Source organism: Bufo gargarizans, chromosome 4 (genome assembly GCF_014858855.1).
Source record: "Bufo gargarizans isolate SCDJY-AF-19 chromosome 4, ASM1485885v1, whole genome shotgun sequence".
Taxonomy (NCBI): domain Eukaryota; kingdom Metazoa; phylum Chordata; class Amphibia; order Anura; family Bufonidae; genus Bufo; species Bufo gargarizans.
This window is the reverse complement of record NC_058083.1, coordinates 181,499,860-181,571,948: the sequence shown is the minus strand read 5'-3', so window position 1 is coordinate 181,571,948 and position 72,089 is coordinate 181,499,860. Positions and strand designations below refer to the sequence as shown.

The 72,089-nt window shown below is 44.8% G+C and overlaps 1 protein-coding gene across 1 annotated transcript; it reads left to right on the top strand.

Moving 5' to 3' along the window:
* Positions 1 to 16,366: 16,366 nt before the first annotated feature.
* Positions 16,367 to 56,955, top strand: SEC62 (SEC62 homolog, preprotein translocation factor). Its single transcript, XM_044288908.1, has 8 exons — positions 16,367 to 16,497; positions 26,822 to 26,930; positions 36,109 to 36,214; positions 45,021 to 45,225; positions 47,552 to 47,644; positions 49,351 to 49,411; positions 49,793 to 49,912; positions 54,115 to 56,955. The coding sequence occupies exons 1-8, from the start codon at positions 16,462 to 16,464 to the stop codon at positions 54,585 to 54,587; spliced, it is 1,203 nt and encodes a 400-aa protein (XP_044144843.1). The 5' UTR covers positions 16,367 to 16,461; the 3' UTR covers positions 54,588 to 56,955.
* The last annotated feature ends 15,134 nt before the right edge of the window (positions 56,956 to 72,089 follow it).

Genomic DNA, 72,089 nt, shown 5'->3' with positions numbered 1-72,089 from the left:
TTCGGGGTGACGGTTGGGTTGAGGTACCAGGAACGACATTGGGGAAATGTCGCTCGTGTAGACGGCTAACTACACTGGTGGATGGGGCCACGGAACCTCCTGGATACAGGAGGTTCTCGATGATCTCTTCCTGAAATTTGAGGAAGGATCCTGTTCTCCCAGCCTTACTGTAGAGAACAAAACTATTATACAGAGCCAATTGAATCAAATATACAGACACCTTCTTATACCAGCGTCTGGTGCGTCGGGAAACTAAATACGGAGACAACATCTGGTCATTGAAGTCCACCCCTCCCATGAGCGCATTATAGTCGTGGACACAGAGGGGCTTTTCAATGACACGGGTTGCTCACTCAATTTGTATTGTCGTGTCTGCGTGAATGGAGGAGAGCATGTAAACGTCACGCTTGTCTCTCCATTTCACCGCGAGCAGTTCTTCGTTACACAAGGCAGCCCTCTCCCCCCTTGCAAGACGGGTGGTAACGAGCCGTTGGGGGAAGCCCGCGCGACTAGCTCGCGCGGTGCCACAGGCGCCAATCTGTTCTAGAAACAAATGCCTAAAGAGGGCCACACTTGTGTAGAAATTGTCCACATAAAGATGGTACCCCTTGCCGAATAAGGGTGACACCAAGTCCCAGACTGTCTTCCCACTGCTCCCCAGGTAGTCAGGGCAACCGACCGGCTCCAGGGTCTGATCTTTTCCCTCATAGACACGAAATTTGTGGGTATAGCCTGTGGCCCTTTCACAGAGCTTATACAATTTGACCCCATACCGGGCGCGCTTGCTTGGGATGTATTGTTTGAAGCCAAGGCGCCTGGTAAAATGTATAAGGGACTCGTCTACACAGATGTTTTGCTCAGGGGTATACAAATCTGCAAATTTCTGGTTGAAGTGATCTATGAGGGGCCGAATTTTGTGGAGCCGGTCAAAAGCTGGGTGGCCTCTGGGACGAGAGGTGCTATTGTCACTAAAGTGCAGGAAACGCAGTATGGCCTCAAATCGTGCCCTGGACATAGCAGCAGAGAACATGGGCATGTGATGAATTGGGTTCGTGGACCAATATGACCGCAATTCATGCTTTTTGGTTAGACCCATGTTGAGGAGAAGGCCCAGAAAAATTTTAATTTCGGAAACTTGGACTGGTTTCCACCGGAAAGGCTGGGCATAATAGCTTCCCGGGTTGGCGGATATAAATTGAGTGGCATACCGGTTTGTTTCTGCCACGACTAAGTCCAAGAGCTCCGCAGTCAAGAACAGCTCAAAAAATCCCAGGGCCGAACCGATCTGAGCTGTCTCAACCCGAACTCCAGACTGGGCGGTGAAAGGGGGAACTACAGGTGCGGCTGAAGTTGGGGACTGCCAATCAGGGTTTGCCAGCACCTCTGGGATTCTAGGGGCTCTACGGGCCCGTCTGTGCGGTGGCTGCGACGGGGTAACTAATGCACGTGCCACCATACCAGCTTCAACTGCCCTTCTGGTGCTCGCCACTTCACCATGTTCTACGGCAGTGCTGGTACTAGGTCCAGGGAGGGCTGCGCTGCTGGTGTATGCCTCACCACGTAATCCGACAGCGCCAGCCCCACTTGAAGCGGATCCTGCACAACCTGTGGTCTAGCGACACGGGGCCGGGTACGCCTGGTGCTATCAGGGACCTCAACCTCCTCGTCCGAACTTTGGGTCAGAGTGCCACTGCTTTCTACAGGTTCATATTCTGACCCGCTAGATTCATCAGATGAGTGTTCCCATTCCTCATCCGACTGGGTCAGAAGCCTGTAGGCCTCTTCAGAAGAATACCCCCTGTTTTACATTTGGGCAACTAAATTTAGGGGTATTCCCTGAGACTACCCAAGAAAAAAAGCAAGCCTGTCTTACAAATGGGAGGCTAGCGAAGTAACGGAGGCCGCTGCGGTTGGTAAAAAATATCAAAACAGATTTTTTTATCGCCGCAGTGCGTGTAAAGTGAATGTGCAGTGATCAAAAAAAATAAAATTTTTGTCACTGCGGCAGGGCGGGTGTGGGCGAACGCACGTGTGGGCGATCGATCAGGCCTGATCGGGCAACCACTGCGTTTTGGGTGGAGGGCGAACTAAGGTGACACTAATACTATTATAGATCTGACTGTGATCAGTTCTGATCACTTACAGAGACTATAAAAGTACAAAAGCTGATTAGCGATACGCTAATCAGCGAATAAGTGACTGCGGTGCGGTGGGCTGGGCGCTAACTGATTCCTAAACTACCTAACCAAGGGGCCTAAACTATCCCTAAAACCTAACAGTCAATACCAGTGAAAAAAAAAAGTGACAGTTTGCACTGATCACTTTTTTCACTTTCACTAGTGATTGACAGGGGCGATCAAAGGGGTGATCAAAGGGTTAATTGGGGTGCAGGGGGTGATCTGGGGCTAGTGTGTGGTGTTTGGTGTACTCACTGTGAAGCCTGCTCCTCTGCTGGATCCAACCGACGAAAAGGACCAGCAGAGGAGCAGGGAAGCCATATAACACATCATATTTACTAATATGATGTGTTATCTGGCTTCTCATTGGATTTTTTAAAAATCAGCAACCTGCCAGCAACGATCATTGGCTGGCAGGTTGCTGACGTGACCCCCCTTTAACTTTTGCCGGCCAGCGATGCGCAAGTAAGTAAGTTAAAAAAAAAGCCTTCAAACACAGGAAGAGTTGTTCTGCTCACCTGTTTTTGTTGCACCTACTATTGGGTGCAACTACAATGAAGGCGAATAGGAGTGATTAAGTCTAGCTGGCTCCGCTGCGATTGGACAGTGCTACAGCCAGTCTCCTCCTCATTGTTCTGATGCGAAAATTAGCATACAGGGCGGGAGAATTGAACGGGGGCCACAGCGGACGAACGGAGCGGAGCCCAGAAAAAATAACTTGAAAAAGGGGTCCGCAGAACCCCGAAACACGTTGTTACAATAATAATATAAAAACCTATTGGTTTGTAAATCTCTGGTTGCGTCTTTGCGCCTATGGTCCACCTCCCCACTCGACCTCCGAGTCCAGTGGAGACTCATCAGAACTGAGGAGGGGAAGAGGCGGAGCAATGTCACTGATGTCAGGTCAGTGACAGAGGTGCAAGTTCAGGACTCTGGACCTGGTGCAGGAGAAGTCAGCTGCTCTGACAGGGGCCCAGGTCGACAAAGTACAGTGACTGCTCCCGGGCCCCTTCTGAACTCGGGCCCCGAAGCAGCTGCTTCCGTGATAGCTACGCAACTGACGGAAAGCAAACTACAACATGTTGCGATTTGCTCTCCGGTGTGGAAACGCAACCAAACGGAGCATTCCGTTCCCTTCAGTTCAGTTTTGTCCCTATTGACAATGAATGGGGACAAAACTGAAGCGTTTTTTTTCCAGTATTGAGCGCCTATGACGGATCTCAATACCGGAAAAGAAAAACGCTAGTGTGAAAGTAGCCTAAAATATGCATCAAATCTGTGATGAAAAAATATGCAGACAGTGTTATGGATTTCACTGAGGGTTCAGCAGCTAATCCGCACTGGATTTTCTGCATGCAATTTACATGTGGCTGTGGTCTTAAAGGGGTTCTCTGGAAATAATGCCTTTTTCACATAATGCCCGCAGCCTGGCTCCGTAAATAGGAGACTGGCTATTCTGCAAATTATAGAACACATCCTCTTCTTGTCTGTACAGGGAGTGCAGAATTATTAGGCAAGTTGTATTTTTGAGGATTAATTTTATTATTGAACAACAACCATGTTCTCAATGAACCCAAAAAACTCATTAATATCAAAGCTAAATATTTTTGGAAGTAGTTTTTAGTTTGTTTTTAGTTTTAGCTATTTTAGGGGGATATCTGTGTGTGCAGGTGACTATTACTGTACATAATTATTAGGCAACTTAACAAAAAACAAATATATACCCATTTCAATTATTTATTTTTACCAGTGAAACCAATATAACATCTCAGCATTCACAAATATACATTTCTGACATTCAAAAACAAAACAAAAACAAATCAGTGACCAATATAGCCACCTTTCTTTGCAAGGAAACTCAAAAGCCTGCCATCCATGGATTCTGTCAGTGTTTTGATCTGTTCACCATCCACATTGCGTGCAGCAGCAACCACAGCCTCCCAGACACTGTTCAGAGAGGTGTACTGTTTTCCCTCCTTGTAAATCTCACATTTGATGATGGACCACAGGTTCTCAATGGGGTTCAGATCAGGTGAACAAGGAGGCCATGTCATTAGATTTTCTTCTTTTATACCCTTTCTTGCCAGCCACGCTGTGGAGTACTTGGACTCGTGTGATGGAGCATTGTCCTGCATGAAAATCATGTTTTTCTTGAAGGATGCAGACTTCTTCCTGTACCACTGCTTGAAGAAGGTGTCTTCCAGAAACTGGCAGTAGGACTGGGAGTTGAGCTTGACTCCATCCTCAACCCGAAAAGGCCCCACAAGCTCATCTTTGATGATACCAGCCCAAACCAGTACTCCACCTCCACCTTGCTGGCGTCTGAGTCGGACTGGAGCTCTCTGCCCTTTACCAATCCAGCCACGGGCCCATCCATCTGGCCCATCAAGACTCACTCTCATTTCATCAGTCCATGAAACCTTAGAAAAATCAGTCTTGAGATATTTCTTGGCCCAGTCTTGACGTTTCAGCTTGTGTGTCTTGTTCAGTGGTGGTCGTCTTTCAGCCTTTCTTACCTTGGCCATGTCTCTGAGTATTGCACACCTTGTGCTTTTGGGCACTCCAGTGATGTTGCAGCTCTGAAATATGGCCAAACTGGTGGCACGTGGCATCTTGGCAGCTGCACGCTTGACTTTTCTCAGTTCATGGGCAGTTATTTTGCGCCTTGGTTTTTCCACACGCTTCTTGCGACCCTGTTGACTATTTTAAATGAAACGCTTCATTGTTCGATGATCACGCTTCAGAAGCTTTGCAATTTTAAGAGTGCTGCATCCCTCTGCAAGATATCTCACTATTTTTGCCTTTTCTGAGCCTGTCAAGTCCTTCTTTTGACCCATTTTGCCAAAGGAAAGGAAGTTGCCTAATAATTATGCACACCTGATATAGGGTGTTGATGTCATTAGACCACACCCCTTCTCATTACAGAGATGCACATCACCTAATATGCTTAATTGGTAGTAGGCTTTTGTTATGTCCCCTGGACACTCTGTGTCTCTCAGGTGCTGCTGGCAATGCTGCCGGTATCTGCTCATCAAGTTACGCACACAGGCCGATGTACTACTTAACCAGAGCAAGGTTTATTACTCAGAACATTATGGCATTCTTACATGGAGGAGTCTTATTCCAACAGCTTCTGTCCTTATCAGATGTAATCCCTTCTCAGCCTCATGTGTCTGCTTCCAGTTCCCCTCACACACACTGTCTGACTTCCTGGTACAGCTCCTCCTCCCCCATGATGCATCAGGAGAAAAAGGGTAAAGGTCACAGTGATCTATCACAACATCACACCTCCTTTCCTCCCCCAAAAAAAAAAAAAAAAAACATAACAAGAGAACAAAATGTTGAACACATAACATAACAAGGCAAGCGAGATCAGTTCAGCAAGTAGTATCTCCAACTCAATTCTGTGATTTCCGCAGCACTTCATGAGCCCTTTGTCTCTGTTCCCTGACCTCCAATGTGTCCCGTAAGATTTTAGCACTTTGCCAGCGAGGCGTTTGACGTCTTTGACGGGTAGACCTACGCAGAGGTACAGCACCGGGAGGAATAAAGTCAGTCAAAGGTACTGGAGAGGTCAGTGGGCGTCCCACAGACAAATCAGGCTCTGCAACTTCAGGCACATGTCCGGGCTCCTCAGGAATATGGTCACCAACCGGTTCAGGGTTTGGGTGTAAACTTGTGGGATCATGAGTTCAGAGTAGACTCTGGTGGGTGGTCAGAAAGAAGGGTCGGTTTTTGTCACTAGTGGGCGGCAAATGCGTTTCCTCAATTGTGAAAGGTGTCGCCGAACACAAATGTCTTCCTCCAGGCGGACAAGGTACATTCTTCTGCCAAGAGTTCCATCAATAATGCCAGGAAGCCAAGGAGGCAAAGCTCTGTAATTCTGAGACCATACAAGATCACCGGCACGGAATCCCAGACGGCCCGGCGGAGGAGGTGTTGGTGACTGCTCCTGCGGACGAACTAAATCAAGTTTGGTGCGGAGATGCCTGCCAAACATAAGAAAAGCCGGTGACAGCCCAGTAGCAGCGTGTTTCGTGTTACGGTACATGATCAAGAATTCCAGCAGCTTCTCTTCTGACAGTCCAACCTGGTCCAGAGTGGACAGTAAGTGCTTCTTAAATGACTGCACAAATCGTTCTGCCAGCCCATTTGAAGCTGGATGATAAGGAGCTGTTTTGTAGTGTTGGACACCCAAACCACTAAGGAAGGATTGAAACTCATGCGATGTAAATTGAGTTCCATTGTCGGAGACTATGGCTGTAGGCAAGCCAAATTGAGCAAAGAGCTTCCTTAAGACTAGAATGGTAGCAGCTGAGGTAATAGAAGGCATTTGAAAAACCTCCGGCCATTTGGAATGTGCATCTACCACGATCAAATACATTTTACCCTGGATGGGGCCAGCAAAATCAAGATGGAGTCTGGACCACGGTTCTGTTGGCCATGGCCAAGGTTGCAGGGTTCCTCTCTTTTGGGGTCGCTGGGCTTGACAGCACCCAGGACATTGAGCAACATAATCTTCAATTGCTGTAGCCCGCTGCTTCATGCGCACCACACCAGGATGGCCTTCATGCAGTATCCTTAGCATGGTTGATTGCAAGTACTGGGGTACAATCACTCTATTGCCCCATTGTAGGCAACCAGCATTAGTCACAAGCTCACATTTTCTGGCAAAGTACGGACGAAAGTCACCTGAAACACTCTCTGGCCATCCAGTCTGAACATAAGAGAATATCTGAGACAGGAAAGGATCTGTGGCTGTATGTCTGGCAATCAGGGAGGTGGACATGCAAGATTGTGGCCTGTGTACTTCCACTACACGTACCTCTCTTAGTGGGTGGTCATCTCTTAGTGGCAATCTGGAAAATGCATCTGCATTGCCATGGGTATCATGGGAGCGGTATCTGATCGAATAAGCATAAGCTCCTAAAAATAAAGCGTACCTTTGTAAGCGAGATGCGGTTGTTGTAGAAATTCCTTTCTGAGGGTTCAGTATTGACAACAGAGGTTTGTGGTCAGTGATAAGTGTGAACTCCCGACCATAGACGTACGCGTGAAATTTTTTTGTGGCCCATACAATGGCCAAAGCTTCCTTGTCAATCTGGGAGTAGTTTTGTTCTGCTGAGGTTAAAGACCTGGAGGCAAAAGAAATGGGGCGCTCCGTGCCATCCGGCATGACATGGGAAAGCACTGCACCCAGTCCATAAGGCGAGGCATCACAAGCCAGGATGACGGGTTTCTTTAAATCATAGTGGACCAGAACTCGAGAAGACAGAATGAGTTCTTTAGAAAGCCGAAAAGCTTCTTCACATTTGTCTGTCCATATCCATTTAGCTCTTGCATCCAGTAAGCAATGTAATGGGTAGAGCTGGTGCGCTAGGTTCGGCAAGAAACGGTGGTAGTAATTTAGGAGGCCAAGGTAGGACCTGAGCTGGGTGACATTCCGGGGGGTAGGGGCATGGGTAAGGGCTTTAACCTTTTCTTCAGTAGTGTGTAACCCATGACGGTCCACCGTGTGGGCACAAAACTCCAGTTGAGACTTGAGAAATTCGCATTTTGACAGATTAACACGTAACCCATACTTTTGGAGTCTCCCTAGCACAGCTTCAACATTCTTTCTGTGTTCTTCATCAGTGGGACCAGTGATGAGCATGTCATCCAGTAGACATTGGGTGAAAGGTATTCCTGCCAGTACCTCATCCATGATCCGCTGCCAGATGGCTGGAGCTGGGGCTATGCCAAAAACCATGCGGTTATACTGGAATAATCCTTTATGAGTGTTAATGGTCAACAGATGGCGTGAATCTGGGTGTACTTGCAGTTGCAGGTAAGCTTGCTTTAAGTCTATTTTTGTAAACTTTTGCCCCCCAGCCAGTGAGCCAAATAAATCTTCAAGTCGAGGCAATGGGTATTGATCCACAAGAAGTTGGTTGTTCAGAGCTACCCTGAAATCACCACAAATCCTAATGTCTCCATTCTTTTTCTTGACAGGCACAATTGGTGATGCCCATTCACTTCTATCCACTTTCGTTATGATCTTTTCAGCCAATAGGTGGTCCAGCTCTGCTTCCACTTTTTTCCGCAAGGCAAAAGGTACTGATCTTGCCTTACAAAAACGAGGTGTAGCACCAGGCTTCAAGAGGAGGTGGGCCATCTTTCCTTTTACGGTGCCCAAAGAGTCCTCAAAAACCTCTTTAACCCCTTAAGGACATAGGGCGTACCGGTACGCCCTATTTCCCGAGTCCTTAAGGACCAAGGGCGTACCGGTACGTCCTAACTTAAAATCTTAATTCCGGCGCCGCTGGGGTTAATCGGAACGGGATTTCGGCTGAAATCATTCAGCCGGCATCCCGTAACAACGCAGGGGGGGGTCATTTGACCCCCCCGTATCGGCGATCGCAGAAAACCGCAGGTCAATTCAGACCTGCGGTTTGCTGCGCTTTTTGCCGTTTCTGATCCCCGCGGTCCCTGACCGCGGGGATCAGAAACTTCAGAGTGCCCGAAATCAATATTGTTAACCCCCCCCTGCACCCCTGCACGATTTGATGGCGGCGGGTGGTGCAGGGGGGGTGTCGCATGCAGTGGGGGCGTTGCGGGAGGCGGGCGGTGCGGCAGGCGGGATCGCGATCCCCCGCCCGCCTCCCATTGCATAATCGTTGGTGTACAGTGGGTATACCAGGGTGCCAGCACATTGCTGGCACCCTGGTATAAACGGCTGACATCGTTGATGCGATGTCAGCCGTTTAACCCTTTCCATACAGCGGTCCGTACGGACCGCTGTATGGAAAAGGTTAACAGTAAGAGGGAGCTCCCTCCCTCTCCGATCGGGGGGCTGCTGTGCCTTTGCAGCCCCCCGATGGGAGAAGGAGAGAGCCCCCAGACAGCCCCCCCAGAACCCCGTCCTTACCCTTCCCCGTCTGCGAAGTTCTGACCATAACTGAGCAGACGGGGAAGGTTCCCATGGCAACAGGACGCCTGATCAGGCGTCCTGCTGTCCATGGTGCTGAACAGATCTGTGCTGAAAGCATAGACCTGTTCAGTGTAAGTAAAATACAGTGCAGAAACCAATATAGGTTCTGTTCTGTATTTTACAGACATCAGACCCACTGGATCTTCAAGAACCAAGTGGGTCTGGGTCAAAAAAATCTAATAAAAAGTGAAAAAAGTTAAGATAAAAAAAAAAAACATTTATCACTGAATAAAAATTAAAAAAATAAAATACACTACACATATTAGGTATCGCCGCGTCCGTAACGACCTGATCTATAAAATGGTCATGTTACTTTCCCCGCACAGTGAACGCCATAAAAATAAAAAAATAAAAACTATGAGAAAATTGAAATTTTGCCCACCTTACTTCCCAAAAAAGGTAATAAAAGTGATCAAAAAAGTCGCATGTACGCCAAAATAGTACCAATCAAACCGTCATCTCATCCCGCAAAAAATGAGACCCTACTCAAGATAATCGCCCAAAAACTGAAAAAACTATGGCTCTTAGACTATGGAAACACTAAAACATGATTTTTTTTGGTTTCAAAAATAAAATCATTGTGTAAAATGTACATAAATAAAAATAAAGTATACATATTAGGTATCGCCGCGTCCGTATCGACCGGCTCTATATAAATATCACATGACCTAACCCCTCAGGTGACCACCGTAAAAAAAAAAAAAAAAAAACTGTGTAAAAAAAGCAATTTTTTGCCATCTTACGTCACAAAAAGTGTAATAGCAAGCGATCAAAAAGTCATATGCACCCCAAAATAGTGCCAATCAAACTGTCATCTCACCCCGCAAAAAATTAGACCCTACTCAAGATAATCACCCAAAAACTGAAAAAACTATGGCTCTTAGACTATGGAGACACTAAACAATTTTTTGGTTTTCAAAATGAAGTTATTGTATAAAACTTACATAAATAAAAAAAATTGTATACATATTAGGTATCGCCGCGTCCGTGACAACCTGCTCTATAAAATTACCACGTGATCTAACCTGTCAGATGAATGTTGTAAATAACAAAAAAAAAAAACATGCCAAAAAAGCTATTTCTTGTTACCTTGCCGCACAAAAAGTGTAATATAGAGCAACCAAAAATCATATGTACCCTAAACTAGTACCAACAATACTGCCACCCTATTCCGTACTTTCTAAAATGGGGTCACTTTTTTTGGAGTTTCTACTCTAGGGGTGCATCAGGGGGGCTTCAAATGGGACATGGTGTCAAAAAACCAGTCCAGCAAAATCTGCCTTCCAAAAACCGTATGGCATTCCTTTTCTTCTGCACCCTGCCGTGTGCCCGTACAGTAGTTTAGGACCACATATGGGGTGTTTCTGTAAACTACAGAATCAGGGCCATAAATAATGAGTTTTGTTTGGCTGTTAACCCTTGCTTTGTTACAGGAAAAAAAATATTAAAATGGAAAATCTGCCAAAAAAGTGAAATTTTGAAATTGTATCTCTATTTTCCATTGAATCTTGTGCAACACCTAAAGGGTTAACAAAGTTTGTAAAATCAGTTTTGAATACCTTGAGGGGTGTAGTTTCTTAGATGGGGTCACTTTTATGGAGTTTCTACTCTAGGGGGGCATCAGGGGGGCTCCAAATGGGACATGGTGTCAAAAAACCAGTCCAGCAAAATCTGCCTTCCAAAAACCGTATGGCATTCCTTTCCTTCTGCGCCCTGCCGTGTGCCCGTACAGTAGTTTACGACCACATATGGGGTGTTTCTGTAAACTACAGAATCAGGGCCATAAATAATGAGTTTTGTTTGGCTGTTAACCCTTGCTTTGTTACTGGAAAAAAAATATTAAAATGGAAAATCTGCCAAAAAAGTGAAATTTTGAAATTGTATCTCTATTTTCCATTGAATCTTGTGCAACACCTAAAGGGTTAACAAAGTTTGTAAAATCAGTTTTGAATACCTTGAGGGGTGTAGTTTCTTAGATGGGGTCACTTTTATGGAGTTTCTACTCTAGGGGTGCATCAGGGGGGCTTCAAATGGGACATGGTGTCAAAAAAACTGTCCAGCACAATCTGGCTTCCAAAAACCATACGGCGCACCTTTCACTCTACGCCCCGCTGTGTGGCTGTACAGTAGTTTATGGCCACATATGGGGTGTTTCTGTAAACAGTAGAGTCAGGGCAATAAAGATACAGTCTTGTTTGGCTGTTAACCCTTGCTTTGTTAGTGGAAAAAATGGGTTAAAATGGAAAATTAGGCAAAAAAATGAAATTCTCAAATTTCATCCCCATTTGCCAATAACTCTTGTGCAACACCTAAAGGGTTAACGGAGTTTGTAAAATCAGTTTTGAATACCTTGAGGGGTGTAGTTTCTTAGATGGGGTCACTTTTATGGAGTTTCTACTCTAGGGGTGCATCAGGGGGCTTCAAATGGGACATGGTGTCAAAAAAACTGTCCAGCAAAATCTGGCTTCCAAAAACCATACGGCGCACCTTTCACTCTACGCCCCGCTGTGTGGCCGTACAGTAGTTTATGGCCACATATGGGGTGTTTCTGTAAACAGCAGAGTCAGGGCAATAAAGATACAGTCTTGTTTGGCTGTTAACCCTTGCTTTGTTAGTGGAAAAAATGGGTTAAAATGGAAAATTAGGCAAAAAAATGAAACTCTCAAATTTCATCCCCATTTGCCAATAACTCTTGTGCAACACCTAAAGGGTTAACGGAGTTTGTAAAATCAGTTTTGAATACCTTGAGGGGTGTAGTTTATAGAATGGGGTCATTTTTGGGCGGTTTCTATTATGTAAGCCTCGCAAAGTGACTTCAGAGCTGTAGTGGTCCCTAAAAATTGGGTTTTTGTAAATTTCTGAAAAATTTCAAGATTTGCTTCTAAACTTCTAAGCCTTGTAACATCCCCAAAAAATAAAATATCATTCCCAAAATAATTCAAACATGAAGTAGACATATGGGGAATGTTAAGTCATCACAATTTTTTGGGGTATTACTATGTATTACAGAAGTAGAGAAACTGAAACTTTGAAATTTGCTAATTTTTCCAAATTTTTGGTAAATTAGGTATTTTATTATGCAAAAAAATTAATTTTTTTGACTTTTTTTTACTAGTATCATGAAGTACAATATGTGACGAAAAAACAATCTCAGAATGGCCTGGATAAGTCAAAGCGTTTTAAAGTTATCACCACTTAAAGTGACACTGGTCAGATTTGCAAAAAATGGCCTGGTCCTTAAGGTGAAAATGAGCCCGGTCCTTAAGGGGTTAAAACGTGACTTCAGGGATTCCACCCAATGGTCTACTTTAGAAAGCAATGTACATTGGGCAATGGTAAAAGGAGGCATGCCCAGGGCTTTGATCCAGTCCCTTCCATACAGCGGAGGACCTCCATTCCTTACAACATAAAGGCGTAGACTTTGACTGTGGTTGCCTAATGTAACAAGGGGCTTTACATAACCCAAGGGCTGTAGTAGTTCCTTGCTGTAGGTTTGTAGCGTGAGCTTTGTAGGTTTTAGCGGCAGGGACAGACCCGATGCCTTTAAATCAGTCCATGAAATGACAGACACAGCTGCCCCTGTATCAACATCCATGGAGACAGGACAGCCATTGAGTGTGACATCCACTTTAATCGCCGGAGTACTCCCAGCTACTCGAAACAGTCCAACATGCTGGACACATGTCTCCTCATCAGAGCTAAAACCGTTATTGTCCATATCCACACGGAATGTCTGTTTACGTCTATCTTTTGTGGTAGTGTTCGGGGAGCGAGAGCTGCGGCAAACGCGCCCAATATGACCAGTCTTCCCACAGCGAAAACAAACGACATCCTTGAACTTGCAAGCAGGCGCACTGTGAGTAGTGTTACCACAACGGTAGCAAGTCGGGGTCCCAGAGACAGAAGAATTAGGGTGGCGAGGGACGGGCGTCTCGAGCGTTGAGTGATAGCAGTGTGGAATATTTCCTCACCCTGGCTTGCAGGAGTTGTAGGTGGTGCCTTCAGTAGGGTGGCGTCCCGTGTTGCCAACTCCATGACCGTAGCAAGGTCAGTTGCTTTCGTCAGTCAAGTCGGGTTCTGTGAGTAAACGTTTCTGTATGGCTGGGTCGCAGAGTCCCATGACGAACATGTCACGGAGAGCCGTCTGTAGGTAGTCTCCAAACTGACAAGTGGCAGCCAGTTTACGTAAAGCACCGATATATGTCTTTACATCCTCCCCGGCCTGCTGCCTTCTACCGTAGAATTTAAACCGCTCCGCGATTTCCAACGGCTTCGGGTTGTAGTGTGTATGTAGCGTCTGAATTAACTCAGGCAGGGACTTAGAGGCTGGCTTGTCTGGAGAAACAAGGTCTCTGAGGGTTCCATATGCAGCTTGACCCAATGCAGTGAGAAAAACTGCACTTCTCTTTTCAACAGTCACATTATTCGCTTCCATATACTGTTCCAGCCTCTCCACCCAGGAGGTCCATGACTCAGCTGCAGGATCAAATGGTTGAATAAACCCTATGAAGGCCATGTGTGCTAAAATCCACAATCCTCGTCGCCACTGTTATGTCCCCTGGACACTCTGTGTCTCTCAGGTGCTGCTGGCAATGCTGCCGGTATCTGCTCAGCAAGTTACGCACACAGGCCGATGTACTACTTAACCAGAGCAAGGTTTATTACTCAGAACATTATGGCATTCTTACATGGAGGAGTCTTATTCCAACAGCTTCTGTCCTTATCAGATGTAATCCCTTCTCAGCCTCATGTGTCTGCTTCCAGTTCCCCTCACACACACACTGTCTGACTTCCTGGTACAACTCCTCCTCCCCCATCATGCATCAGGAGAAAAAGGGTAAAGGTCACAGTGATCTATCACAACATCACACCTTTCGAGCCTATACAGCTTGGAGTAAGACAACATGCATAAAGAGGATGATGTGGTCAAAATACTCATTTGCCTAATAATTCTGCACTCCCTGTATTGTGGATGAGAATAGTCCTTTCTATTGATGGGAGTGAGAAAAATAAGGAATACACATGGAAGGTGTCCGTATTTTGCAGACTAAAATACATACACAGCGGTGTGCATGAAGCCTAAAGCTCTAGTTTGCTGCTATGAGCAATTCCCTATATCCTACATAACTGGAATTAAAGGGGTTATCCGGGTTTGGAAAAGCACCCCCCCCCCCCCCCCCCCCATTTGCTCGGGTCCCCCACACTGATTCTACTTACCTGGCTCCCTGCGCCGCTCCTGGTAGCCGCTGCTTCTCCCTGTGCGTGGATGAAAACATCCGGTGTCGAGAAGGGGGGGGGGGGGGGTCAGCCAATGACAAGCCTCTCTAGCAACGCGGGTGATGCTAGGGAGGCTCGTCCTCGTCACTGCCTGCCATTGGCTGAACCCCCACCTCTCCCCCCGACACCTTATGACCAGGGATTGTCTGACCCCCACAGAAATTTTAGCTATGATCATGACAGTGCTCAGGCTAAAAAAGCAAAGCCACTTGCCACTTTAGGTCCTGTCTCCTCTGATTCTGGTCCCATGTCGACCAGAAATGTGACATTCTGTCCATGCTTGGACTGGCCCACAGGGGAACAGCTGAATCCACTGGTGGGCCCCCGAGTAAGGTGGGCCCCTATCTCCCACCCCTTACACAAGTGACACATAACAAAGCAGACTGACTGTCAACAATCACCTTTAGGCCTCATGCACATGACAGTGTTTTTTCACTGTCAGTGATTTGTCTTCAGTGGTCCATGTCCGATTTTGCTTCAGTTGTGTTTCCTTGTGTCTTCCTTTTTTTTGTCTGACAGGGGAAAAAAAAGGAAGGTTAATGAAAAGTGTAATTTTATTGCACCAAGGTCTTGTAGAAAAATAGCGGACACGGATGACATACCAGTTGTGCATCCAGTTTTTTTTTTTTACGGACCCATTGACTTGAATGGGTCCGTCCTCCGTTTTCCACTGACAAGAATAGGACAGGTTATATTTTTTGGACGGACTGGAATCACGGATCACGGACGCGGAGAAAAAACAGAGGACTATCAGTTTTTTTTCACAGCTCCATAGAAATGAATGGGACCTCAGCTAAACTGTGAAAAATTACGGAACGGACGCGGATGCACACAACGGTCATGTGCATGAGGGAGGCCTTAGTGTCTTGCTGTTGCTGCCGCTCTGTGAGCAGATAATACCTGCATGTAGCTGTACAGTGGGCCCCCAGAACAAATGTTACTGGTGGGCCCTAGAATTACCAGTCTAAAACTAGTTCTGTCCATTATCACACGCACGGCTGCAGCCATTCACCGCTTTCAGTAGCAACTTGTTCCCAAGTGGCTGGTAACCACTGAGGCCAGTGACTGGCTGCAGCAGTGCACATGATGCCAGGGCTGACACTACCAGGCACTAGAAGCCGTAGGTAAGTGGTTTTCAGCCTGAGTACTGTCAGGGCCATAACTGTTGGAGGATGCCTTAGTGTACTTTCACACTAGCGTTCCGTTGCCTGAACTGCCTGCAGAGCCGGAAATCTGTATACAAACGGATATCTTTTTTTCCCGGATCCGCTAGACTTTTGCATTGAAATACTGGATCCGTCTTTCCGGTATCATTTGGAATAACAGATACGGTATTTAATTTTTTTCAAAGCTAGAAAGAACTGTGCATGCACAAACCGGAAATCCGGATGCAGCTAGGTACGTTATAATCCGTTATTAATACATTTCAATGATCCGGCAAGTGCGGTATTGTTCTGGGATTTGGCCTGGAAAAAATACCGCAGCATACATATTTTGTCCAGTCAAATACCGTAGGAGGGACGGAACGGAAGACATCCTGTTGCATAGTGAACGGATTGCTTTCTATTCAGAATGCATTAGGACAAAACTGATGCGTTTTTTCCGGTATTGAGCCCCTTTACCAGATTTTAATACCGGAAAAGTATAACGCTAGTGTGAAAGTACAGTAGACTGTATATTAACACTTTGTAGACATATCTGGTAAAATCAAAGTGATTGCAAAATGTCAAAAACGACAGCATATTTCACATCCTCCTTCCCTTCTCCAAGTAGTCTTCATACACCTCAGCTGAGCGACAAGCCCATAGCAACCAACCAGGATTCACTTACTATTTCCAAAACTGCACTGTGCGGATAAAAGCTGAGCGCGGATTGGTCGTTTTGTTTCTAGTCATAGGAAGCTATAGCAGGAGGAGCCTGGCGTCCGCTCTGCCCGCCCCCACACCGCTCCATCGGGGACGCGCACTGTGCCTTGCAGTGCCCGCGCACGCCTTGTAGACACGCCCCCTCCACGTCACCAGACAGGCCGGGGCAGACATGGCGGAGCGGAGGAGACACAAGAAGCGGATCCAGGTAACCGTGATGCGGCGGGGAGCGCTCGTGTGTACCGGGGTTTGTCTGAGGTACTCCGGCCTGAGGGCAGGGCATGGAAGGGGATTTTCTGCTTAATAGGCAGGGACAGTGTATGGGGGGTCGTCGCCCCCCTGCATAACTATGGCGGACACGGTGGGAGGCCCGGCTCAGGATTTGGGATTCCACCTCTGGTTTATGGAGCTGACCCCCCCCCCCCCCCCCCCCCCGAGCCGCTGGTCCCCGGGCTCGGTGTGGAGCAGCCTGTCCGGATGTGGTCTGTGCTGCTGGAAACATCTGGAGGCTCCTGAGCTGTGGTCACGGGCCCATCTCCTACAGCTGTATACAGAGGCTGCAGACACAGGTCCCCCAGCACTGGTCCAGCGGAAGTCTACCCCAGACCCACTACATGTGTGGGGGCACCTGGCTGATCATTGGTTTTCTATGGAAACATTATACATGGGGCTAGTGGTGAGCCAAGTGCGGCGTATAAGGTTCGGGTTATCCAAGAATTCCGTTATGGTCCATGATTAGAGATGAGCGAACTTCTGTTTTAAGTTCGGCGTCTAAAGTTCGGGTTTGGATTAGCGGAGAATCCCGATCTGGAACCGGATATGGATTCCGACTTCCGTTGTGGTCCGTGGTAGCGGAATCAATAATCGGCCATTATTGATTCCGCTACCACGGACCACAACGGAAGTCGGAATCCATATCCGGTTCCAGATCGGGAATCTCCGCTAATCCAAACCCGAACTTTAGACGCCGAACTTAAAACAGAGGTTCGCTCATCTCTATCCATGATAGCGGAATCCATGTTATGTTCTGTGGTAGCGGAACTCGTAACGGAATTCTTAGGTAACCCAAACCTGAAAACACAAGTTTGCTCAACATTATAAGGGACCTCAAGAAACCCTTAAGACTGTGTTCACACTTGGGTTCTGCAAGGGTGTCCAGAAGCTCCCAGGCCAGCACCACCAGATCTCCCCCATGAAGAATGTCTAGGACTAAGGCTAGGTCTACACAACGACATTTGTTGCACGACAATTTTTATAATGGTAGTCTATAGTGTCGCACTGCGGTGTGACAGTCGCAAAAAACCCAATCAAGATGGATTTTTCTTCAACTGTCGCAGCGCAACACCATAGACTCCCCCCCGCCAATGGAGAATATCTAGGACTAGACGGGGCACCAGCCGACAACCACTTCATCTGAACTACCGGTCCAATATGAAAGAGCTTGGAATGACATACCACAGGAAGATATCTAGCATCTGTATGACCGGTACCTATGCCAGAGTGTTATCCTGTATTACAGCTAGTGGAGATGCCAACCAGTATTATTGTGACCCGGCATCAACCTATACCCAAAATAAAGGGAGCTCCACCTTAGTTGTGTTATCATTGACCAAGCACCACTAGCAGTTTATACTTGGTCAGTCTCAGCTCATTACGTTTTCCGGGTGTTCTTTCTTTGTTTTCCCTTAGTGTGTATGGAAATCGCGATGCCATTTACCAGACAGATTGTATTAGTTCTCAGCCCTCCCGTCGTTTGAATCTCAGGGGTTAGCGCTGGATGTGTTATGAACTGAAGTGTCATCCCTCTCCCCTCTATTGGTCCCCAGGAGTGGCATTTGGGGACAGGTAACGCTTGCCCTATAAAGGGCAATCTGGGAATGTAGCTCTTACCTCCACCCATGAGCAGGCAATTATCGGGAAGGAATGGTCCTCTGCTGATTGCCTTCTCAGTCGGGCAGTCTAAATCAAGATGTAGGGCTCAAGCACAGGCACCTTCCGCGTGGCTGGCGCAGACAGATGCAGACCCATTCACCTTGAAATGGGTCTGTGATAGGTCCGCACTGCCAAAAAAATAAAACAAGTTGCGGAGGCATGGACAGAAAACCCACGGACGCACTCTGTAGTGGTTCTGTGCTTCCATTTCGCATCGTGCTTTTAGGATTGAATGGGTCCACATCTATGATGCGGTGCACAAACGGCCGGTGCCCCTATATTGTGGACCCATGGGCCGCAATATGGGCTTGGCGGCACATGTTCGCATACATGAGCCCTTTAATTCGTTTTTTGGTCTAGTCGTTTCCATAAAATCCCTGTTTAGTAGCTCCAGCGAGTCCCAGATGCTGGTCCTAGTATTCATGAACTGCTGCCTCAGTCCATCATTGATTGGCCGCCTTCTCCCAATACTGTATAGGAAAAATGGATATGAGGACTCGAAGCGCAGGCAAACTGCGCCTCAACAGGCATTATGGAAAGCAACTGCGCAAATCATGGTCTGTCACGGGTTTATGCTACCCTCATATGGGACATCATAAAACTGGTGACAGGTTCCCTTTAAAGAGGACCTGTCCCCTCTCCTGACACGTCTGTTGTGGTGACTACTTGCATCCCCCATGTAATAACCCTTCTGGTGTCTCAGCGTGATTGACCACATAAGAGTTCAATGAAGACCTGTTAGCTACACATGCTGACCCCCGTCCAATCATGGCTGACCGTATAGGGTCACTTCTCTATTGAGAACCCCCCTATAGTCAATATATAGATACATTTCCAGGAAAGATAACAGAGGAACAGAACAGTGCAGACTACTTAGAATTAGTATTTCCCAGGGAAGGGTTTATGGATTCTGTCATTGTCTTCTTGTGGTCAGTGCCTTTTGCTGTTAAAGGGAATATGTCATCAGTGACCTCCCGGTAGAGCTGCTCACAACTGGGGTTCACCTTATTAAGGGGCTGAGCTCCAGCAGTGCACGGCGAAAGCCGCCGGACTAAAAAGTCGGACATGCAGGACTTTTTAGTCCAGCGGCTTTCACCGTGCTGCTCTGGAGCTCAGCCCCCGTCCCCATTATAGTCAATGGGGACGGAGCGGAGGTCCGGCGAAACAACGGAAGGATGGATCCGACAGGGAGACCAGCCTGCCGGATCCGTCTTGCCGCAAGTGTGAAAGTAGCCTAAAATACTGTTGTGTGTTTTTTTCTTGTTGATCTGAGACTCTGTTCCCGAGTTATGATACTTTTTCTTAATAATCAAATTAGGCCTCTGGTGCAAATTAGGCACTCGCCATTGCCACAGAAATGATTGGAGCTTGGGTGTAACAAGAGCAATGAGTGCACCAAAAGCCTAATTTTATTATTAAGAAACAGTATGACTCAGGAACGGAATCTCGGATCAACCAAAGAAATACAGCGCTTTGATGAGGTGAAGCACAGCTATGTGTCTATATAAGCAGTTGGATAGAGATTCCCTTTAAGTAGGGTCAGTAAATGGTCAGAAATGCTCCGGAGCAATTCCAAAGAGCAGGCTGGTTTGTCATTCAGTCACTTGCTGTCCACTTTGGAGAATACCTGCTTGTTAGAAGGTCCCCTACTGGGCGCCCCTGGGATCATGTGTTATCTGTGGTGCCACCTGGCAGCAAGTGTTTTAATTTCCAGGGACAAGGCCGAGTTCACACGGAGTGTTTTTCTGTGTTGGAAGAAAAAAAGAACATGGAATCTGCTTCTAAATTCTTTGTTTTTTGTTTGTTTGTATTTTGTTTTGTTTTTTTTACACAGTGCTTGAAACTTACCTTTTCTTTGGGGATTTGGATGTGGTTTCTGCATGGTTTATGAGACCAGGCGGTGGATTGCATGCGTTTTTAGGCGTTGAATCTGCACCAAAATCCACATTGAACCAACTCCAAGCATTATATGGTTTCCATTGAGCTGTTTGTGCTCTGAAGTTCAGTATTAGGACAGGCTCTCCAGAACAAGCCACGCTCTATTTCAGGATTTCTTGGCCACAATGAAGAGCATACAAATGACTTGCCCCTCCCCCATTAAAGGGGTTATACCATCTCACCATATGACATATTTTGGATTTTTTATTTTTGTTTTAGTGTCTCACATGGCTTTTTTTTTTTTTTTGTATAGAGGAAAGTAAATGCGCCCCCCCCCCCCCCCCCCCCCCCATCTGTAGTGTCAATTTGTCTGTAGAGCTTTTTGGGGGGAGAAAAATGCTGGTAAAAAGAAAAACTTGTACACCAACATGCATTGTACATGTGTTTTTTGTTTTGTTTTAAGCTGCAAAAAACAGCAATGGAGGTCTATGGGAGAATAATGCCAGGCAATGAAGGAAAAAACCTCAGACCCAGAACATGCTACAACTTGAAAAACAGGACACTATTGATCCTAAAAAGTGCACCTCAAGGGTTAAAAAAAAAATGCCTGTTGTATGTTAAATATTTCCCATGCAACATTTGATAGCTTTATTTTGGAAAACCCCTCAAACTCTAGGGAAAAAAAACCCTCTTTCTGATATCAGTGTATCATGGACATCTGCTGCCCGTGGTGTCTCACGGAGCATTGCTAGAAGATCCTCTGGAAAGTGCCATCGGCTCCGTTCCCCCCCCAGTGCCCTCCTGCCCCTCCTCCTGACACCCGGAGTGCACAGTGTCATTGGTTGCTATGACGCTGTACACTCCCGGCCATAGTCGCGCCCCCACCCTCTTGGTGTCGCCAACTTACGTTTTCAGCAGAGGCACCGCCGACACTCCATCAATCCGCGCTGCTCTGGGCCTGACGTCACACAGCGCATCAGGTCACAGCGTGTGTACGTCAGGAGGTCAGTGCAGCTCGGTACCATGGACATGCTGTGGAGGGTCCCTGCTGGAAAGGTGAGTATACTATTCCAAGTGCATTGCGGGCCAGCGGGAGACCATTGAGCGCTTTACTCCCGCTCTGTGGTCACGTGACACAAACGAATACTTGATCCCAAAAATTAGCATCAAGGATTTTTGGGTGTCGAATTACTCGATTTTAATCGAGTACTCGTTGCAGCCCTATAGAGGAGTTAACACAACACAGAGTCATTATTACTTGGGGGGATGCAAGCCGTTACTACATCAGACATGTCAGGAGCAGGGACAGGTCCTCTTTAGAGGAGTTCTGATATAAGTTAGAACAGTGTAAAAAACCAACCACTTTATTCTCATCTGTCCGGTGCTTCGCCCCTTGTTGTGCCTGCAGCGATCTGAGCGGTGATGTGGCGTTCATGCACTTGTGACTGGTGAGGGCAATGATTGCCTGCAGAGGTCCTGTGCACTATGAATGTGATGTTATCAGTACAGGCCCAGCTGCTGCTGGAGAGGAAGATCAGAGACCTCTTGAAGGGAACCTGCTCACATAGACACATAGCTGTGCTTCACCTGATTTTAAAAATCTGTTTTTGTTTTGTTGATCAGACTCCAATCCTGAGATGTTTTCATAATATGCAAATTAGGCCTTTTGGTGCAATGAAAGTGTCCCCATTGCTCTTTCGCACCCAGGCTCTGCTCCTTTCTGTGGCCTGCCCCTACCTCACTGCTTCACAGGACCAGCCAGTGGGAAAGTGGTGAGGTAGGGGCTGACCACAGAAAGGAGCAGATCTTGAGTGCAACAAGAGCAATGGTGACACCCTCACTGCACCAAAGGCACCATTTGCATATTAAGAAAAGGTGTCATAACTCGGGAACTGAGCCTCGGATCAAACAAAGAAAAATAGCGTTTTGATGAGTTGAACCACAGCTATGTGTCCATGTAGCAGTTGTATAGGGAGGTCGCTGGTTACTGATTCTCTTTAAAGTGAGTTAGATGTTGTTTGTGAGCTGTATTTTTGCAGCTTTAAAGGGGTTATCCAAGGCTATAAACTGCTGGGCCCCTCACATTGAATATACTTACGGGGGGGCAGCCAATGGGGGACAAGGACGAGCCTGCTATTGGCTGCTCAAGATGACACCGGATGTTTTCATTCGCGCACGGGGAGAAGCAGCAGAGGCAGGAGAGGCGCAGGGAGCCAGGTAAGTATATTCAATGTGAGGGGTTTATAGCCAAGACCAAATAACTACACATGTAGACAAGGATACAGCGAGCCTCCCAAGTCAGGCTTGTCCTGAATACCACTTTTTAAAGCGGACCAGTCACCCAAAAGCAGATTGCAATCTGACAGCACCATGTTATAGAGCAGGAGGAGCTGAGCAGATTGATGTATAGTTTTATGGGAAAAGATTTAGTAAAACCTGTAATTTATACATTTCTACTTCTGTGAAGTGCGATCAGTACTTTATTGTAGTTATGTATATTGAGCAGGCTAATTTTTTGTGGGGCGATCTGTACTTTTCAGTGGTACCATTTTGGTGTGTGTACGAATTTATGATCTCTTTTTAATTTTTTGTGGGAAACGAACCGATCAAAAAACTGTAAATCAGCCATTTAGATTTTTTCCCATCTTGTCATTTTCCATGTGGGATTAATATTTTCATACGGACGGTAAGTATACTGCTCCCCCGCTCCCCACTACACTTTACCATGGCTGCCAGGACTTTAGTGTCCTGGCAGCCATGGTAACCATTCAGAAAAAGCTAAACGTCGGATCCGGCAATGCGCCGCAACAACGTTTAGCTTAAGGCCGCATCCGGATTAATGCCTTTCAATGGGCATTAATTCCGAATCCGGCCTTGCGGCAAGTGTTCAGGATTTTTGGCCAGAGCAAAAAGCGCAGCATGCTGCGGTATTTTCTCCGGCCAAAAAACGTTCCGGTCCTGAACTGAAGACATCCTGAACAGATTTCTCTCCATTCAGAATGCATGGGGATAATCCTGATCAGGATTCTTCTGGCATAGAGCCCCGACGACGGAACTCTATGCCGGAAAAGAAGAACTCAAGTGTGAAAGAGCCCTTACTGTAAAGAATCCTCTTCTATGTTTGTGTACAAACCTTCTTTCCTCCAGACGCAGAGGATGTCCCCTTGTCACAGTCCTGGGGATAAATAGAGGATGGGAGAGATCTCTGTACTGTCCCCTGATATATTTATACATAGTAATTAGATCTCCCCTCAGTCATCTTTTTTTCTAAAGTGAATAACCCTAATTTTGATCATCTTTCAGGATACTGTAGTTGCCCCATTCCAGTTATTACTTTAGTTGCCCTCCTCTGAACCCTCTCCAGCTCTGTCTGCCCTTTTGATGCAACCCATTATCTTATTGGCCTTGGCAGCAGCTGCCTGACACTGATTTTTGCAGTTTAGTTTGCTGTTTATTAAAATTCCTAGATCCTTTTCCATGTCGGTGTTACCCAGTGTTTTACAATTTAGTATGTACGGGTGACTTGCATTATTCCTTCCCATGTGCATAACCTTACATATTTCAGTGTTAAACCTCATCTGCCACTTATCTGCCCAAACCTCCAATCTATTCAGATCCCTCTGTAGTAGTATACTGTCCTCTTCAGTGTTACCGTATTTTTCGCCCCATAAGACGCACTCCCCCCCCCCCCCCCCCCCCCAGAAGTGGGGGGGGGGGGGGGGGAAGTGCCCCTGCGTCTTATGGCGCGAATGCTGGCAATTTACATCGTAGGCTGCGATGTTGCAGTATTGCAGACTGCGATGTATTAGTGAGAAGGGATGAGGGACTGTAGTAGACGGGGAGAGCAGCGGGCACTGTACTCTGGCCCCGCAGCTCAGTATGTATTGTATTATACGTAGTGTTAATCATCAGATCTAAACTGAATAATGATGCACTCCCCTTGTGTACTGTACTTACCAGTACATGTCACGCTCCTGTAGTAAGAACCAGCAGGCAGGCTGGGCGGCCGTAATGCACGGAGGTCACGTGCCTGCTCCGCCTACTTTATGAATGAAGTAGGCGGAGCAGGGACGTGACCTCAGTGAGTTACGGCTGCCCGGCCTGCCTGCTAGCTGCTAGTGCTTACTACAGGAGCGTGACATGTGTACCGGTAAGTACAGTACACATGAGGAGCGCATCATTATTCAGTTTAGATCTGATGATTAACACTACGTATAATACAGTACATACTGAGCTGCGGGGCCAGAGTACAGTCTCCCGCTCTCCACACCTACTACAGTCCCTCCCTAGGAATCTGTGGATGGGACTGTTATGGGGGGGATCTGTGGATGACACATATAGCAGTGTCATCCACAGATCCACCACCCCATAACAGTGCCATCCACAAATCCCCCTCAGCATCATAGTTCCATCCACAGCTCCCCCATAACAGTTCCATCCACAGATCCCCCACATAACAGTGCATCATCCACAGATCCCTAATAATAGTGTCATGCACAGACTGCCATTACTTCAAACCCACCAAAAGCACACCTTTTGGTTAAAAATTTTTTCTTTCTTATTTTCCTCCTTAAAAACCTAGGTGCGTCTTATGGGTCGGTGCGCCTTATAGGGCGAAAAATACGGTAATTACTTGACACAGTTTAGTGTCATCTGCGAAAATTGATATTTTACTGTGCAAGCCTTCTACAAGATCATTAATAAATATATTGAAGAGAATAGGGCCCAATACTGACCCCTGAGGTACCCCACTAGTGACAGTGACCCAATCTGAGTGTGTACCATTAATAACCACCCTCTGTTTTTTATCACTGAGCCAAATACGTACCCACATACAGACATTTTCTGCCAGTCCGAGCATTCTTATTTTATATACTAACCTTTTATATGGTACAGTGTCAAATGCTCTGTTTTTGGACCCTTTTTGAATATTGGCACCATGTTTGCCATGCGCCAATCCTGTGGAACACTCCCTGTCAGTAAAGAGTCCGCAAATATCAGAAATAAGAGTCTGGCTATGACATTACTTAATTTATCTAAGGTGTATGCCATCCGGTCCTGGCGATTTGTCTATTTTAATCTTTTTAAGACGCTGCTGTACTTCTTCCTGGGTCAGAAAGGGCACTTTTAATGGGGAATTTTAACTTTACATTCAGCATTTCATCTGACAGTTTATTTTCCTCAGTGAATACAGTGGAGAAAAAAATATTTAATAGCTTTGCTTTCTCCTCATCGCTCTCTGCAACTCCCCCCTCATCACTCTGTAGACGGCCGACACCTTCAGATTTATACTTTTTAACATTTATATAATTGAAGAACACTTTAGAGTTAGTTTTACTCTCTTTGGCAATTAATCTCTTGGTCTCTGGTTTGGCCGCTTTTATTTGTTTTTTACATATTCTATTTTTTTCCTTATAGTTTTTCAGTGCTTCCTCACTATCCTCCTGTTTTTGTGATTTTATATGCTTTCTTTTTTGTCCTTTCTTTCTTTACAGTTCTATTTATCCACATTGGCTTATTTTTGTTCCTTAACCTTTTATTCCCATATGGTATGTACCTCTCCCAATGAGATTTTAGAATGCTTTTAAAGATATCCCATATCGTGGCTGTATTTTTATTTTTGGCCTCTTGGTTGGCTAAATTTTAGCTTTTTTGCAGTTTGGTATTTTTGTTCCTCTGTGTAGAAACGCTTTTGAATGATAATTGGAAGGTTATTACTTTATGGTCACTATTTCCCATGTGTCCCCCAACCTGCACATCTGTTGTCAGGCCTATTGGTTAATACTAAGTCCAGTATGGCCGTCCCTCTAGTTGGGTCCTGAACCAGTTGGGAGAGGTAATTGTCTTTGGTTATTGCCAAGAACCTGTTTCCTTTATGGGATGTATAGCTTTCAGTTTCCCAGTCTATATCTGGGTAGTTGAAGTCCCTCATAATAACCTCATGATGTGTACTTTTGTGGTTTTCATTTTAGGGAAAGGGGGGTGATTTGAATTCTTGTATATTTTTTTTAATTATTATTTTTTTTACTTTTTTGCACTTTTTTTTTTTTTTAGTTCTAGGTAACTATAACAAGCAATCATCAGATTGCTTCTTTCATAGACTACAATGCATTAGCATTGGAGTATATGGGAATTTTACTATGTTCCTTTGGAGCCCTACTATGTTCCTAAAAGGCGGTAATGCTGGTCGTGGACATTACCCACGGGTGTCTGCTGTATGAAACCTGTATAAATTACAGGTTTTACTGAATCTATTCACATAAAACTATACATCAATCTGCCCAGCTCCTCCTGTTCTATAACATGGTGCTGTCAGATTGCAATCCATTTTTGGCAGGCACCCAACAACTATGGCGCGAGCGGGCGCTGTCTTTAAAGTCCCAGCCAGGAAAGGGGTTAAAGTGGTTATCCAGTAATTTATATTGATGGCCTATCCTCAGGATAGGTCCATCAATATCAGATTGGCGGGGGTCCAACTTCCAGGACCCCTGCCAATCAGCCATTAGAAGAGGCTGGAGCTTCATGAGCGCTGCGGCCTCTTCCTAGGCCATGTGATGTCACCATACTGCAGGTAGGGGGTCAAAATAAAAATGAAAACTACCCTTCCAGAACTATCGCCACTCTGCCGGGCCGCAGCCATGTTGTACTGTTTTGATTGCAGCAGTGATGTATCTGCAGAACCCTTTAATAAAAAATATAACTGACCATTTTTTTTTTCACAGGAGGTAGGTGAGCCGACCAAAGATGAAAAAGCAATTGCTAAGTACCTGCGTTTCAACTGCCCATCAAAGTCTACCAACATGATGGGGCACAGAGTTGACTACTTTGTTGGTAAGTAAGGGCTTATTCACATCAGTGATTCACATCTTTACGGACTGCTCACAGATCCGTTGAATTTTGTGTGTATTCAGACTGGTCCTTTTGATGACCTGAACGTGCCTATTTTATTCAGTGTGTCTGTGGAAACCAGGACCAGGTGCAGAAAACCCTCCAGATCAATGGCCGTGAAAAAACACTCGGATATGTCCTGAGCAGGGACCTTCGCAGAACTCTGATGCAGAATGACACGGACATGTGACTAAAGCCTTAGACCAGATATGCTCAACTTGCGGCCCTCTAGCTGTTGTAAAACTATAACTCCCACAATGCCCTGCTGTAGGCTGTTCGGGAATGCTGGGAGTTGTAGTTTTGCAACAGCTGGTGGGCCGCAGGTTGAGCATGCCTGCCTTAGGCCCCTTTCACACGGGCGTGAGGTGAACGCATTGCACCCGCACTGAATCCGGACCCATTCATTTTTTATGGGGCTATGCAGATGAGCGGTGATTTCCACGCAACGCAGGCCCCATAGAAGTGAATGGGGCTGCGTAAAAATCGCAAGCATGTGCGGATGCAGTGTGATTTTCACGCACGGTTGCTATGAGACGATCGGGATGGAGACCCGATCATTATTATTTTCCCTTATAACATGGTTATAAGGGAAAATGATAGCATTCTTGATACAGAATGCATAGTACAATAGGGCTGGAGGGGTTAAAAAACAAACAAAAATAATTTAACTCCCCTTTAACACCTGTGGTGACGTCACTGCGCTCATCACATGGTCCGTCACATGATCCATCACCATGGTAAAAGATCATGGGCCATGTAATGAGCGTGGTGACATCATCAAAGGTCCTTTTCCTGTGCACAGCAAAGATGAAGACAGAAGAGAAGCCAAGATGCGCGAACAAGTGGATTAAGGTGAGTTACATTTTTATTTTATTTTTAACCCTTCCAGCCCTATTGTACTATGCATTCTGTATTAAGAATGCTATTATCTACACAACACCTAATCCAAACCCGAACTTCTGTTTTGCACTCGCAAGGAAAAATCGTGCATTTTCCCGCAACGCACCTGCATCTTATCTGGGCCAAAAACATGACGCCCGTGTGAAAGAGGCCTTAGACTTATTATTAACTTTGAAACACTTTTACTTATCCAAGCCATTCTAAGATTGTTTTCTCGTGACACATTGTACTTCATGATAGTGGTAAATTGTAGTCAATATTTTTCATTTTTTTTTAAATTACCAAATTGGCAAAAAAAGGGAAAAATTTACAACTTTCCAAATTTACATTTTTCTGCTCTTAAAGGGAACCTGTCACCCAAAAATCGCCTATTAAGCTGTTTACAGTACCTTATAGTGCTGTATAGTCGTTTCCTGATGCACTTTTTGTTAGTTTTGCAGCATGTATGCTCAGTCAGAAATCGATGTTATATTCAGCTGCTGCCCCGTGCTTCAAGTCGGGCTTGAAGTCACGGGGGCAGCGGCCTCGGCGTCTTACATGGCCCTCTCCCCGCCCCCTGCCTCTGTGACTGACAGCCGAAATCCGATTCCGGGACCGCGCTCAACGGCCGCATGCGCAGTAAAGGGCGGCAGGAGCGCGGTCCCGGCTGCCGCGCGTACTACGCGCCGTCTTACTTTCGCCGCACTGCGCATGCGCCCGACATCCTGTATCAAACGCGCCCGCGCCCAGATGCCGGGCGCGGGCGCGTTTGATACAGGATGTCGGGCGCATGCGCAGTGCGGCGAAAGTAAGACGGCGCGTAGTACGCGCGGCAGCCGGGACCGCGCTCCTGCCGCCCTTTACTGCGCATGCGGCCGTTGAGCGCGGTCCCGGAATCGGATTTCGGCTGTCAGTCACAGAGGCAGGGGGCGGGGAGAGGGCCATGTAAGACGCCGAGGCCGCTGCCCCCGTGACTTCAAGCCTGACTTGAAGCACGGGGCAGCAGCTGAATATAACATCGATTTCTGACTGAGCATACATGCTGCAAAACTAACAAAAAGTGCATCAGGAAACGACTATACAGCACTATAAGGTACTGTAAACAGCTTAATAGGCGATTTTTGGGTGACAGGTTCCCTTTAAAACAGGTCATATAATGGTTATTAATTTTCATTTCCCATATGTCTACTTTGTTTTGATCAGTTTGTGAATGCCATTTTATTTTTTGTGGTCGTTAAAAGGCTTAGGGTACTTTCACAATTGCAGCAGAGGATTCCGGCAGGCAGTTCCGTCTGAACTGCCGGATCCATCAAAACGCATGCAAACTGATGGCATTTGTCATACGGCTAAGGATCCTGATCCGTATGACAAATGCATTGAAATGCCGGATCCGTCTCTCTGGTGCGGAATGGAGACTGAACTGATGGATTCTGAGAGCCCTTAACGGATCTCGCAAACAGAAAGCCAAAACGCAAGTGTGAAAGTCGACTACAGGTCCTTCTAAAAAAAATTAGCATATTGTGATAAAGTTCATTATTTTCTGTAATGTACTGATAAACATTAGACTTTCATATATTTTAGATTCATTACACACCAACTGAAGTAGTTCAAGCCTTTTATTGTTTTAATATTGATGATTTTGGCATACAGCTCATGAAAACCCCAATTTCCTATCTAAAAAAATTAGCATATTTCATCCGACCAATAAAAGAAAAGTGTTTTTAATACTAAAAAAGTCAACCTTCAAATAATTATGTTCAGTTATGCACTCAATACTTGGTCGGGAATCCTTTTGCAGAAATGACTGCTTCAATGCGGCGTGGCATGGAGGCAATCAGCCTGTGGCACTGCTGAGGTGTTATGGAGGCCCAGGATGCTTCGATAGCGGCCTTAAGCTCATCCAGAGTGTTGGGTCTTGCGTCTCTACTTTCTCTTCCCAATATCCCACAGATTCTCTATGGGGTTCAGGTCAGGAGAGTTGGCAGGCCAATTGAGCACAGTAATACCATGGTCAGTAAACCATTTACCAGTGGTTTTGGCACTGTGAGCAGGTGCCAGGTTGTGCTGAAAAATGAAATCTTCATCTCCATAAAGCTTTTCAGCAGATGGAAGCATGAAGTGCTCCAAAATCTCCTGATAGCTAGCTGCATTGACCCTGCCCTTGATAAAACACAGTGGACCAACACCAGCAGCTGACATGGCACCCCAGACCATCACTGACTGTGGGTACTTGACACTGGACTTCAGGCATCTTGGCATTTCCCTCTCCCCAGTCTTCCTCCAGACTCTGGCACCTTGATTTCTGAATGACATGCAAAATTTGCTTTCATCCGAAAAAAGTACTTTGGACCACTGAGCAACAGTCCAGTGCTGCTTCTCTGTAGCCCAGGTCAGGCGCTTCTGCCGCTGTTTCTGGTTCAAAAGTGGCTTGACCTGGGGAATGCGGCACCTGTAGCCCATTTCCTGCACACGCCTGTACACTGTGGCTCTGGATGTTTCTACTCCAGACTCAGTCCACTGCTTCCGCAGGTCCCCCAAAGTCTGGAATCGGTCCTTCTCCGCAATCTTCCTCAGGGTCCGGTCACCTCTTCTCGTTGTGCAGCGTTTTCTGCCACACTTTTTCCTTCCCACAGATTTCCCACTGAGGTGCCTTGATACAGCACTCTGGGAACAGCCTATTCGTTCAGAAATTTCTTTCTGTGTCTTACCCTCTTGCTTGAGGGTGTCAATGATGGCCTTCTGGACAGCAGTCAGGTCGGCAGTCTTACCCATGATTGCGGTGTACTTTCACACTAGCGTTAATATTTAGTTCCGTCCTAGGGGCTCAATACCGAAAAAACGCTTCAGTTGTGTCCTAATGCATTCTGAATGGAGAGCAATCCGTTCAGTATGCAACAGGATGTCTTCAATTCAGTCCCTCTTACAGTATTTGGCCGGAGAAAATACTGCAGCTATGGTATTTTCTCCGGCCAAAATTCCGGAACACTTAAATTTCCATTTAAATGTATTAAGGCTGGATCCGGTACCAAGTGTTCCGGAAAAATGGATTCAGTTTCCCAGTCCGCGCATGCGCAGACCTTTTAAAAATGTGACAAAAAATAATACCGCATCCGTTTTTCCGGATGACACCGGAAAGACGGATCCAGTATTTCAATGCATTTGTCAGACTGATCCGGAAACAAATGCTGTTTGCATACGGAACTGCCTGCTGGAATCCTCTACAATTGTGAAAGTACCCTTAACGATTGTCCATAGGCCTAAGGCTTTGTTCACATTGTGTCTCTTGCTTCCATCAGAGATATGTGCCACAAATGTTCCCCAACATATACCTCTGATGTATGTCACTGTATAGATACACAGTGGCATAAGTCGTCCATTGACTTTCCCTTTATGTGCGGACTGCGCTTTCCTATATATTAACCCCTTTAGGAACCTCCCCCCCCCCCCCCCCCCCATGTCGATTTTTCTGTCCACATAGCTGTCTGAGGGCTTATTTTGTGGAACAAGTTGCTTTTTTCTTATTTTGTTTTGTGGGCTTGGGGAAAAAAAAACTGCAATTTTGCCATGGTTTTTGAGGTTTTGTTTTTCTGGTGTTCACTGTGCAGTATGATTTACGTGACAACTTTATTCTGTGGGTCAGTTCAATTACAGTAATACCAAATGTATGTACTTTTTATCATGTTTTACTGCTTTTCATCAAAATAAAAACTCCTTGGAAAAAATGTCTATCGCCATATTCTGAAGACTTTTTTTTTTTTTTTATGCATTTTTTGCTACAGAGCTGTGTGAGGGCTTGTCTTTTGCAGGGTGAGCTGTAGTTTTTACTGGTCTCATACTGGGGTACATACAACCTTTTGATCACTTTATTTTTTATTTGAGGGGCAAAGTGAATAAAAAAAGGCAAATTGGCCATTTTTTTTATTACAGCATTCACAGCACACAATAAATTGTTTAATAGTTTTGACATTTTCGGATGCAGCAATACCAATTCTGTTTATTTTTCCATTTAATATGTAAAATTGGAAAACTGCAATGATTTGATATATAGATATAGATAGATATATAGATATAGATAGATAGAGATATATATATATATATATATATATATATATCTATATCTATCTCTATCTCTATCATTAACCCCTTCCCGACCGCAATCTGTATATATACGTGATAGCTGCACATACCCCGTGCAGCTACCACATATATAAACGTTCTGGCAGCTCTTTAATCCAAGCGCTGCAAAGCACTTGGATTAAAGCTTCTGCCCCTGCCCTGTATGCTGTCACGGACAGCATACAGTGCAGTAATGCCGGCAAGGGACCAATCAGAGTGGCCCTTTGCCGGCAATCGATCCGATGGTTAGTCTGCACAGACTAACCAAATCGGATCACGGCAGTGAAAAAGATCAGAGCATGAAATCAGGTAGGGTCCTGGTATATCCCCCCCGATCTGTGGCTGTGCCCCCCCTTGTGTCCGCCTGCAGCTCATCTCCTAGCTGCCCTGATGCGGTCCGCCCCATGCAGTCATTTTGTAGCGGCCCCTCCTGCCCCAGCCTCCCTCAATATTGGCCGTACCCCCGATTTCCCCCCCCCCCCTTTCAGCGCTGCCCCCGATCCCCTGCTGTGTGCGATTGGCGGCGGCGGCTCCATTACTGAGCCGCCGCCATCAGCAGAGAGTGTCAGCTCTATGCTGACACTCTCCTGTAACCCCATAGATGCCGCGGTTGCGGCATACATGGGGTTAAGAGAGGGAGGGAGCTATTGCAGCACCCGATGGTTGCCATGGCAAAGGCGTCCAGTGCTGCCATCTACAGGACATCTGAAAGTATTATACTTTGGAATGCAAGAGCATTGCAAAGTATAGTACAACTATCAGCCCCACTGGATCTTCAAGATCCAAGAGGGAACTGATAAAAAAAAAAGTGAAAATAATAAAAGTAAAAATGTAAATTAAAAAAAGAAATTGCCTTTTCCTATAAAAAAATGAAAAAATAAAATAAAGTACACATATTAGGTGTCACCGCGTCCTTAACGACCGTCTCTATAAATATATCACATGATAGACCCCGCCCGATAAACACCATTAAAAAAACTTTGCCAAAAAAGCTATTTTTGTCACCTTACATCACAAAAAGTGCAACAGCAAGCGATCAAAAAGGCTTATGACCCCCAAAACAGTACCAATCAAACCGTCACCTCGTCCCGCAAAAAATGATACCCTATTTAAGACAATCGCCCAAAAAATAAAAAAAAGCTATGGCTCAGACTATGGAGACATTAAAACATCATTTTGGGGGTTTCAGAAATGCTATTATTGTGTAAAACTTTAATAAATAAGAAATATACATATTAGGTATTGCCACGTCCGTAACGATCTTCTCTATAAAACTCTCAGGTGAACGCTGTAAAAATAAATAAATGAAAACTGTTCCAAAACAGCCAATTTTTGGGTCACCTTGCCCCATAAAGTGTAATAATGAATAATCAAAAAATCCTATGTACCCAAAAATGGTACCAATAAAAACCTCAACTCTTTCAAAAAACAAGCCCCTGCACAAGACGATCGGCAGAAAAATAAAAAACATATGGCGTTCAGAAAACCAATCCAGCACAATCTGCCTTCCAAAAACCGTATGGCATTCCTTTCCTTCTGCGCCCTGCCGTGTGCCCGTACAGCAGTTTACGACCACATGTGGGGTGTTTATGTAAACCGCGGAATCATGGTAATAAATATTGAGTTTTGTTTGGCTGTTAACTCTCAATGTGTTAAAGAAAAAAAAATTATAAAATGGAAAATCTGCTGCCAAAAAAGTGAAATTTAGAAATTTCATCTCCATTTTCCTTTTTAATTCTTGTGGAACGCCTAAAGGGTTAACAAAGTTTGTCAAATCAGTTTTGAGTAACTTGAGGGGTGTAGTTTCTACAATGGGGTCATTTATGGGGGTTTCCACTATGTATGTAAGCCCCACAAAGTGACTTCAGACCTGAACTGGTCCTTAAAAAGTGGGTTTTGGAAATTTTCTTAAAAATTGTAAGAATTACTTCTAAACTTCTAAGCCTTCTAACGTCCTAAAAAAATAAAATGACATTTCAAAAATGATGCCAACATAAAGTAGACATATGGGGAATGTTAAGTAATAAATATTTTATTAGGTATGACTTTCTGTTTTAGAAGCAGAGAAATTGAAATTTGGAATTGTGAATTTTTCCAAATTTTTGGTAAATTTGGGATTTTTTCATAAACAAAGGAGTCATATATTTCAATCATGAAGTACAATGTGTCACGAGAAAACAATCTCAGAATGGCATGGATAAGTAAGTGTTCCAAAGCTATTACCACATAAAGTGACTCATGTCAGATTTGTAAATTTTGACCTGGACACTGGGGCATCAATGACCCTCAGTCATGAAAGGGTTAAGCACGATTTTAGTTTTCATTAAATTAGCTAAGATTTTCTAACATTCTGTTTCCACTTTCTCATTGTGAGGTATTGACTGCAGAATAATGGGGAAAACTTGATTATTTTTATTTTATCCCAAGTCCCCAACATAATAAAATGTGAAAAAGTAAAAGGGTCCGGAAACCTTTCCAGATGCTTTGCTATACTCAGTTTTCCATGAAGAACTGGATTTGCTGGCTTCAGAGAAGGGCTTTAGATGACGCACAGGTTACGACTTCTGTGTGTCCTGTATATGGAAGTAGTCACAACTGGTCACCATTTGATTAGCTTTCACAAACAAGGTTTTTATGTGCAGACTTGTGTACAGACAAATGTTCTGATGCGATCGGAATATTTCCAATAAGTTTGTGCATAGAAGGTATAACGTGCACTGCCCCACATGGGAAATTCTCAGTTGCATAAGATCTAATATATAAAGCTCTGTGTATGTCCCTAAAGGAATCTGCACCGTCGCATTTACAATTGCGAAATTTGGCACACAGGTACATCAGGTGTCTGGGAAGGTTTTTGGTCGGGTGTCGGCTCTCTAGCACGTACCCTTCCTGAGATAAATATGCAAATATGGCACCATCACATGACCTCCATTAGCCAATAGAAGCCTGCAGGTCTTTTTCCTTATCACCCAACTGCCATACACACGGTCACTTGACCCTTATCAGCCAATAGAAGCTCGCAGGTCCTTAGTCTCCACATACAGTTTTACACCAGGTTTCCATAACAACCCAGCCATTTTTCTTCACTGCTGTAGGTCAGCTTTAAAGGGGCAGGGCTCTGTGGATGACACTGTTAAGGGAGCGGAGTGCTTTGGAGGTCACAGTTAAGGGGACGGTCTGCTATGGAGGTCAGTGTTAAGGGGCAGATTGCTGTAGAGGCCACTCTTAAGCTGGTGGCTTGTTGTGGAAATAACTTCTAAGGAGATGGGGTACAGTGGAAGTCACTAATAAAAGGGTGGCCGCTGTGAAGGTCACTGTTAGGCTCCATTCACACATCTGCAATTCCGTTCCGATGTGCGGGTCCGCGTTTCCGTTCCCGAAAAAAATAGAACATGCCTTATTCTCCGCAATTGCGGACAAGAATAGGCATATTCTATTAGTGCTGGCAATGTGCGGTCCGCAAAATGCGAAACGCACCTTGCCGGTGTCTGTGTTTTGTGGATCCGCAAAACACACACTGATGTGTGAATGGACCCTTAAGGGGGTGGGATGCTGTGGAGGTCACTGTTAATGGGATGGTCTGCTATGGAGTTCTGTGTTAAGGGGAGGGGTCCTGTAGCAGTCACTGTTAAGGGAGCGGGCCCCCTGTTGAGGTCACTGTCAAGGCGGTGGGGTGCTGTGCAACTCACTGTTAAAGGGGCAGGCTGCTGTGAAGGTTAAAGTTAAGGGGAGGGCTGCTGTGGAGGTGGTCAGTGTTAAGGGGTAGGCGGCTGTGGAGGTCACTGTTATAGGGGATACTGTCTATCTATTAACGACACGACTAACATTAAATGAAATAGATGAAATTTACCCATGCAAAGCCCGTTCCTTCTGCTAGTTTTGAATAATTTCAAGTACATGTATGCCATATCCAGGTTAAAGTGCTACTGCTAGTAAATACTGACCTTATCTAATCCCTTGCAGGCAAGACATGCAGTTCTGAAAATGTAGATGGCAGTTTCCTATGTCATTGTACAGATGCATATTATTTCCTATTAGGCAGCTATTGGGTCCACTGTATCATTTATGTGTTTGTGGCAACATTAGATCTATCTGAATGAAACACAAATTCCTTTTCTTCGTGCAGCTTCCAAAGCGGTGGACTGTCTTCTTGATTCTAAATGGGCAAAAGCGAAGAAAGGAGAAGAGGCCTTGTTTACGAACCGGGAGTCCGTAGTTGACTTTTGCAACAAGTACGTGCTGCCATTAGGGATCAAGGGATAGCACTTAAAACCAGTCTGGGTATAGGTTTCTTATGTGTTCCGACTAGAAGAACCTTCCAATTTTTAATTTATTTTGAAACACATTAATCTTCCTGAAAGGGGTTATCTACTTTAAACAACCCATGTACTTATGTCCTGTTAAGGCACATGGATGTAATATGGAAGGGTCTTCCCCTCTATTAGCCTGATCAATGAGACACAGCATAGATAGGAGAGTTCCCACGAGGACCCAGCACACTATCCAAATTAGCAATTGATTTAAATTGTAATACTTCAGGGGTGATGAATCCTAGGCTGCTTTCCCCAGCAGTAACAGCCAAGTGTGTTGGGGCCTAGCAGTGGGACCCAACATTATTTACACCCATCACACAAGTATATGCTAAATTTCTGCATGCCCAATCTCCTGGAAACTGGAGGGAGATTGTGCTGTTAGTAAATCAAACCAAATTGGGTCACCAGCTTTTCACTGAACTTTGCATAGATCAATAGTACAAGTGAATATAAGAAACTTTGTAATATATCCTGTCAGAGAAAATACTCTTAGCTTTTTTCCCGCTCACCCTTTGCTTCCTAAACTAACATTCCCACTGAATTCTTTGATAAATCCATCTTCTGAGAGCAAGACGGACTGTGCCCACTGAAGAATCATATTACAGCTGCCCATAGAAGTCAGTGGAGAGGGGAGGGGGAATAGCAAAGAACTGCGGAGTGAAATACACAGGCAGGGAATGTGGTGCTTCTAATAGTAAGTTTATATCTCACCTCAAGTGCTTTCTTCACATCTATACGTCTCTGCAATACCCTATTTGGAGATTCTAAATGAGAGAGAGGATAACTGCACATGATGCGGATTTCAAAATGCAGTGTAATAGAGTAACAACAAAGTGAATGAGATTTGCCAATTCTCATATACACTTTGTGTATTTTTTTTTTTATAGGAGAAGACATTGACCTGCTGTGCAGATTTTAACACCCCATGTCAGTTTGTGCAGTTCTGCAGCTTCCGTAGAGCGCTTTTCCCTATCAATGGGTTTAACATAAACAGAAAATATGCAACGAGAACATACAAAACCCGCAATAAATAGTGTGGATTTATGCAGGTGTTGTATGCAGTTTTGTTGTGGATTTTCTGCATATGAATCCACATTCTGTACTCGTAGCCTTAGTTGTAGTTCACATCCCGCCATCCTTTCTGCCTCCCATTCACTTTAATGAATGAGCATATCCCTTCTCGCTGTTGCCGCCGCTACACACTCCTCAGTGCTGGATTCTATTGAAATGAATGGTAGACAGACTACTCAATAAACCATGCGGCTGCCAGTGAAACTTTAGTATGGGTGTCTGCCCCAAAACTCCATGGCAAAAGATGCCATATGAATGGTACCTTGGGGAGCAGAATTTCATGTCTCTATATGTATTCTATAGGCAGACAACATTACAGCAAATCTCCACCCACCAGGTCAGCAATAACAGAACTATACATCCTGCAGAGGGGGAGACTATAAACGGTCAGATGTATTGTGATTACTCAATGTGTACCTTTTTAAAGGGATTGTCCGAGAATTTGATATTGATTGCATAGGATATCCTCAGTATAGGCCATCAGTATCTGATCGGTGGAATCCTGACACCCTGCCGATCTGCTTTACTCATTGTGTAGTAGACGAAGCTCATAACTGCAGTGAATGGGAGCAGTGCTGCAGTTAAAAGCTCCGTCCATGGAGGGTGCGTGGCCAGCAGCCAAGATGGCTGGATGTGAGTGAAAGGAGCTCTGTGGCTGGCACTACAGAATTGGATAAATCCTGGCTAACAACGGGCATTTAATGATAAATCAGACCCCTGGTTGAGCCCTGCTGCCAATAGAAAGAAACTCATAAGGGACTCGCCCTGCACGGAGGGAGCCGCGCCGGGAGCCAGGCCACGTGTGCAGTGAGGGCAGCATAAGCGGTGGACCTGTAGTGCACTCGGACACACCAGACCCGGTGAGAAATAAGGGGAGAAGATCGGGCAGCGGCGGGCAAGATAACTACAGTGGAGGGAGAGAGTCCCGCCAATCTAGCAGGCCATCTTAGCGGCTCTCCTGCAGCGCGGGGAAGGAGCTCAGACGCAGGCTTCTGCTTCAGCAGCTCGTTCAGTACCCCCCTTCTCACACATTAGTCACAACCTTTTGTGTAAAGTCCCTAAAGACACAATTGCAGACTGCCTGACTCTATGTAAAGATTGCTGCCTGCCTTTAGGGGCACAAGACAACTCCAGGATAATATCCTCTGACATAACTAGCAGATTTATTATATGAGAAAATGCAGTGCACCGCCCACAGCCCTGGAATCGGTTTCACCTGTTGCATACTGGCTACTATCCTGATATAACAATGGGGCTGCAAAAAACACAAAGCGCCACCGAAAAGTGGTGAGAATTTGCCAGACAACCAGATGACGGTGCACGGTCACCTCTACCGCAGCGGAATGTGCACACCAGGGCAAACACTGCATCGGATTTATCGGCTCCTATAACTACACCTGAGGAGGATCGTGAAGAGCTTGATCTTAGGCCTAGTTCACATGAACTTTTTTTTTTTTTTTTTTTGCAAGTGTACGGGCCGTTTTTTTGTGTTCCGTATACGGAACCATTCATTTCAATGGTTCCGCATTTAAAACGGAATGTGTTCCGTAAGCTTTCCGTTCCGTTGAAAGATAGAACATGTCCTATTATTGCCCACAAATCACGTTCCGTGGCATTCAAGTCAATGGGTCCGCAAAAAAAAACGAACACATACGGAAATGCATCCGTATGTCTTCCGTATCCGTTCCGTTTTTGCGGAACCATCTATTGAAAAGGTTATGCCCAGCCCAATTTTTTCTATGTAATTACTGTTTACTGTATATGCTATGCTGAAAAACGGAACGGAAACTGAAACACAACGGAACTCAAAAACGATACAACGGATCCGTGAAAAACGAACCGCAAAAAAAATATAAAAGCCATACGTTCGTGTGAACTAGGCCTTAAAGGGCTTCTGTCACCCCCCAAAAGTAATTTAAAAAAAAATATATTTTTTTTAGGCTAATTAAAATCCTTCTTTAAAAAAAAACGCCCCCTCCTCCTGCTGATTGACAGGGCCAGGGAACGCTCTCCTCCTCCGACTGGCCCTGTCTGCAATTCAAATCCCGTGCCTGCACCTCATTCGGCGCAGGCGCTCTGAGAGAAGGATGCTCACTTCCTCAGTGCGCCGATGACGTCTTCTCTTTCGGGTTTAGAGGTGACGTCATCGGCGCAGGCGCACTGAGGGAGTGCTGAGGAAGCGAGCGTCCTTCTCTCAGAGCGCCTGCGCCGAATGAGGTGCAGGCGCGGGATTTGAATTGCAGAAGAATTGTCGATCAGCAGGAGAAGGGGGCGTTTTTTTGAAAGGAGGATGCGGCGGCTACCAGCAAGTAACCGCCCTACTTGCTGGTAGAGAGGTAATTTACATATTATAAAAGTGCAGTTTTTAACGAAACTAGCCAACAGAAAAGGGTAAGAGCCCTATATATTGAAAAATCACAGTATAAGGATTTTAATTGGCCTAAAAAAAAAAAAAAGACTGACTTTTGGGCGGCGACAGAAGCCCTTTAAACAAGTATCAGCCCAAGTCCTGGAATCCATTATTGCATGCAAGACATCTCTCACAGAAAAATTAGATGAAGTCAAGATTGATCTGGGACTACTGCACCCAGGCCTGCGTAACCTGCGAGAAAGAGGTCAACACGCTGAAGAGCGTATATCACGCATAGAAGATGCTACTGCCACTGTTCCCAGATCCATATCTGACCTTAACACCAAAGCGGAGCTCAGAAAGCAGATGCCCTCAAATAGGCTTTGCAGAAATAAATTATTAGAATCATCGGCTTGCATGAAAGAGCAGAGGGTCGCGCATTGGATGAGTTTATAGAAAAATGGATGAAATAACTTTTTCTAGATGCATATTTCTATCCAGGATCTGTGGTAGAAAAGAGCTTACCGAGTACTAGCAAAACCTACCCCACCGGAGGCCCCACCACGACCCACGCTTGCAAGGATTCTCAACTGCAAAGACAGGGACAGGATACTGGCTCTAGCCAGAAGACAAGAAATTAAATGTGACAACGCCAGGGTGTCCATCTTTCCAGATTTTTCCACTGAATTGCAGAAACAACGCGCCACTTTTATGGATGTCAGGAGATGCCTGAGAGAAGCCAACATCCCTTACGCCATGGGCTATCGTGCAAAACTCAGTGTGGATGGCGACAGAGCGGTATTCTTTACCTCACCTGGAGAAGTCTCTGAATGGCTGGCCCTATGGAGAAGATCCCAAAGACGCTGAGACTTATCTAGGGATTGGTGACCAGATGACGTCAACAGATTGGTTTGGTTTAGTTGATATGTTTCAGGTGTATTTAACTGCAGCTTCTTGATTATATCTAGTTCTACTTTAGCTAATGACATAGGGCCTTAATTCCTCCACACATTTACTTAAATGGTTATACCATTACTGTAGCCGCAGCCTGCATTCTTCTGCCACACATCATCGTAGGCAGAGGCATCCTGCTTCGACTGGCCTATAGTCTGGATTAAGAAGCTAGTCCAGACCTAACACTACATTTGTAGAGAACACAACGTTAGGAAATCTAGGTTGTTTCTCTGGTTTTACGATACTTATGCTTTATCAGTTAGTTACAGTTACTCATATGGCACTGTTATACACTAATACACCCACTGCATTATGTTCCACTCCTGATAACATGTATTTGCCCTGGAATTCATGACTGAGCTAAAAATCTTATCGTGGAATGTCAGGGGACTAGGTATGCCACAAAAAAGATCTATGGTGTTTGCCTTTATTAGGTATTCTAGCCCACAAATTCTGTGCCTCCAAGAGACACCTCTTATCACCAACACTTCTTGGGTGCAGTGGGCCGCACATTCCCATCACACCTCTTCTTCAAGAAGGGTGTCCCTGTTGATACACAAACAACTACGCTGGGAGGTAAAAGACCTAGTCATTGATTCAGAAGGCAGATATGTCTTTGTTCATACTCTTATTGACTATGTACAATACACTTTATTAGGCATTTATAATCCTCCCCCCTGTTCTATGCAGGTTTTACATTTAGCGGCTAGTTTTGCGGCTACCTATCCACATGCTAAGGTAATATGCATGGGAGATCTAAACATGATGTTAGACCCCTCTTTGGACCACTTTCTAGATGCGGTGGACCTGATAGGAGTGGAGAATACCTCGCGACTCAACAGGTTCCTGACTGAATTTAGATGGTTTGACCTCTGGAGGGCTAAATATCCCAGAGATAGGGTATACTCCTGCTATAGTGGCAGCCATAACTCTCTAACCTGGATAGATTATGTGTTACGCAATGAGATGGCGTTTCCGCTCTATATTATACCTACCTAGGGGGATATTGGATCACTCACCGATACTAGGTACTTTAATACGTAGCATTCCCTGAATATACACCTGTTCTGGCTGAGCCTTATGGGCTCAGCGGATGGGATTCCTATCAACTAAGCTAGTTTCTGAAAGCACATGAAGATGAGCCCAATCTTGACCTTGTGTGGGACACCTTAAAGGCGTTTCTTCGCAGGTCCTTACACTCCAGCATAACATATATAAAAAGACACTAAATGTTCAGAGATAGAGATGGAATCTCAGTGTACTACACTGGAGCAACAATATATCCGTCACCCAGCTGACGTTAACATGACTGCTTGCCTCCAGGCGGGCAAACAATACCTAGCGATACTCAAGTACAGAGCAGATAGGAAAAAGTTTTTTATGAAGCAGACTGCGTTTGAGTTGGCTAATCAATCAGCCAAACTGCTGGCTCAGCTAATCCGCCATGATTCGCCCTCCTTGGCAATTTTAGCAGTTAGGAACTCTGCACGCAAGAAACAATTATTCGCACTTTTACACATTTTTACCAGGATCTATATAGATCCAGCATAACAGCATCTGAAACCGAGAGAGCCACGTATTTAGAAGGCATATCCCTCCCCAAACTTACGATATCACAAACTGCCCAATTGCATCAACTAATCTGCCTGGAGTAAATAATAAAAGCCATATCAGACCTTAATAACGGGAAATCTCCAGGCCCAGATGGGCTCCCCAAAGAAGTATATGCCGAATATGCAGAGGTACTAGCCCCTCAATTGTTATCCATCTTTCACTCTGCCTTGGAAATGGGGCCGACTCATTTATGGAAGCCACTATAATACTTTTACTTAAACCTGATAAAGAACCCCTAGAATGCAGTTCCTATAGACCCCGTAGCACTGCTAAATGTGGACTACAAAATCCTGATCAGAATTTTGAACACTCGCCTCAATTAGGTAATTTTGTTATTGGTTCACCAGGACCAAACTGGTTTTATGCCAGGGAAGTCCACTACGGAGAATATCAGATGGGTTCAGGTGGTTACACAGGTGGGTTATTCCCTGAATGCGTATTGGGCCCTGGCCTCACTAGACGCCGCCAAGGCATTTGATTCTATAGAATGGGTTTATTTACTTGGCTGCCTGCGGGGGGGGTTTGGTCCACAGATCCCCAGATGGGTAACTATCCTGTAGAGGAGTCCCTTAAGCGGGCTACTGATAAATGAGGAATTATCAGAACGCTCCCCCCTCCACAGAGGAGCGAGACAGAGCTGTCCCTTGTCACCGCTCTTGTTTCGCCTTGGCGATTGAGACACTGGCAATTGGGGTGAGGAGTACCAACAACATAACTGTAGTGACCATGGGGGAGAGGGGTCCGTGTATAGGACTATATGCTGATGATATGATCCTATATTTATAATCACCTGATACATCGCTTTGCAATGCGGTGGCTTTTATAGATGAATTTGGGGAGTTCTCAGGCCTAAGAATTAACTGGGAGAAATCGGTTTACATGCCTCTGGGCAGGGCAGACTGGTCAGGTCCTTCCCTTGTGGAACAGCTAAAGGTGTGAGACACATTCAAGTATCTGGGAGTAAATATCGCTAAAAGATATTCCCAGGCCAGGTCACTTAACTTTTCCCCCCTTAACTGCGCATATACGGAACAAGCTTCAAAACTGGAAGACATTGCCTATTTGGGTGGCAGCCAGAGGTACACATACCCAAATCTGTGTTTAAAGAAATAGATTCCCTAACTAGAGATTTTATTTGGGGCAGATCCTGTGCTAAACTTAGCCTAGATACACTAAAACGCCCAAAAACAGAGGGAGATATGGCATTACCGGACAATATCTATTACCTAGCAGGCCAGCTGCGGCTCATTAATATCTGGTATACAACTGATGACCTGCCCACCTCAGAGTATTCGGAAAACATTACTTAAATTGCTACACATTATGGTCAGTCTTGGAAATGCCCCCTAAATTCCAGAAATCACTGTTGCCACTGCACAAACTGGCTCAAACGGTCTGGAAGAGGCTAAATCATGGTCTCAATTTACTGAGGTTGTCTGACATACCTCTGTGGGGCAGTCAATCGTTGCCGCATATGCAGGTGGTTATGGGAGCGGACAGATGGCAGTTGGCAGGAGTTACAACTCTCAGGGAGTGTTAATGACGTTCGAGGCACTATCACAGAAATACAATATCCCTCGTACCCACTTCCTCATATTTACAACTTAGAGCTGCCATACAGAGTAAATTCCTGAACACTAGCACCATGATCTCGAAGTACCCACTCATAGGAGTCGTCAAAACCCAGGGCCCCAGAGGACTAGTATCTGTAATCTACTCAAACTTAGTACATGCGAAGGTCAGTACCAATCCCTTCACAGTAATAGACAAATGGAAAAGATTGATACCCACACTTACAGAAGAATCCATAACGGTTTTATTAGAATCACATTTACAGGTATCAACAGCAGTCAATAACAAAATAATCCAACTTTTACATAATTCATCAGACATATCTCGCACCAACTAGGCTATATAGAAGCACTATCCACGGTGTGGGGAACTGAAAGGCGGATTTCTGGCACATGATGTGGAGATGCAGTCCGATTGCCACATTCTGGAAGGAGGTGACTGCCTTTCTTTCCAATTTACTGCCGGGTCAGGTGGCTTGCACCCCTGGCGTTTGCCTGCTGGGAATACTGAATGAGGATATTTGGGATCACTGCATGACAAAAAATTTTAGGGAATTACTATAAATGTAAATGTATTGTTCTGAGATGGTACAACCCCCAGTACGCCGAACTTGTCCATGTGGAAATTGCAGATAAACCAGATACTACCATATATCATGTTAGTGTTTTAAACACCGCAATAAACTTAAAAAATCTGACAGGATCTGTTGTGCGGGTCACCCCACTCTTTTTCTACTCAACCTCGAGACTGTGACAAGCTCTGCATTGGCTTTAGGATCCATGGTTCAGTTGGCTTAGTGGGGTCACCTGAACGTATTGTGTAATGCAATTTCAACCAAAGACATAAGAGGCTCACAGTGGGTAACTGAAGAAATTGATAGTAAGGAATCTTTATCTCTGTGTGTATTATGATCTGTAACAGGAGTGTATGATAAAAAAAAAAGCTCCGTCCACTGCACAATGGACAGACCTGTGTAGTTCTGGCGCTGGAGCAACAAGTTAACAGCTGATTGGTGGTGGTATTGGACCCTCTAGTATGATATTGATGTTTTCAATGGTTCTTCTACATCAGGGCATGATGTAATGTTGTCAAAATTGTAAAATTCACTTTTTAGTAGTTCAAATGTGAGTTATCTGCTTTAACGTAGCATTTGACTTTTCTAAGGCTTCTTAAGAAACAGTTCTTTCACCGTGCATTAAAAGTGGTGAAAATGAAGCCAGACAAAGACCCGAAGAAGGAGAAAGAGAAGGGCAAAAATGACAGTGCTAAAGAAGATGAGAAAAAGAGTAAAAAAGATACTTCTAAGGAGGATAAAGCCAAGAAGGATAAAGAGAAGAAAAAGGAAGCGGAGAAAGAAGAAAGCAAAAAGGTAAGTCTATACTCCAGACTGCAAGAAAACCAGTATTTGTGCCAACTAAAGGGGTTGTATCAAGATACAAGCTTATTCCCTACCACAGGATAGGGGATAAGTAAGAATACTTATTAGTAATCTGACCATGAGAGTGGAGGTCCAGAGTCCCCCAATTGAACGGAGCTTCAGTCAATCATGCACACTTCCTCTGATTTTCTATGGCAATGTCGGAGATAGCCGAGCATTGGTAAGAGGTGCCTGCATACTCTGCTGACATCAGTAGAAGGGAGACATTAGGAGCTGCACACATAATGCCATTATTTGCATAGGGTTGTCCCAAACATCAGAATCACTTAGCCATGATCAGGTATTAGGTCCCTGCTGCAAAAAAGTACATCTACTACAAGGAACCAGCTGTTTGTGATACAGGACACTTGGTTTAAGCTGTAAAGGAGGAGTGAGGCTGATCAATTCAACAAAGGAGTCGAGCTGCCTCACTTTGGCTATATTTCCTGAGTCTTAATAAGGATAGGATACGTCAGTTTTCTAGTGCTGCCAAACATCGAGATTCCACCAGAGGATGGTCTTTATCACAAAACAACCCTTCTGTGGATATAAAGGTTAAGACACATAGTGAAGGTCCACCAATCTTTGGTATAGAAATAGGTTCTATTAATCTCACAAAAGTATAAAATCGGTAAGCATAGAACAAAGCATAAAAGTTGTCCGTGGTTACAAGATCGCCCAACCCAGGTTTCGCCACGATAGCTTCATCAGGAGACGTATCTTATCTTTATTAACAATTCAGATATGGTCTGTAGGACCAACAATCCCTTTAGGGGTCCCTAACTTATATTAATAAAATCTTTATTTGATTCATCTAAAACGTACACACAACAAGAAACCCATTATTAAAATTGTCAGAGTACAGTGAGGTGTGGAGTAGGCTGTTTTTTTTTGTTACTTATTACTGGTTGCTAATGGCAACCCTATATTTATTCATTAAAGCCCATCAGGTGCATTACTAGGGGCATATTCCAGTCAGAGCTGTCATGAGTGTATAGTTTATATCACTCTGACTAGTTATTATATTCAACCTTTATTCGTAGGTTGTTATTAGCAACTTTGTTTGCTCTATTACTATCTATCTACCGTGGAGCCCTATCATTTAGGCACGTCCGCCATATGTATCAGCCTGTCAGAGTGATTGCTGTATCTACTTGTATCGATGCCTGGGAGAGGGTTCCAGATTTGGCAACAACTCGCTACCTCCTCAGATTTGTACTAGTTGCCCTGCAGGCTGATTGACACAGGGGCGTGCGTCAGTCTCCTAAAATTAACTGCTGTTGTTATCCTCAGTAATGCTTAATTTATAATCCATCTAGAATATGCCGATCACTTTGTCCCTCACTACATGCTATATACCCCACTTCCCCTGACGAAGCCACGTATGTGGCGAAACATGTCGGGAGGGGTGTATTAGTGTAGCGCTATTTTTTTAGACGGGGTCAGCGAGTAGCTCAAGGAGCATTGCGAGCGGCATAGGCAGTCACAGTTAGCATGTAGTGAGGGACAAAGTGATCGGCATATTCTAGACTGATTATATACCAAGCATTACTGAGGATAATAACAGCAGTTAATATTAGGAGACTGACGCACGCCCCTGTGTCAATCAGCCTGCAGGGTAACTAGTACAAATCTGAGGAGGTAGCAAGTTGTTGCCAAATCTGGAACCTTCTCCCAGGCATCGATACAAGTAGATACAGCAATGAATGAATAAATATAGGGTTGCCATTAGCAACCAGTAATAAGTAACAAAAAACAGCCTACTCCACACCTCACTGTACTCTGATAATTTCAATAATGGGGTTTCTTGTTGTGTGTACGTTTTTAGATGAATCAAATAAAGATAAGATTTTATTCGTATCAGTTAGGGACCCCTAAAGGGATTGTTGGTCCTACAGACCATATCTGAATTGCAAATTATATCCTAAGGGTCTCTAAAAGGGACTTAGATTATTTTATCCTTATTAAGACTCAGGAAATATAGCCAAAGTGAGGCAGCGCGACTCCTTCGTTGAATTGACTACTTTTTAATGTGAATTGAGCCCGCTTCACACGGTCTGCGACGCCAACAGAAGAAAAGAAAACACTTTGTTTTTATTTTATATTATTTTTATTTAAGGAGTGAAGATGATACAGTATGCTACGTACTAGTATATAGCACAGGTTTGGTCAATTACTACAATAATCTTTTTCCTTTAAATCCCCCCAAAAAGCCTCTCAACTAGTGTTTTGTTTTTTTGTAATGAAAATGTAATTCCGTATTTTTTGTTTTTAATAGGATGAGACTCCTGGGACTCCTAAGAAAAAGGAAACCAAGAGAAAGTTTAAGCTTGAGCCACATGAAGATCAGGTTTTCCTGGATGGCAATGAGGTGAGTGAGGTTTCATGGACATAATAACAACTCTGCTCCCTATCATTACTGCTGACTAAAGGGACAAGAAACCAACACCCCTTTTATTTCCTCTCGTGATCTTCCATTCTGGCTATGTATACCTTTTGGGGGCATATTTTTTTTTATTTATTACTGCATTGTACTTATTTTGAGCTAAAAATATTTTTTTTCAGCTCTTTATTAAAAATATGCCATCCTTTTTTGTGTACATGGCTGACATGTTCTACTAGCTGCCTGTGGATTTTTTTTGTCTATCGTCATCTGGGGATCAGAGGGACTCCTTATCTCTGCTCTCTGACCTTATAAACACTCATCAAAGCTCAATTCTTATTTTACTAATGTGGCTTAAATAAGTGTTTATGACCTCTTGGTAGTTCAGAGATGAGATTTATAAGATGACTAGCACAGAGTGAAAGTAGCATACACACAATTGAAATATGATTTTAGCAAAAAATGAGTAAAATGCAATCATAAACAGAAATAACCTCAGAAGGTGTACATAGCCTTTAAAGAGGACCTGTTACCACTCCTGACATGCCTGTTTTAATAGCTACATGCATTCCCCATGTAATAAGAATTCTGAAGCATCTATTCTTATTGTTGTACCAGTAAGGGTACAGAGGGTTGTTAACCAGTTGGGGTGTGTCCCTGCAGTCTGACTATCCAGTTAGTGTTGCCGTTGTCAGACCTTACTGGTTACCACCCCTGTGTATCCTTACTGCAGACTGCTAGCAATTCATTCATAACTTATAGTAAAAATAACACATGGATGGTACAACATAGAACCGGAAGAATAGATGCTCCAGAATAGTTATTACAAGGAGAATGCATGAAGCTATTAAAACAGGCATGTCAGGAGTGGTGACAGGTCCTCTTTAAATGTATATGTTGGGAGTGGGTTGGAAAGATAACTCTGTAATTTAATCATGCAGACTTCATCAATAAAATGGAAACTGCTGTTTAGTGAGTCATTATGGCACCTATGACTCATGAAACATCTTCATGTCTTTTTATTTCATACAACGTCACTGGTTACTTGGGTAGGCTGTAAGCAGTAGTTGTTTGTCATTTAGATGCATGATTTGTGACGCTGTGGTCATTGGGCAGCAGAAAAGTACTTTATATGAAGGTGTTGCAAACAGTGTGTGATATGTATGTGTGTGTGTGTGTGTGTGTGTGTGTGTGTGTGTATAATGGCAAAATGCGGAACGCACATCGCTGATGTCTGTGTTTTGGGGATCCGCAAAACACACTCGGACGTGTGAATGGACCCTTACTGGGAGTAGTCAAAGTGCTGGGTGGTTGACTACTCCCTAAGTTCCAGGCTGGGTCTTGGCAGGCTTCTAAAAAAAAAAAACTGCCAGCACTGTCAGGTGGTGTGTATTACCTCCCTCTGACAATGGAGCTCCGGAGATCTGTGCTGAGATCTGAAAACCGTGTGTCAGGCCGCCTTAAAGCCTGAAAGTGGACTTTCTGAGGCTGAGCATTCAGCCGGGTGTAAACTGACACCCAGGATACCAGGTGAACTTTTTTTTGTTTTTCTGTGTGTGAACAAGCACCAAGCCTGAAAAGTGACTGTTGTGTTATGTTATAAGTGTGTATACAGGCTCCCTCGCCTTTCTGGTTTACACTGTCATTCTTCATAAATGTATCTGTTGGAACCTAAATTCTTGAAATATTTCCAGGTGTATGTGTGGATATATGACCCAGTCCATTTTAAAACCTTCGCTATGGGCCTCATCCTTGGTAAGTAAGAGTCATTAAATTAATTTTGTGGGTGACTAATCACAATGGTTCTGTTTCTTGCAGTAAGATCTAATGTGTCACAATATATATCAGGGTTTTAAAATGTCAATTAGTCAGACCCTGAAATGCATAATCCTCTCAGTGGGGCCACACGCTGTCACCTCCCTGCCCTCTCATAGCTGTCTGGATTGAATAACCCAATTACTACTTAAAGCGGTGGTAAATATCAGCTGTTTCTACATCTAAATAGTTTTATGGCAGATGTGCTTAAAAGGTCCTTGTAAGGGCTGTATGCACTAGTCATTCTTCTGTATCTGTGACTGGGATTTATTGCACCTGTCTGCAGTCACTGTGTGTAATCTGCATTTTACGTCATTGCAGTAATCGCTGTGATCGCCGCCACCCTCTTTCCTCTTTGGCCTGCGGAAATGCGTGTTGGAGTTTATTATCTCAGTGTGGGAGCAGGTTGTTTTGTGGCCAGTATTCTTCTTCTTGCTGTCGGTAAGTTTATTATTCAGAAATTACAATTTCTACCTATCACTAGGTTTTTAAGTAAAAAAGTTTGAGGTCCTGATTTATCATACTTTCACTTCAGAATTATGGCGTCACAAAGTCGCAAAAATAGAGCTTCTGCAAAATCTTGCAACTCTTTGCATTTTTACACCACTCACTCTAGTTTTGTAATGTTGGTGGAAAAGTGGGTGTGCTTGGTTATGTTAACGAGCTTCACTCCAGATTTATCATTGAGACAAAAAAAATTAAATCGCAATCTCGCTACAGGAGGAGGAGGGGGGTGAGGGGGGAGAGTAGGAGAACTGGAGGAGCTTCTCTAGACACAAGTGTTAGTTTAAAGGATAAGACAAATTTATCAAACGTGAGACAATTGATAAATGTGGCATAAAGTACTCCAACTGACTTCAAATTTTCCCATTGTGGTAAATACCCCCCTAAACACAAGTAATTTTAAAAAATACCACTATAAGGGAGCATTCACATGACCGTAAGTGTTTTGCGGTCCGCAAAACACTGATACCGGACGTGTGCGTTCCGCATTTTGCAGACCGCACCTGGCCGGCGCTATATAGAGTGCCTAGTCTTGCGGACAAGAATAGGAAATGCTCTATCTTTTTTGCGGGGTCACGGAACGGAACAACTGATGTGGACAGCACACGGTGTGCTGTCCGCATCTTTCGCGGCCACATTGAAATGAATGGGTCTGCACCCGTTCCACAAATTTGTGGAACGGATGTGGATCCATTTATACGGTCGTGTGAATGCCCCCTTTATTTGTGTGTCTGGCGAGTGCCTTTTATGTTAAATTACCTGAACCTCTAAGATTTCGCCCCACAGGAATTTCCCAGAATGCACACTCTCCTCCAGAAGCAGAATCCTCTTGGGCCATAGGTGCAGAACACATTGGTTCAGCTCTAACCTGCAAGGTCTTGTGATAACTCATGAAATCCTGCAGTTTAATTCATTTTCTGAACACTCCTCACTTTCCATTGGCCCCATTGTCAAAATGCATATTCTTGTCCTCAAAACCGACAAGAATAGGATATATTCTATATTTTGTGGCATGGACAAGAATAGGACATATTCTATATTTTGTGGCATGGATGCAGACAGCACATGGATGACATCCCTGTGCTGTCCTCGTTTTTGTGGACCCATAAAAATGAATGAGTCAGCGAGCAATCTGCAAAAAATGCATATCGAATGTGGACTGAAAATACAGTCCCTTGAATGAGGCCTAGCAGACAGCAGCTCCCACATGGCACTGCCCTAGAAGTAAAGACAGAGGAGGTATCTTGAAAAGTTACTGCCTGCCTTTACAGTCAGTATCTACACTGAACAAAAATATAAATGCAACACTTTTGGTTTTGCTCCCATTTTCCATGAGCGGAACTCAAAGATCTGAAACATTTTCTACACACACAAAAGACCCGTTACTCTCAAATATTGTTCACAAATCTGTCTAAATCTGTGTTAGTGAGCACTTCAACTTTGCTGAGATAATCCATCCCACCTCACAGGTGTGGCATATATCAAGGTGCTGATTAGATAGCATGAATATTGCACAGATGAGCCTTAGACTGCCCACAATAAAAGGCCACTCTGAAATGTGCACAGTTTTACCTTACGGGGGGGGGAAGAATCAGTCATTATCTGGTGTGGCAACCATTTGCCTCACGCAGCGCAACACATCCCCGTCGCATAATGTTGATCAGGTTGTTTATTGTGGCATGTTGGTCCACTCCTCTTCAATAGCTGTGTGAACTTGCAGAATATTGGCAGGAACTGGAACACGCTGTTGTACACGCCGATCCGGGGCATCCCAAACATGCTCAATGGGTGACATGTTCGGTGTATGCTGGACATGCAAGTACTGCAATGTTTTTTTCAGCTTCCAGGAATTGTGTACAGATAGGGGCCATGCATTATCATGCTGCAACATGAGATGATGATCGTGGATGAATGGCACAACAATGGGCCTCAGGATTGTCACGGTATATCTATGCATTCAAAATGACATCAATAAAATGCACCTGTGTTTGTTGTCCATAACATACGCCTGCCCATACCATAACCCCACACCCACCATGGGCCACTCGATCCACAACGTTGACGTCGGCAAACCGCTCGCGCACACGATGCCACACACAATGTCTGCCATCTGCCCTGAACAGTGAAAACCGGGACTCATCCGTGAACGGAACGCCTCTCCAACGTGTCAGATGCCAATGTGAGCATTTGCCCACTGAAGTCTGTTACCACGACGAGCTGCAGTCAGGTCCAGACCCCGATGAGGACGAAGAGCACGCAGATGACCTTCCCTGAGACAGTTTCTGACAGTTTGTACAGAATTGTTTTGGTTATGTAAACAGATTGTTGCTGCAGCTGTCCGGGTGGCTGGTCTCAGACGATCATGGAGGTGAACATGCTGGATGTGGAGGTCCTGGGCTGGTGTGGTTACACATGGTCTGCGGTTGTGAGGCCGTTTGGATGTACTGCCAAATTCTCTGAAACTCCTTTGGAGACAGCTTATGGTAGAGAAATGAACATTCATTGCACGAGCAACAGCTCTGGTAGCCATTCCTGCAGTCAGCATGCCAATTGCACGCTCCCTAAAACGTTGCAACATTTGTGGAATTGTGCTGTGTGTTCAAACTGCACATTTCAGAGTGCCCTTTTATTGTGGGCAGTCTAAGGCACACCTGTGCAATATTCATGCTGTCTAATCAGCACCTTGATATGCCACACCTGTGAGGTGAGATGGATTATTTCAGCAAAGGAGAAGTGCTCACTAACACAGATTTAGACAGATTTGCGAACAATATTTGAGAGTAATGGGTCTTTTGTGTATGTAGAAAATGTTTCAGATCTTTGAGTTCAGCTCATGCAAAATGGGAGCAAAACCAAAAGTGTTGCGTTTATATTTTAGTTCAATGTATGTAAAATTCCATAAATGTTTTAGGCCATTGTTTGTTTTTTATGTGATCCCCTGGTGATAGGTTCTCAATAAAGGTGTTCATCATTTTGCCCGTTCCCATCCTCATGGCCAGACCTGTGGGAGAAAGTATATTTACAGGCTTCCCACTGCTGGGTCCTGGCTTCTTCGTTCTTCCACTGTTGCAGCGCTCAGTTCTTCACTGTCAACATCTGGTTTGACGCCACTGCAACCAATGACTGGCCGCAGCAGTGACTAATTGATGTGACACATCAATCTGGATGTTGACAGCGGGGAACCCAAACGCAGTGGCAGGGAAGCGAAGAAGGCAGGATCCAGCTGCTGTGAGCCGGTAAGTATGCTTCCCTCTGCAGGTTCAGCTATGAGGGGAGGGGAGCCTTCTGAAAACCCCCAGAAGATGAACTACCTTTAAGTACAGCTTTACCGTAAGCAACCACTAGATGTCCTCGGTGTCCCTGTTTTCCCTGGTCTGAGTTGGAAAAATGAATAAAAGTTTTCCTTCCTGCAGCAGTATTTTGAGCCAGTCTTCTACCTTCCTGTCTTCTTTACATTATAATGGAGCATTCACACACGAATACACCATAAAAGTATATGGTTCCTAACAGGTCAGCTGTGTCTGTGTTATTACATTATTTTGTCCTAGGGCAAAAAAATCCCCTATTCGAACCCATTTAACAGTGTGTTTGTATGAGGGAATTTTTTTATTTTATGGCAATACGTCTTTGGGATTACACATATTAGATGGCATTTATTGTGTTAGACTTTACAACATGAGTGCAGAAAATAACTTGGATATTGGGGTCCGACCACAGGAAAAAATGCCATCTCATGCCTTCATCTGGCACCTGAAGCACTATACTGTGCCACACATGGACCCTGGATGCGGCTATATAGGCCCTTTTGCTCGTGAGACCTATTAACATTTTTCTTTTATGAATAACACTCATTACGTTATATTGAGGTGCTGCCAAATGAAAAACTCAGCTCTGCTGTATTTCTGTTTAAACTGCATGGGAACTTGAAATTGCTTTACAATAAGACATCTGGTTTTACAATCCAGGTCTGTAGGTTTTTGAGCAGAATATAACGTGCACTGGCTCAGCGGTGTAGTTTGGACAGATTTATGGAATACCCCCGATGTGTGAGGCAATAGCCTTACATACAGTGGTAAGCAGGGTGAAGAGTACAGGTTAGCTTAGCTTTATCCTGTTAATGTTCTTTCTTTTATTTTTAGCTCGATGCATTCTGTTCCTTATCATTTGGCTCCTGACTGGAGGAAGACACCACTTCTGGTTCCTTCCTAACCTGACGGCGGATGTTGGCTTCATCGACTCTTTCCGACCACTATATACTCACGAGTACAAGGGACCAAAGAACGAGCAGAAGAAAGATGAAAAGCAAGAGTCGAAAAAGCCACTAAAGTCTGACAGTGAAGATAAATCTGACAGCGAGAAAAAGGAAGACGAGGAGGCTAAGGTAGCTGAGGCAGCAGAAGGATCGGGCACTGAAGGCTCAGGTCCAGAAAGGCAGTCAGACACAGACAGTGACAGGCGAGAGGATGAAGGCTCACAGCACAGTAGTGGCAACGGCAATGATTTTGAAATGATCACAAAAGAGGAACTTGAGCAGCAGACAGATGAAGGAGACTGTGAGGAAGAAGAGCAGGAAGCGACAGCCGAGACAGAACCTCTGCGTGAAACATCTTAATGCAGTGGCAGGGCTGTAGGACTGATTTATGTGCATACGAAAGGATTTTTCTGTGGAGTGATCACCAAAACATTCACACATCTCTTCTGTCTTCTATCAGATATGCAGGGTGGATAGGGATCATCAAATTCACCACACAGATAGCATTCTAGCTTCAAACATGATCTTAAAGTTCTTTTTGAATTTCCTTTTATCTGTAAAAAAGACCAAAATGCAAGGGTCTTCAGCTCCTGCCTGCTCTTAGTGCACTTTCATATATGAGCCACTGGGTTAGATGACGCTTTTTTTGACCTCTGCATGCCGCGCTAATGCATAATGGTCGGTCTACTGCATGAAATGCAATACGGTCTCTTCATTTCAGGAAGTGTTAGGGGGAAAAACCTCAGCAGCTCTCTATTGTAGCAAAGTATTTAATGATTAATATATTTTTTAAGAGGTACTCTCTTTTATCTATGCTTGGTCATGTCAGCGTGTACTCGGCACTTGGCATTAAAGTGCTATTCCATCATCGCCAAAACTGGAGATTTTTCTATTTTTTTTCCTTTGAATTTGATGATCCCTATTTACATATTCCTAATCCGTCTGTCCCTTTTTATGTATATTAAAGTTTAGATTTTTTTAATACAACATGTAACTATTGTTGACAACCCCTCCTATGTAACAGTTGAGCTCGCCAATCTTTGCATTTGTTTTAAAGCGCAAAAAAAAAATACCATCTCACTTTTATTAATAGTATAGTGGAAACAATCAGTATGCAGACAACTATGTACTAGAACTGTCCAACAGAATGGTGCTTTCAAATTTTAGATACTTTATTCACATAAGTAATGCAGGCGTTCAGCATGGTCAAGCAGCGGGAGCATCTCCCATCTATGGTATTGTGCCTGTTAAAGTATAATACTGTCCATAATGCAAATCTTAGTTTCGGTAAGACTACAGAACCAGTCCACTGACAGCAATGACAGGCCGTTGTCTGAATAATAAAGGGGTTGTATCATGCAAAATCAGAAAGACATTTTTTATTTTTAGCATTTTCATAAATACCAACCAAGAAACTTCTGATGGCAGAAGAAATATAGGTGTTTTTATGATACATCCCCTTTAAGTGTCTCCCTGTGATATTACATACTCTAGTAATGTGTGGGAGGAGACCATTTGAAAAGGACTTTCATCTAAGGCCCCTCTCCCATGTCAATGAGTCATGGACTTGTGTAGTCCGTGTTCTCCACTGACACCACATCTACCTATTGACTTTAATGTGGTTTCCCATGGACCGTGGGTCCATGGTGATACCACATAAGCATTTATGGATCCCCCATCCACGTTATAGTCTTGATTATTTTAAGCTCTGTGCACACTGACAGCATGACTACTGTTTTTACAGGACCTATGATGAATCTGCTGTGATCCAGCAGGGTACTTTTATTCTGTTGACTACATCTGCTTTTTTACTAAGTAGATCATAGGCTACACCAGGCATGTCCAAACTGCGGCCCTCCAGCTGTTGCAAAACTACAACTCCCAGCATGCCTGGATAGCTTACAGCTATTAGGGCATACTGGGAGTTGTCGTTTTGCAACAGCTGGAGGGCCGCAGTTTGGACATGCCTGGGCTACACTATTCTGACCTACTAAAGAAACCTGACAGGAGTGTGAACAGAGCCTTAAACCTGGATGTCTAACATTTCCCATTTCTTTTAACATGTGTTGCATTTTTGTGCAGCCCATACAAAGTAGCTGATGCCATTGGCACAGCATGTCTAATGCATTTGGAGGCTTTCTGCCAAACGTGGAAGTTGGACAGTCTTGGTATCTAATTTAGGTAACTGCCAGTTTTTCAGCCTAAATCCTCTCCTTTACTTGAGACCAAACTGAATACTGTCTTTATTTTCTCTCCTGCCAGCCGGCTAATGTTTTCTTGCACCTTTGGAGTAATAGGGGTGCACTTGCTGTTTTACACATGTTCACTTTTTTAGAAAACTGTGGGTTTTTTTTTTTTCGTTTTTTTTTCTTGTCTTTTATGGTCTTTTACGTCAGTCACTTGAGCAGATAATATGCATTTGCTGAAGAGTTGGGCAGTTCTCTGTTCCTTACTCCTAATATAAATGCCTATAATTTAGTATATGTAGCTCTTATTTGTGTAAATGAACGTCACCAAGCAGGCCCAGATTGGGGGTGCGGGGCTTCCTTTTACGAAACATTAACTGTAGACTCTAAGACGTGAGAATCGTTATGATGTATGTGTACAAGTCTGCGCACCTATTGAGGCACCGTTCTGAAATGTATAGTCCTGTAAAAGCAAAAATACAAAAAAAAACTGCAGTGCAAACATTCAAGTTGGTTGTGATTCAATAAACTGTAATATTGGTGGTTGTTGCAAATGTTTGTTAAAATACATTGACCCCTTTTACCTTCTAAGTATATTGATCTGCTATCTTTATGAGGCACAGACAATGTGCCCGTGTATTGCCCCTTTCAGCTGATACACGCTTTGACAGGGCCAGTTTTTTTTTTTTTTTTTTTTTTTTTTTTTTTTTTTTTTTTATAAATAGGAACTAGATATCCTCGACACTGGACATTGCTCCAGTCACGCTGGTAATGTCTGACAATCTTGATATTATATTGATGTCTTGCCCCTTCTCTCTTACAAGATATGGTACATCCAGCCTGTGACTTGGAAAGAAGCTTTATCCGGTTTCCATCATGTCACTTGATGGCAGTCACATATGCACGCTGAATCTGCTTTACTTACATTGGCCTTTTTTTTTTTTATATACCTTTAATGCCTTAAACTGAATATTTTGCAGGCTCCTGACATGTTGGTGATGCTTCCACAGTAAGCTGTTTCTCTGCCATAAAATGCTATGTCATGTAAAGGTATACTGACGACAGTCATCACGTGCTATAGTGTATTTCTCACTTATGGAGGGTAAACTATTATTTGTTAAGACATCTGTCAGCAGATTTGTACCTATGACCTGTTGCATGTGAGCTTGGCATCTGAAGGCCTTTGTGTTGGTCCCATGTTAATATGTGCTTACACTGCTGAGAAAAAAAAACGAAAGTTTTAATATATGCAAATGAGCCTCTAGGAGCAATGGGGGTGTTGTCATTACACCTAGAGGTTCTCTTCTGCACCTTCAATGACTTTCAGGGGGGGTCTTGGCCAGGCATTGTGTTTACACTGTGCAGGGGGTGCAACAGTTGCAGAGAGAGCTGAGCCTCTAGGTGTAATGTCATCGCCCCGCTGCGCCTAGAGACTTGTTTGCATACAATAAGACTTCATCTTTCTCAGTAATGTGGACACGTATAAACATGGGACCATCACAGATCCCTTCAGCTGCCAAGTGCACATGTAACAGGTCAGCCAGTTTCATAGGTACAAAATCTGCTGACAGATGCCCTTTAAAACAGCCTAGGAAATTGTCCTTGGCGTCTGACCAATTACACAAGATGACTATTCTGCTGTGCGGTCCTAAGGGATCCACTTTAATGTTAGTCTCCTCTCTAACTTTTGTACATAGTGTATTCTGTACACTCAGATGTAAACCTTTCCAAATTGTCATTTGTACGAAGAGTGTCCTGTGGTTTAAGATTTCTGAGGGATATGGACAGATCTCATGCTTCAGACCGTCAGGAATGAAGAAATAAAACATTAAGGCTCCATTCAGACGTCTGGATGAATGCTCTGTATCCGTTCTGCAATTATGTGGAACGGGTGCGGACCCATTTATTTTCAATGGGGCTGGAAAAGATGCGGACAGCACACAGTGTGCTGTCCACATCCGCACTTCCGTTCAGCGGCCCCGAACAGTCCACAGCTCCGCAAAAAAAAAAAGAACATGTCCTATTCAATAGCGGACAAGAATATGGCCGGTGTCAGTGTTTTGCGTATCTGCAATACACTTTACGGATGTGTGAATGGACCCTAAGGAACGGGTAGGCCGGACTCCTGCCACAGGTCTGAAAGGATATAGATGTGTTAAAGGGTTTGTGCCAACATTCCATGTATGTAAGTATAAGCCAGACTATGCTTATTAAAAGGAACGGTGACAACAGCTGATATGTATTTGTATTTTTCATGGCAGCCATTTTGTCTTAGTGTGAACCTGGATGTTCATGAATTTCTTGTGACTTGTGCACCATTCAACATGGAATTAAAGCAGGCCATACAAATTAGATGAATGTTGACTGAACCTGCTGATTTTGGTAGGACTAGCCTACCATATTATGTGTATGGGCTTGTCCCAAATATCCCATAACATCAGTCATTTTGGATTTCAGCATGCCTGTTCTCAAGGAAGATATGATAATTTGGTGCCAGAGCTGCCTGCTCCCCTCTTCCTGTTAGGAACATATACGTGTCCATGGGTGTCAGCAGGTATGGCTTACCTAACGTGTGGCCACTTTTAGGGAATTGTCCAGCACTGCTTAGAATGTTCTAAAGAACACCTTACCAATACCCTGCCTCACCTATTCTAACACTTCTTGTGTCCCCTGTTGGTCTCTACTTATTGCTCCCACTCGACACAGCCATGTAACCACAGCAGGAGTGACATGTCCATGTTGAGAGGGGCATGAAGTGGAGGCCAGCCAGGAAGTCAGTATGGTATGACTTAGGGCTCATGCACACGGACTTATTTTTTCTGTTTCCGTGCTGTTTTTTTGCAGCCCATATGCAGATCCATTCACTTCAATGGGTCTGCATAAAAAAGGGGGTTTACTCCATGTGCATTCCAGTTCCATATGTCCGCATGGCCATTTTGCAAGAAAAATAGAACATGTCCTATTGTCGTCCATATTATGGACAAGGATAGGACTGTTCTATTATGGGCCGGATGTTCCATTCTGCAAAATTCAGAATGTACATGGCGGACCGAAAAACCAGAAGCGATCATGTGCATGAGCCCTTATTTTCCTATCGCCCATGACGGCACCACCAGAGAGAGGAGGATCCGCCCCCCGAGACAGGAAACCTGCAGAATAAAAAGGGCGGACACTCTCCTCCCCTTCAGTGTGGTTTCCTGTCTCTGGTGGGAAGCCTGCAGCATGGATGCATCAGATCCCTCTCCCTGGTGGCGCTCCGCTACTGACCTGCGGTCCCTGAGTATTGGCGGCATCGAGTTGCGCTGGGGGTCCGTACAGAGGCACAGCTGAACTCCGGAGGGGGTATTCAGTGTGCTGGAGCTAAGACTGACGCCGGCCGCCTGGGGGAGGAAGAGGAGGGGCTTCGGCAGTGAGTGCCGGATAGCGCTCCTGCAGTCATGTGACCGGCGCATGCGTCGGCGGTGACGTCATCAGTATGCGCCCTATGAGAGGAGCGCGATTTTCCAATTGCCGGCGTCCGTTTGCGACCTGGCTGAGCCTGCATCATGGAGGAAGACAAGCCATCTGAGGAGCTTGCTGTCCCTCCTGCTTCGGTACCTCTGAAGGGGTGAGTGGGATCTCTTATGACCTAGATTCCTTTTTACTAATTGGCATTACTGTTTTCTTACAGGTTAAGCCTAAGAAAGTGGTGGCCAAAAAGAAAAATAGTGTGCTTTGTGCAAAGTGGGGTTACCCTCAGAGTGGGATAAAAAATTGTGCCAGGCCTGTATAGACAGAACAGTTGCGGAAGAATCCCCTTCCTTTTATAAGTGTCTAGGCATTAGTTCGGTCAGAGGTTAACTCCTCTTTAACTGCTAAAAAGGATCAGAGGCCTAGTCGTAAAGAGACCCGGCGTAATCCCATTGTTTCAGAAGGAGAGGAAGATTTGCCTTCTTCAGTATTTGAACTTTCGGACGTCTCAGATCAGTCCTCTCCTGATGAGGAAGAAGGTCAGGGGCGGAGACCGTGTTTCCCTGTGGAAGATACGGAGAAGCTTTTAAAAGCCGTTCGTTCTACTATGGGCATAGAAGAGACCCGGGAGCCCCGTTCCTTTCAGGACATTATGTTTGAAGGGTTAGAAGCCAGACAACATGGTACTTTTCCGGTACACAAAGATGTAGCTGCGTTGATTAAAGGGGAGTGGAAGAAACCAAATAAGAGAGTATTTATCTCCAAGAATCTCAAACGCAAATACCCTTTTAAAGAAGAGGACTCTGCCTCCTGGGATAGGGCTCCCCGTATTGACGTAGCCATCTCCAAGGTCTCTAGGAAGATGGCCTTGCCATTTGAGGATACTGGTATACTGAAAGACCCTCTAGATAAAAAAGCAGACGCCTTTCTTAAAGGAGCTTGGGAGGCATCTACCTCATCCTTTAGGCCCAGTATAGCCTCCACCTGTACGGCCCGTTCTTTAATTGTTTGGCTATCCGAATTAGAAGCTCAGCTTAAAAACAGGAGTCCCCGTGAGGAGATACTGGCCTCCCTCCCTACAATTAAAAAAGCAGCAGATTTCTTTAGCGGATGCATCTGCCGACTCAGTCAGACTGGCCGCTAAGTCAGCAGCCTTATCCAACTCTGCTCGGAGAGCACTGTGGATAAAGAATTGGAGTGGCGATACTGCCACTTTGCGGAGTTCCATGTGAGGGGGAGTACCTCTTTGGTCCTAGTTTGGACGACCTCCTGGATAAGGCGGCTGACAGAGAAAGTTTCCCGGTTTTCAGAGCTCTTTCCCCAGTAAAAACAGGTTTAGTCGCTCCTTTCGTCCCTTTAAAAGTAACCAGGAACAGGATAGAAGACCTAGGGAAGACCGGTTTAGGGGTCAAAGAAAGAGCAGAAATTTTTTCTTTAACCAGCCCTCCTCAGATAAAAAGAAGTCTGACCAGCAATGACGCCAGCATTCCGGTAGGGGGCAGACTGAAGGGTTTCGCTTTAGAATGGAGGAGTATTTCCTTGAGCCCTTGGGTACTCGATACCATTTCCAGAGGCCTAAATCTGGAATTCCTTCAGTCTCCTCCTGCCAGATTCTTACCCACCGTAGTTCCGTGTTCCGTGCAGGGAAGATCCATCATGGAAGAAGAGGTGGTGAAACTAGTAGGAAAGTCCGTTTTAATCCCGGTGTTAGAAGAGGAAAGAGGGAAAGGGTTCTATTCCCCGCTTTTTCTGGTCAAGAAACCAGACTGTTCCTGGAGAACCATCATAAATCTAAAGAAACTAAATCTCTTCCTTCAGCCAAAGAAATTCAAGATGGAGACGATAAAATCAGCAATCAATTTCTTATACCCTCAGTGCTTTATGGCGGTTCTCGACCTAAAGGACGCGTATTACCACGTCCCCATTGCTGTAGAACATCAGAAGTTCCTAAGGGTAGCAGTATTTTTGGATGGTCATCTGCAACATTTTCAGAACCAGGCTCTTCCCTTCGGGCTTTCCATGGCTCAGAGAGTTTTCACAAAGTTGGTAGCAGAGATGGCGGCACACATAAGGGAAAGAGACATCCTTTTTATCCCTTACTTAGACGATTTCTTAATCGTAGGTCAGTCAGAAGAGGCTTGCAGTCTCGCAGTTCTAGAGGTCCGTTCCATTTTAAGCAAACTGGGTTGGATGATAAACGAGGAGAAGTCAAGATCCCGTCCGCTAAAGAAACAGGTGTTCCTGGGCCTAATTTTGGACTCCTCTCTCCAGAGATGCTTTTTACCTGTAGGGAAGATACAGACCGTTCAAAGCAAGGTTGCGAGTCTAACCCAGAGACCAGTGACTTCCATAAGGAAAGCAATGTCAGTCCTGGGCTCCCTCACGTCCTGTATCCCTGCAGTGAGGTGGGCACAGCTTCATTCCAGGACCTTACAGTGGGAGATTCTGGCCAGTTGGGAGAAGAGCAGGTCACTGGATGCCAGTCTAGAAGTCTCTTCCCAGACTATCCAGGAACTAGCCTGGTGGCTAGTAAAAAGAAACCTAACACAGGTGACCCCTTGGAAAATTGAGAATTTTGTTTGTCTGACTACGGACGCAAACCCTTGGGGGTGGGGGGCTCACATTCAAGGTTCTTCCTATCAGGGCCGTTGGAATTCCCTTCAGGAAATTCAATCCCCAAATCTAAAGGAACTGATGGCAGTGGGCTTAGCTATGAGGAGTTCACTTCCAGAAATAAAAGGAAAGAATTTAAGAGTTCTTTCAGATGACAGGACGGTAGTTTCCTATTTAAACAGACAAGGGGGAACGAGATGCAGAACCCTCATGAAAGAAGCCTTCTCTATTCTGGAGTTAGCAGAGAGAACATGTTCCTCGATTTTCAGCCGTTCACATAAGGGGTGTGGAGAACAAACATGCCGATTTCCTGAGCCGTCATACCCTGTCTCAGGGGGAGTGGTCTTTGGACCCAGTAGTCTTCCAGAAGATTGTAGCTCTTTGGGGCCTTCCAGAAATTGACTTGTTTGCTACCCATTCAAACAAAAAAGTTCTGAGGTTCTTTTCTCTAGACCAGTCGGGGTCCCCTTGTGGGATGGATGCTCTGTCCCAGGAGTGGAAGTTTCATCTAGCTTACGTCTTCCCCCCCCCCCCCCCCTTTCCCCTGATTCCCCGGGTTTTGAGGAAGATTCGGGAAGAAAAGGCCAGGGTAATCCTAATAGCACCCTTTTGGCCCAGGAGAGCCTGGTTCACGGGGCTCAGAACCATGTCAGTGTCCGATCCTTGGGTTCTCCCTTCGGCCAGGGGGCTTCTAAGCCAGGGGCCGGTATTACATCCAGCTGTGGAGAACCTACACTTAACGGCCTGGAATTTGAGAGGTGGTTACTGAACAAGGAAGGGTTTTCTGACGCCCTAGTTTCTACCCTGTTAAAGAGTAAGAAAGAGGTCACTGTTGGAATTTATAGCAGAATCTGGCATAAATTTCTAGACTTCGCCCAGATCCAGTTAGGGAGCATCCCTGCAGTAGCCCCCTTACATACTATCCTGGAGTTTCTCCAGAAGGGGCTAGAACTGGGCCTAGCGGTCAGCACTCTAAGAGTTCAGGTCTCAGCTCTTTCTGCCTTGTTCAACCTGAACTTAGCAGGGAATCCATGGGTTTCCAGATTTTTTAGGGCTGTAGATAGAACCCCCCTAGTGTCAGTTCCTAAGCCTCCTCCGTGGAGTTTAGAGGTAGTGCTGAAAGCCTTATCAGTATCTCCCTTTGAGCCTATTGAGTCCTCCTCTATCAAGCATCTGACCTTTAAAACTTGCCTTGTTAATAGCCTTAACCTCCGCCCGCAGGATTAGTGAAATTCAGGCCATCTCCATAAATCCTCCGTATTCTTTGATATTAGATGACAAGGTTATCATTCGTCCTGACCCGGCTTTCCTCCCGAAAGTCGTCTCTAAATTTCACCGTTCTCAGGAGATTATTCTTCCTACCCTTTTTCAGAATCCTTCTACTAAGGAGGAAGAGTCTCTCCATTGTCTTGATGTCAGAAGAGCTCTTTTAGCTTATCTATCGTCCACATCTACCTGGCGGAAGTCTTCTTCACTGTTTCTGCAGTATCAGGGAGTGAATAAGGGTTCGGCTGCCTCTAAAAGTTCCATCGCCCGATGGATTGTTGCTGCTATTTCCTTATCCTACCTATCCTCTGGTCTGTCCCCTCCTGTTGGGTTAAGGGCTCACTCAACCAGAGCAGTGGCGGCATCTTGGGCAGAGAGGTCTGCGGTTCCAATTGAGAGAATTTGCAAGGCAGCCACTTGGTCTTCACCCTCTACCTTCTTTAAACACTATAGGTTGGACTTGAACTTTTCGGGGGATTCTTCCTTTGGTGAAGGGGGCCTTCTTTCTACATCCCACCCTTAAGAGTTTCTCTAGTAAGTCTCTGGTGGTGCTGTCATGGGCGATAGGAAAAAATGGTATTACTTACCGGTAATTTTATTTTACGGAGCCCATGACAGCACCACGGCTTTCCCTCCCTATGTGTCCTTCCTTTTTTGCACGGGTGATAAAAAAATAAAATAAAAAAAGGGTGATATAGATAGATAGATATAGTTCATTTACACGTCTAATATATGTTGGCGGCCTTCCTCCGGTACTTGGAAAACTCACTGAAGGGGAGGAGAGTGTCCGCCCTTTTTATTCTGCAGGTTTCCTGTCTCGGGGGGCGGATTCTCCCCTCTCTGGTGGTGCTGTCATGGGCTCCGTAAAATAAAATTACCGGTAAGTAATACCATTTTTTGTTAGAGAGAGGTATTCCTATTACACAGACATCATCAACTCAAATGTATGACATTTGGTAGACAAAAATTGTGTCCTGTATCTGGCTAAGCCATTCATTTTCAGTGTGAATGGCCAACAGTCTAATGTGTACGAAGGGGGCACATGTTGGATTTCAACATGCCTGACTCTTTGTGCCCATAGGAAAGTCACTTAGTACCTTTCTCTGAAATAAACACACATTTGGTTGACCTTTTAATGTGTATGGCTACCTTAACCCCCTAAGGACACGGCCATATTTCACCTTAAGGACCAGGCCATTTTTTGCAAATCTGACCAGTGTCACTTTAAGTGGTGATAACTTTAAAACGCTTTGACTTATCCAGGCCATTCTGAGATAGTTTTTTCGTCACATATTGTACTTCATGACACTGGTAAAATGAAGTAAAAAAAAAAAAAATCATTTTAATTTGTAAAAAAAACATACTAAATTTACCAAAAATTTGTAAAAAAAAATTGCAGATTTCCAAGTTTCAATTTCTCTACTTCTATAATACCTCCAAAAATTTTTATTACTTTACATTCCCCATATGTCTACTTCATGTTTGGATCATTTTGGGAATGATATTTTATATTTTGGGATGTTACAAGGCTTAGAAGTTTAGAAGCAAATCTTCAAAATTTTCAAAAACCCAATTTTTAGGGACCAGTTCAGGTCTGAAGTCACTTTGTGAGGCTTACATAATAGAAACCACACAAAAATGATTTAGTTGTTGCACAAATGGGGATGAAATTTCAGAATTTCAATTTTTTGGCAAATTTTCAATTTTAATCAATTTTTTCCACTAACAAAGCAAGGGTTAACAGCCAAACAAGACTTTATTTGTGTACGGCCACCCAGCAGGGCGTAGAGGGAAAATAGCGTTGTGTGGTTTTTGGAGGGCTGACTTTTATGGACCGGTTTATTTACACACTGTCCTGCTTCAACCCCCTGATGCACCCCTGGAGTAGAAACTCCCTAAAAGTGACCCCATTTTGGAAACTACGGGATAAGGTGGCGGTTTTGTTGGGACTATTTTTAGGGTACAAATGATTTTTGGTTGCTCTATATTTCATTTTTGTGAGGTAAGGTTACCAAAAATTCAAATTCTGAAATTTCATCTCCATTTAACTGTTGAGGAACACCTAAAGGGTTAATAAAGTGTGTAAAATCAGTTCTGAATACCTTGAGGGGGTGTAGTTTCTTAGATGGGGTCACTTTTAATTAGTTTCTACTCTAGGGGTGCATGTGGGGGGCTTCAAATTGGACATGGTGTCAATAAAAAAAAGGCCATCAAAATCGGCCTTCCAGAAACCATGCGCTCTGCCTTTTAGTGATACAGCAGTTTACGACCACAAATGTGGCGTTTCTGTAAACTGCAGTATCAGGGTAACTTTGCTTTGTTACCGGAAAAAACGGATTGACATGGAAAAGTGCCAAAAATAGCTGTTTTGGCACAGTTTATAATTTTTTTTTTTTTTGGGACAGTGTTAATCTGGGGGGTTAGGTCATGGGGTATTTTTATAGAGGAGATTCTTACGGACGCGGCAATACCTAATAAGTCTACTTTTTTACAATAATTTAGGTTTTAGACTTATCCTTTTTGATACAAAAAAATATTTTTTTTGTATCAAGTCTGAGTCATTTTTTTGTTTGTTTTTTTTGTCTATTGTATTAGGTAGGGGCTCATTTTTTGCGCGATGAGGGGATGGTTTTAATGGCCCTATTTTGGGGGCTATATGACTTTTTGATCGCTTGCTTTTAAACTTTGTTATCTAAGGTGCCAAAAAAAAATCTTTCCCCCCTAGGCATTGTGCCAGAGTGCCTGCCGAATGAATTCGGCAGGCACTTGGTTCCGATCACCGCCCGCGGTGCGGCTGTGATCGGAACTACACAGGACGTACGGGTACGCCCTGTGTCCTTAAGTACCAGGACATCAGGGTGTACCTGTACGCCCTGTGTCCTTAAGGGGTTAAATGGGTTGTCAGATGAATAGAATAGTCGGAGAATTTTATTTAACAGATTTGGTATGTGAGAACATACCCTCAGTTGATTGTTCATTACCTGCGATAGTTCGAATTAAATTCCTAGGTCCTATTAAAGCAACTGAATTTTGCCAATATCTTAAGATGACAGCTTCAATCAACCAGTGGAACACTACAGTTGTGGCCAAAATATTTGAAACAAATTTTGGTTTAGCAAAGTTTTCTACTTCTGTGTTTTATATTTTTTTTTGTCGGCAGCTTCTATGCCATGAGCATAGCATTTCATACATTTATCTTGTTTTGACAAATCCATCAAGTTTATGGAAAGAATCAATGGGGGTCATTTATGATGCTGAAAAATGCCTATACGTATTTCAGGTGGAGATTGTGGAACAACGGTTAGTTGCGCCGCAATTTGCGACTTCTCCCAGCAGGCCCCTCTGATTTAGCATTTTCTGTGCCTGTTTTTCAGGCGTAGAAAAAGGTCTAAATGTAAGACAGCTAGGAAGCCGGTGGAGCCGCTGAAGTTATTGAGAGGCCAGCACCTCTTCATAACTTTAAGCTGCCAGTGGTTTATTAAGTCAGCGTCTACAACGCTGGCCTTAATAAATGTGCCCCAGTATATCTAGTGTTGGCGCTTCTTTTTCAAGACTTCTGACATCCTGGAATTCCTCTTCTGGACCAAATCCTGACTGACAGCAATCCACTCTTTCCTCACCGCTGTGTGGAATTTATTACAACTACTGGGTTTTTATTTGTCCGGAGGACTGACCACAGCCTCCCAATGGGATTTAGATCTGGGCGGTTTTCTAGGGATGGACCCAAAATTTCAGTGTTTTGTTCACTGAGCCACTTCGTTATCACTTTTTCTTTATCACCTATGACCGCATCCCTGCTCCACTCCTCAGGACAGGAAACGGGACCTGCCTTTTAAAGGAGGGATTATCTCCAGTTCTGTTCCCTGTCCTAAGGGGCAGGAGCAAATCGGATCCGCTGGATATCGAGGAAAGAGCTGTGCGGGCCCCGACTATAAAAATTGGGACTTTAGGGGTTACACCGTGTGTCGTAAGGCTCCTATAGGCGCCACGGCGGAAGTCTGGGCTCCCTTCTCTGTCCTTACCCCTTCCCAGTTCCTGGGAGGGTCTTAGCCTTCCTGGGCTCCTGCGAACCTCTGCGGCCGTGGTCGCATGTTCGCCCGCCGGCCATCACGAGGATCTGAATGAACTTCCGGGTTGCGGCGGTGGGAGGAAGCTAACGCTGTGTACCGGAAGGGGAGGGATGCCGGCTAGCGCGAGCTGAGGAGAAAAGCCCAGTCGGCTCACTGTCATGCTGGGTGAAGAAGCGTGGCAGTTCCCCCATTCAGGCTGTTTGCTGTATGAAACATGGAGCAGGCTCAGCGTGCTGATCCCACTGAGACCACCAATGATACATTGGTTTCAAAGGTGTCTTCTAGGAAGACTTCCAGAGTAAAGAAGAAGGGATGTGGTGTATGTAAGAAGAAGCTTCCTTCTGCCTGGGCAAAACCCCTATGTCAGGGGAGTAGCAGCAAATTAATGGGAGCGGAAGCTCCATCTTTTATGGTTAGCAGTCTGAGAAAGCACCACCCCAGTACTTCCACAGCTGCTGCAAAAGACTCCCCCTACAGTGATAGTGAGATACTTTCTGGTCTGGAAGAAGGGGGTGGGGGGGGGGTTGTCAACAGAGTAGTCTACTGAGGATGAGGCTACAGGGAGACCACTTTTTTGTGTGGAAAATACTAATTCCCTAGTAAAGGCGGTTCGGGTGACTATGGGGTTGGACGATCAGAGGCCACAGCTTTCAGTCCAGGACTCTGTTTGAAGGGTTAGTTCCCAAGAAGAGTAAGGTGTTTAATGTGCATAAGAACATTCAAGATGTGATTGCCAGAGAATGGAAAAGGCCGGATAGGGAGTTTTTCATCCCTTCCGTGAAGCGGAAGTATCTGTTTGAGCAGTTGTCCGCCCCCTGGGAAAGCTTGATGACCCAATAGCAAAAATGTCCAAAAAAGCCGCACTCCCCTTTTGAGGACATGGGTTGGTTGGCTCAAGGACCCGATGGATCGGAGAGCAGAGGTTTTGTTACGTAGGGGTGGGAAGAGTGCAACCCTGATCTCCACCCACACCTCTGTCCCTACCTACTTGCACAGCCCATCCTAACTGACGGCGTACAACTTGGCGGCAGTCCCTAGCTTAGATACGTGCAGGGGTCTAAAGAGTACTAGAGTAACCCGTAACAGAATCAGGGAAGCAAAGGTCAAAGCCAGGAGGACACGCAGGTACACAAGGGAAAACACAATTGCAAGGTCAACAAAAACTGAAGTCAGAAGCCAAGAGGTCACGTCCATTCCAAGGAAGTAACAAGGTCGAGGTCAGAAACAAAGCCAGGCCCAAACACAATAGCAAGGTAACAATAGGAACACTGGTGAAGGTAGACCAATCACAGGCTGCCTGTTTAAATAGCCCAGACTGGTGAGTCACATGACGTGTCCAGCGTCATGTGACTCGCATAACACAGCCGAGCGCTGATCATCATTATCCGCGCTCAGCTCTCCTGCTGCTTGTTGTCTAGGGGACGGAGGAAGCCAGGCACGCAGAGGAGGCATGCGTGGCCGGATCCTCCCTGCCCCCTGGAGACAAGGACGCCGCCGGCTCCCCATGACAGGTTTATTTGAAGAAAAATTGGGAAGCCTCTGCTGCGGCTTTTAAACCTGCTATTGCCGCTACGTCTGTTGCCAGATCACTAAAAGTGTGGATGAGGGAGTTAGAGGCTCACATTAAAGGGGGTACCCCTAGGGACCAGTTTTATTGTCTTCCTTCCCTGTTATAAGTAATGCCTTGGATTTCTTAGCTGACACTTCTGCGGACACCTTAAGATTTTCCACTAGTGCTTCCGTCTTATCCAACTCTGCCCGGTGGGCTATTTAGTTGAAAAGCTGGAAGGGGGACGCTAGTTCCAAGGCAAAACTTTGTCCTATCCCTTGTCAAGGAGAGTTTTTGTTTGGGCCCGTCCTAGACGACTTACTAGAAAAGGCCTCAGACAGAAAGAAGGGCTTTCCCTCTGTTAGTCAGGCACCCAGGAAGTCTTTCCGTCCCAGATTTAATAAAGGGAGCTTTAGGGGCAAAGAAAGAGCAAAACTATTTGCAGGTCCAAATAAGAAAAGTAAGGATTTTTTTTTTCCAGGTAAGACACCACAAAAAAGCAGTCCCAATGACGCCAGAGCACCTGTCGGAGGTCGTCTGTCTCTTTTTGCACCTCAGTGGCAGAAGATCTCCAACAGCCCTTGGATACATTCTGTGATAGGGAAGGGCCTAAAATTTTAATTTCAGAGATTTCCAGTAGGGAGATTTGTAATTATAGATTACCGTTCAGATCCTGCAAAACAATCTGCCATCGTCAAAGTTTTTTCCCTGGTAGAAAAAAAAAAGTGCTGGTAAGAGTCCCAGAGCAGGAATTGAGTTTTTTCTTTCTGGTCAAAAAAAACAAATGGCTCATTTCGGGCTATAATAAACTTGTTTGAAGTGTTTGAACCAATTTCTGCAGTACGAGAGATTTTGTATGGAGTCCATCAAGTCAGCAGTCAACAATCTCTTCCCTTTTTGCTTTATGGCCACAGTAGACCTGAGGGATGCGTACTATCATGTCTTCATTCATCCCAGCCACCAGAGGTTCCTGAGGGTAGCAGGTCGGTTCGAAAGGGAGATTCTGCATCTTCAATTTCGAGCATTACCCTTCGGCCTCACTCAAGCTCCGAGGGTTTTCACAAAGATCATTTCGGAAATGATGGCCCATGTCAGGGAGAAGGAGATCATCGTTATACCTTACAAAGACTATTTTCTGCTGCTGGCCCAGTCAAGTCAAATTCTTCAGGGTCAGATAGCCTGGTTGAGAGAAGTTCTAGAGAAACTGGGATGGGAGATAAACTTAGAAAAATCCAGCTTATGCCCGGGCCAGAGATGACGTTTCCTAGGAATGATCTGGGAACTGTGGTCCAAAAAGTGCCTGCTACCTCTGCAAAAAGCTTTACTAATTAGTTCAGCTTCTTCTCTCGTCTGTCAGTCACTATAAGAGAGTCCATGTTGGTACTGGGTCTCATGACAGCCACTATTCCAAGGGTGGAATGGGTCCAGTACCATTCAAGGCTTCTTCAGCTTCCGATCCTGCAAGATTGGGACGGAAGTCTCCCCTCTCTGGATTCGGAGATATCTCTATCCTCCCAGACCTTTAGATTCCTTGGGGTGGTGGATGGATCTAAAAAATCTAGAAAGGGGAGTTCCTTTAACCAGAGAGGCGGTTCTCCCCTTAACCATGGATGCAAGCCCATCCGGTTGGGGAGCCCATGTTGGGACAGCAAATCTCTTACCCATTTGCACAATTTCAGGGAATTGGATGCAATCAAGATAGCCTTAGTACAGAGTCTCCTGACCATCAGAGGCAGGAATGTAAGGGTCTATTCGGACAACACAACAGCCGTGGCCTATACCAACCGGCAGAGAGGTACAAGAGCTCGGGGCCTAATGTCTCTCTCCCATCAGATTTTCAGCCTAGCAGAAGCTTCTCTATTATCTCTTTCTGCAGTACATCTAAGGGGTTTGGACAATGTGAAAGCGGACTTCCTCAGTCATCAACTATTCCAGGGAGAGTGGTCCTTAGATCAGGTGGTTTTCAATCAGGTGGCAGCATTATGGGGTACTCCAGAGATAGATCTCTTTGCCACCAGGGCAAACAGGAAGGTAAGTCTTCTTTTCCCTTTCTCCGATGGAGTATCAGAGAGCTGTGGATGCACTGGCTCAATCTTGCAGGCAGGACATTCTGTATGCCTTTCCCCGAAGGTTTAGAACAGCAGTCTCTAAATTGTCCCTGGTCTGTAAAAAATAGTCCCGTCCCCCCAGATTTAAATTTGGTCCTCTTCTCTCTCTCACCTCAGTACCACTATCTAGACGTTAAGAGATGTATTTTGCAATATCTGCAGGTCACTCAGCCTTGGAGATCTTCTTCACGTCTGCTGATTTTGTTCCAGGGAGCAAAGAAGGGATCTGCAGCCTCTTCTCACACTATTGCTAGGTGGATTAGACAGGCCATTTTCTTAGCCTACTCTTTTAAGGGCATTGATCCACCCTCTGGGTTTGGGGCCCACTCTACGAGATCAGTTTCCATATCTTGGGCAGAGAGCTTCTGCCTCTATAGAGCAGATTTTAAGGCAGCTACCTGGAGCTCTCCACATACGTTTTTTAAGCACTATAGAATAGTTACCTTCTAATGAAGAGCTTACCTTTGGTTGTATGGTACTTCAGGCTGTGGTCCCACCTAGACAAATTCATGCCTATTCTCCAGGGGTGTTGTCATATGTGATAAAGAAATATTGGATTACACTTACCAGTAATCGATTTTCTTAACCTATGACAGCACCTGATTAATTCCCAACCCTAT

What these genes read in the sequence shown, in the direction of transcription:
- SEC62 (XM_044288908.1), top strand. Translation starts at nt 16,462, where the DNA reads ATGGCGGAGCGGAGGAGACACAAGAAGCGGATCCAG. An exon ending in GACACAAGAAGCGGATCCAG is followed by an intron (nt 16,498 to 26,821) that starts GTAACCGTGATG and finishes TTTTTTTCACAG; the next exon opens with GAGGTAGGTGAGCCGACCAA. An exon ending in TATTCTTCTTCTTGCTGTCG is followed by an intron (nt 49,913 to 54,114) that starts GTAAGTTTATTA and finishes TTTTATTTTTAG; the next exon opens with CTCGATGCATTCTGTTCCTT.